Source organism: Tamandua tetradactyla, chromosome 4, assembly GCF_023851605.1.
Source record: "Tamandua tetradactyla isolate mTamTet1 chromosome 4, mTamTet1.pri, whole genome shotgun sequence".
Lineage (NCBI taxonomy): Eukaryota > Metazoa > Chordata > Mammalia > Pilosa > Myrmecophagidae > Tamandua > Tamandua tetradactyla.
In genome coordinates, this window is record NC_135330.1 from 63,660,310 (window position 1) to 63,721,257 (window position 60,948).

Below are 60,948 nucleotides of genomic sequence, written 5' to 3' on the forward strand. Positions count from 1 at the left end.
AGGTTCTGTGGAGTTCTTAGGAATAGTAACGTTTCCTCACGAGATAATCACATCAGTCCCCTGCCCGGGATCTCCCAGGATGCCAGGAAGGAGTCTTGGTTGGTAGCAGGTAAGATAAGGCTGGTTGAACGAGCCGAGTTTCAGAAACCGGAGGAAGGCAGTCCCTTGGCTGGGGGACCTTGAAGTGGAAAATTGCTTTCTCACCTCCCTGTGTCCCACCCCCGCACTGCCCCCACCTTCAGCTTCTTTACACAAGAGCTCTTTTCCAGTGACAGAGCCAACCAGAAACACTCAAGTTAGGGTCCAAAGAGGAAATTTGAGGAAGGGCTTGGAGATGGGCCAAGAGGAGGGTCAAGGAAGTGAGGAAAGATATTTTTAGGATCACTTATTCCAGAAAAGTCTGAAGGGGCACCTTATCGCTGTCCAAGAACTTGGAGAGGCTTATTTATCAGACTCTTGACCAAGCCTTTAGAGATTAAACGACAGCCGAAAGGACTGAGGCTGGGTGAGAGGAAATGACCTGTGCGATACTGACGTGGGGCAGGAAGAGGCCTGTGGGTCCTTCCATGCTGGTGTGTTTGCAGGACAGTCACTCGGTGGCTCCTCACGTATATTTTAGTGTCTGCTCTGTGCCTGGCGCTGGCTCAGTTTAGGGGAGAGAGCTGGGAGCAAGGGACACATGGCCCCTGTCTCCAAGGGCCAAAGATCAATTGGAGAGTTCCTTCTGCCTGGAGTGCCTTCCTTCTCGTGGCACAGTGCCATCCAGGGCGCTTGGGCGACACGCAGAGGCATGGGTCTTGCCCAAACAGCCAGCATGGCTTGGATGTCGGGGTCGATTTGGAGGTGAGGGTGTGCTCAGTCCTGGGTGGGCGTGAGAGACGCACCTGGAAGGCTGAAATGCCCTTCTGTGGAGTTACTCTCCCACCCGGAGGAGATACGGATTCCCTGTGAATGTCCCCTACCCCCAACCAACCGCCCACACCGCTTCCGCAGGGACACATCTAGAAAGTTGACTGGCTGCCCGTTTTCAAGCATGTTGTCACATTTCCACAGAAGTCTCCTTCCATGTGACTGAACAGCCCCCTGCCGAGCTGCGCAGCCCGGCTGAGGCCGCGCCAAGCTCTGACTGTCCTGTTGGGGAAAGTTCCTGCCTCAGAACCAGTGCCCCCAGCCAGACACACCAGGCTGACCCGTCCTTCCTGAGCCCGTGTGGCTGCCACCTGGCACTGCCTCTCATCACTGGACCTCTTGGCCTCTCAGATCCTCAGTTCAGCTCAGGTTTCTCCAGGAGCCTGGTGGGTTTCTTCGGGAACTTTTGGTTTCACTGTCCAGCTTTATTTTATTATTTTTTTTTTTACATGGGCAGGCACCGGGAATCGAACCCGGGTCCTCGGGCATGGCAGGCAAGCACTCTTACCTGCTGAGCCACCGTGGCCCGCCCCAGCTTTATTTCTTGAGGGCTTCCATAGGCCGGCACCATCAAGGGAATGGGGGGAACACAGGAGACAGCTTCTGTCCCTGCCTTGTAGGGTGGCTTGAACTTGTCTAAATGAAGCAATGAGAGAATGAGTCAAGCTCCAAACCACAAGGAAATGGGAGTAGAAACTCGGACACCCCATGGGTTTGTGTCCAACACCCGTTCCTGAGTCACTGGTAACCTCTGGTAAGTTCCGGAACCTCTCTGGGTTCTCCTCTGTAAAACGGGGAAGACGATCTCTGTGCTTCCCCCAGCAAGGCGAGGGTGAGAAAAGGGACAGGCCCGAACAGTGAATTCCGTTTATTGGTCGCTTGTTCATGCTGGGAGCGGTGCTGCGTATTTTATATTGTTGTCTCATTTACGCTTCTTAGCAACCCTATGATGCAGGCACTGTTATTACTGCTGGTTTGTAGAGGAGGAAATTGAGGCAAAGAGAAATTGACTAAGTTTCCCAGAACGTGGTCAGATTTTATCTCGGGCCTGTCTGCCCTGAGCCCAGGCTCACTGCTTATAGCAACTGGAGGACAGTGAGCAGAAAGGCGGGCAGGAAAGCCTGGTGCCTGGCTCTCAGGCCTTACAGCTGCTTCCAGAAGTCCGCAATTCTAGAGATGCTCCACCTCCACCTCAGACATGGAAGCAGGGCCCCCAAGTCCTCTCCCACCAGTGACGGCATGGTCATCCCAGCCTCTACTCTCTGGACCAAATAACTTCAGTTTCTCCAGCAAGGCGGCACCTCGCTCTGAGCCAGAGTCCATAGCATCTCCTGCCTGTAATAGCTCTGGCATAACCCTTTGATGGGTTCAGAGTATTCTCTCGCTCTGTCTTTCCAGAGTTATTCTCCCCATTTGTCAGGTGAGGGAACCCAAGCTCAAGTTAGTTTGGAGACTGACCCGTGGTCACATGGTGGTGAACTCTTAGCCTAGTGCTCTTTTCACTCAACCGAGGCACCCCCATAGAAGATGCTGGTCCTTTACCTACCCATGACCCTATCCTCATGACCCAATGCCACTGTAGTCAGAATTCTGAGGACTCAAGCTTAGGGCATAGCCTATACTTGGTGAATCCATCAATTCAGTCATTCATTTATTCTACCTTTTTTGCTTGCTGTGTTTTAGAGCTTGTACTAGATGTCGTGGACATAGTAATGGGCTACCCTTGGGCATTCAGAGGTTAGGTGTCCGAGGGGCAGGGAAGCAGAAAATGAGCGGACACTTAGAATACCTAAATATGGGAGGCAGGGATGGTTTTCTGGAGGAGGTGATGAGGTGAAGTTTAAGCTGAGACCAGAAGGATGAATGATACTAGCCTCAGAAAATTAGGTTGGGGAGTGGGAGGGAGGAATGTTTCAGGCAGAGGAAACAGCATTTGCAAAGACCTGAAGACAAAGCGGGGCAAGGCACCCCTGAGGCTGTGCCCCTTGGCTCCACCCCCAGGCGCCACCCTTCCATCGCCCAGCTACCTGTGACCCCCACCCACCAGCAGGGCGCCCAGTTCCCCAATTCCCTTCTGATGGACACACCTGGGTGTGGGCGCCATTGCATCCACTCTCTGCTTGCCCATTCTCTTGGCACAGAAATGCTTGGTCTGAATGTGGATTATTTCCCTCCAGGGGGTAACTGGAGAAGAAGCAGCAGGTGAGGCGGCAGGTACAGTAGCAAGGAACATCCTGGCGCCGGCTCTGTCCTGGAGACCTGCAGAAAGCCTTTGTCCTGATAGCCCGTAATGGGTTTCAGGAGAGAGCTTCAATATTTGCTGCAAACAGAGGCACAAAGGAAGTGGAGGGCTATTGTGAGCTCTCCAAAGAGGAGCTAATCCTCCAGCAAACGGGTCTGGCAAGAAGGGGTTCAAGTGCTGGACAGGCGGCTGGGGGTTTTGTCATTTAAGAGATAATAGCATGGAGGGAGACAATCTCTACACAGGTGGAGGGAGGTGGCTGACAGGCACTTCCCAAAGGGCATGAAGGGGGGCAACACCTGTTGGGAAAGCATACAACTGTCCCCCCATGCCGCCAGATCCATGCTGGAATCCTTAGTTATCTCCAGGTGTCTGGACTGCTTTGTCAGTTGTCCTTTGCCCAGGGGTCACTTGAATCTGGGGGTGGTGGGTCAGTCAGGTCTCTGTTAGGCCTCTCTTTTTTCCCTCTGGCTCCCTCCAGCTCTCTCTCCTGACCTCTTTTCAGTCCACTACACACGGACAAGACATTTGTTGATTCCAGGGTGCCAAGGAAAGGGAAACTGACAGTTGTTGCATATCATTAGCATAAAGAGATTGTATTTGCATGAATCTATTTTTAACTCCTCCCTCCTCTGAACCTTCCTCATCATCTTTAAATACAGTACATAAATGTCCTGTGTAGCCACTGGGACAAGAGAAATGTGGGGTAGAGGTAAAGGGGTTTTTCTTTGTCTGTTCTAGGGGCTCCCTTGTGGCTGGAATGGAGGGAAGCAGAGCCAAAGTAAAAAATCTGCAATCCTAGCTATGGGAGAGGTTGGAAAACTCAAAATTTCAATCTTTACATTAACACAGGGGGCCCTGCCAGGACCCCTCACTCTCCAGACAGCTCCAGGGTACGCAATAGTGGGTTAGAGATGAAGAGGAGAAAATGTGACTGTGCAATGCTTTACACTATATTTTGCATAATTATATGAAGTTTGCATGGATGGAATTAGTGTGGACATTTTCAAATTCAACCTTTTTCATTCTAAAAGTTCCTTTTTCTTGGCATTTTCTTTCCTTTGCTTTTGTCACCTTCCTAAGACAAAGCTCTGCCTCCTCCCAGGTCTTGGTGGGAGTACGGTCATGGGATGGGGAGGAGAAAGGGGGCCGGGAAGACATCTGAGATTTTTGCTGCATCCCAGGCAGCGCCATGCCCTCTTCTGTGTTCCGGGGCCCAGGGACACCCAAGGTTTCCAAGGTGTGTGGGATGCTTTCTCAAAACCTCCCCTTTCTTGGAACCCTGTGAGATCTTATTTCCACTCACAAATACGTAGCAGTGGAGCAGGGATGAGGTCTATCCATTTCCCACAAAGCACAAAGAATCTGACTCCCAGGTCACTTTCTGGCAGACACTGAACTGCATCTAGAAACCAAGAGCCTTGCTCCTGAGAGAAGGGTCTGGTCCTAAGCAGCAGCTTCTACACAGCTGAGCAGATTCCCCACCCCGAACGGCAGCCAACAGGCCTCCTCTGCCCCAGAGTCATCACAGGCCATCTCGTCCTCTGGGGAGGGGAGAATAAGGGGAGGAAATCCGATTCCTCTCATAGTGTAGGCCTGGGAATTTATTTAGTTATTTCCACTCATCACCAATTATTATTGTGTTTATTTTTGCATAGAAGATAAACGGACCTAACAGAGTGTGTAACAGACAGATGGGTATACCCCAAAACACCAGGATATACAGTCTTCTCTAGTGTTCATGGGACGTTCTCCAGGATAGATCATATGCTGGGGCACAAAACAGGTCTTCATAAATTTTAAAAGATTGAAATTATTCAAAGCACTTTCTCTGATCACAATGGAATGAAGCTGGAAATGAATAACTACCAAAGAGCCAGAACTTTCACAAATATATGGAGATTAAATAATGTACTCTTAAACAACCAGTGAGCCAAAGAAGAAATTGCTAGAGAAATTGGTAACTATTTGGAGATGAATGAAAGTGAGAATATGACATATCAGAACTTATGGGATGTAGCAAAAACAATCTTGAGAGGGAAATTTGTTGCCCTAAATGCCTACATTAAAAAAGAAGAAAGAACAGAAATCAAGGACTTAACTGCTCACCTGAAGGAACTAGAGAAAGAACAGCAACCTAACCCCAAAGCAAACAGAAGAAGAGAAATAACAAAGATTAAAGCTGAGCTAAGTGAACTGGAGAACAAAAGAACAGTAGAAAGAATCAATAAAATGAAACATTGGTGCTTTGAGAAAATCAATAAAATCAATGGACCCTTAGCTAGGGTGACAAAGAAAAAAAGAGGGAGGATGCAAATAAACAAAATCAGAAATGAGAGAAGTTACCACGGACTCTGAAGAAATAAAAAAAATCGTAAGAGGATACTATGAACAACTATATACCAACAAACTAGACCACTTAGATGAAATGGACAAATTCCTGTAGACACATGAACTACCTACATGGACTCAAGAGGAGCTAGAAGATCCCAACAAACCAATCACAAGTAAAGAGAGTCAATCAGTCATCAAAAATCCCATGGCCAGAGGGTTCCACAGGGGAATTTAAAAAGATATATTTCCATTGAAAAAACTTAACTTACAAACATTTTTAATATACAACATTTCATACATGGTTTACAATCAGTGGCTCACAATATCATCCCATAGTTGTGTATTCATCACCATGATCATTTTTTTTGAACATTTGCATCACTCCAGAAAAAGAAATAAAAAAGAAAAAACAAAAAACTCCTACATACCATACCCCTCAACCCTCCCTGTCATTGACCATTAGTATTTCCATCTACCCAATCTATTTTAACCTTTGTTCCCCCTATTATTTGTTTATTTTTTATCCATATTGTTTACTCATGTGTCCATACCCTAGATTAAAGGAACACTGGGGGTGCAAGGATAGTTCAGTGATAGAATTCTCACCTGCCATGTGGGAGACCTGGGTTCGATTCCCTGTCCATACACTTCCTGAAAAACAAAACAAAACAACAAAAACAAACAAAAAAATTCAACAAATGATGTTGCAATAACGGGACACTCACATGGAAAAAGAACAAAATGTGATCCCTGCTATATAGCATACAAAAAAAAAAAAAAGGAGCATCTGACACAGGTTTTCACCATCACACAGTCACATTGTAAAAGCTATATCATTATACAAACGTCTTCAAGAAACAAGGCTACTAGAACAGAGCTCTACAGTTTCAGCTACTTCCCTCCAGCCACTCCAATACACCATAAACTAAAAAGGGGATACCTATATATTGCATAAGTATAACCTCCAGGTTAACCCCTTGACTCTGTTTGGAATCGCTCAGCCACTGACACTTCTATTTTGTCTCATTTCTCTCTTGCTGCTTTTGGTTAAGAAGTTTTTCTCAATCCCATGATGCCAGGTCTTAGCTCATTTCAGGGATATTTATGTAGCAGAGAAGCTTAGCCTACCTATACTTATGCCTAAGTGTTATTTCCAGAGGACCTCTTTTGTTGCTCAGAAGTGGTCCCTCTATCTCTAAGCCCAAGTATGCAAGTGAAATCATTACCTCCTCCCTACATGGGACATGCCACGCAGGGGTGCCCCTGGCAACGTGGGATATGCCTTCCAGGTATGAGTCTGGTCCTGGCACTGTAGGATTAACAATGTCTTCCTGACTAAAAGGGGAGAAAGAATGGTAACAAATAAGGTATCCGTGGCTGAGTGGGTTCAAATAGAGTGGAGAGGCTACTCCAGAGGCTACTCTCATGCAAGCTTCAGCTAGATATTGCTACGTATCATGGTTTGCCAAACTCCAACTAAAACCATTTCTGCCAATCCTAAAGAACATCTAGAGCTTTATCTGAGATGCTACAAAGGTTCTATGGACTATGATTACTTTCCGGAAACCTACTATCCCAGGATGGGCTCCTAAAACAGGTAAGTCCTGAAACCCAGAGGGCCCAGCCTCTCCAGAACATCAGCTAGTTCCATCCCCCATCCCATATTACCGACAGCCCTTTCTAATATGAAAAAGTTGGAATGGGCGTAGCCCAAATACCCCTAAAAGTTGGGAGAAAGATCAAAGGAGAAGGTGGAGTTAGAGAAGATAGGATTTAACAAATGGTATGACTGCTGAATCATTGTATTGATACTTCTTTTAGACTCCAGTGTCTTGGAGCAGCTAGAAGGAAAAACCTAAAATTGTGGAATTGTAACCCTTACCAAACCCTGGAATCTATTCTACAACAAATTGTTGCAGTGTGCTTTGAAATTTATTACTTTTTAATATATATATGCTATTTTTCACAATAAAAAAGAATTAAAAAAAAGATGAATGAGGCTTAAATGCTAAATTGAAGGGAATTGCTTGCAAAAGTCACTTGCTAGCTAAATCACTTTCTCTACTCCTAGCCTATCCCCACCTTCCCTGCCCCCTTCTTTTATACTGTGTTCTATTGGCTAGACTTTTTTTTTAATTGTTGTAATTATTATTAGCATACTCCAACACTATTTGAATAGCTACTAATAATATGCTCCTAATGCGCATATCAGATGACATCACCCTTCTGTCTGGAAACCTTCCTCAGGTCCCCATTGTTCCTTTCCACAGTCTACAAGGGCCTGGGTGGTAGGGATCCCGCCTTCTTTTATTACCTCAACTCTTACTCTGAGCCTTTGTCATGATACCTGAGACCCTCTGGCAGCTTCCCTGCTTGGAGTACAGTCCTCATCTTCTTTATCCTCCTTGGCCCTTCTGACGGCAGCTCTTCCTGCAGGGCTTCTGAAGTACTACTCCTTTTTACCTTTAGGGCTCAGCTCCACCAACCCCTCAGACAGGCATCCTTCAATTCTCTACCCAGACGGGACCCTATCTTGTTTATTTATTAACTCAATCATTCTCTGTCTTCGGTAACACAGGGGTTTCACCTGCCTGATCCAACTCTGTGTCTCCAGCACCTGTGAGGCATCAGGAACACAGTGAGTGCTCAGTGAATATTTTTTGAATGAATGGAGATGAATACTACCACCCAATGATGGCTTGGGGTGGTGACATGACCAACTATTCTCAGGGTTTGGAAATCCATTTAATTTTCTCTATTCATGGGCTGTCATTGTATAAAAGACAAATGGAGCTGAAGACTTGAAGGTTAAGGGAAACTTTTATAGATTCAAGAGTGATGGATTCGGGGTGCAAATGTCCTGGGAGCTCCTACCAACTGATGGCCTCTCCTCCAAAAGGAGTGGCTGTCTTCACAGAGCACTTGCTGAGCCCCCAGAACTGTGCCAGCTACCATGAGTGGGAAGACAGGGTGAGTTCCGTCTGCAGGGATCTTTGGTCCAGTTTGGAGGGTGGGGGCAGAATCTTTCAGGCTAAGCCTGCCAGCTCACCTGCTTCTGTTGACTCTGGGTAGGTGTATGAATTGCATTAAAATTTTTTTGTTTGTTTATTTTTATTTATTTATTTTTAAAGCTTTTTTTTTTTCCTGTATGCTGTACGGCTGGGGTCACATTTCATTCTTTTTCAATGTGATTATCCCTTTATTGCAGCACCATTTGTTGAATTTTTTGTTTGGTGTTCAGCTGTCTGTTTGCTTGTTTGTTTGAGAAGTGCATGGGCCAGGAATCAAACCTGGGTTTCCCGCATGGCAGGCGAGAATTCTACCACTGAACTACCCTTGCACCCCTGAATTGCATTTTAAATTTCATTTGAAGTGACCACAATGTTAACCAGATGATTTGAGTCCCAGAGGTCATTCAGGGGAGGGCTGTGGGAGTAGGAAGAGAATTTATGTATTCTTTCACTTGCCCACTCATTTACTGAGTCCTTAGCTTAAGGGGACTCCCAGTCCTTTGCCTGAATTCACAAATAGATTTAAAACAAACATCCCTGCAATTGTTCCTGATCCAATATTAACCACTGTAACTGAGCATCTCCTATATGTTAGGCACGTTACATACATGATCACAACTCTTCAAGGTAATTATCTCCACCACACAAGGAAGATAATGGGAGGTTAAGTGACATGTCCAAGGTCACAGGGCTATTAAAAAGGGTCGTCAGCTATTAAAAAGAATATATTCAAACTCAGGCTTGTCTGACTCCAAAGCTCAGGTTGTGTTTTACTTTTGTTTGCAATGGGCAGGCTCCGGGAATTAAACCCGGGTCTCCGGCATAGCAAGCGAGAATTCTGCCACTGAGCCACCATTTCACCACTCTGTGTTTAACATTTTTTAAGTTTGAATATTTGATTCACACAAAAAAAGAATATATGTAACATACATCTAAGATATAAAGCATAATAATAAAATAGTAGCCAGTGAACCAACAACCCAAATTGAGGAACAGAATAGTTCCAACATTATTGAACCTCCCTTTGTCCTTTACCCCCAATATGCCCCACCCTCCCTCTCCTGGGTAACCACTACCTAAATTTTGGGTTCAGCATTCCCTTGTTTTTATATTTTTTGTTGTTCTATGTTGTTTTTTCTCATGCATTTGTGACAAACCTAAGCTAAATTGTTTAGTTTTGCTTAAAATTTTTTTATTGTGGCAATAAAATTGCATTTACAATGTTGCATTACCATCACCTCCATTCATTACCCAAACTTTTCCATCATTCTAAACAGAAATTCTGTACCCATTAATTAAGCAATAACATTTCCTTCTCCCTTCCCTAGCCCCTGGTTACCTTGAATTTACTTTCTGTCTCCATGAATTTGTTTATTCTAGATATTCATATAAACGGAATCATACATTTGTTCTTTTGTATCTGTCTTATTTCACTCACCACAATTTTTCAAGGCTTGTCCACACTGTATCGCATATCAAAACCTTGGTTTTTTATGATTAAATAATATTCCATTGACTAAATACCATATTTTGCTTATTCAGTCATCTGTCAATGGGCATTTGGGTTGTTTCTACCTTTTGGCTGTTGTGAATAATGCCACTATGAATGTTTACACAAAAATATCTGTCTTCTACATTTCTTTCCATTCTTTTTGGTATATACCTAGGAGCATATAATTGGAATTAGTTTTGCTTGGTTTTGAACTTTATACGTACATTACACAGTGTATCTTCTTTTGGGATTTGCCATTTTCCGTAGGCTTCAGAAATTCACTCAGTTGATGTATGTGGCTTTAGTTTGTTCCTTTTTACTGCTGTGAGATTTCATTGTTTGAATGTATTGCATTTTATTTATCCTATTCCCTATAGAAGGATTTTGGGTCATTCCCAGTTTCATTTTTGCTGTTATAAGCCTGCTGCAAAGAAAAAATTCTTGATCATGTCCTCTGGTGCCCACAAGTAAGTAGACGCCTGAGGGGTGCAATTGCAGGGTCATAAAATGCAATTGCATTTTACTCCATATTGCTACAAAAGTAGTTGTACACAGATTATCCTGGAGCCTATTAGCTGGGGGAGGGTCTCTTCAGAGGTCAGCACTGGGCTTTGGAAAGGGTGCTCCAGGCTGTTGAATGGTTTACTGGCTTAACCTCGGGAAATACCAAGGTAAACTAGATTAACCTTGGGAAATAGCCTAAGAATACTCACCTACATGGTGATTCACAGAGCAGTGCACATACTCAATAGTTTATCTCCAGGGCTGAGCCTCCAAGCCTGGAAATACTTGCTCAGCTATCAACAAACAACCCAGGAGAAAAATGGCCTTCTCTAGGTCACAGGAGAACCAAGAAAATGGAGATCTCAACCTCCCCAGGAGAGCTGGTGCCTTCGCCAGGACATATTGGCACTATTCTTTAGGTGCATAACTTTTCCCTGCTGCTGAGTCTCAATGTGTGAGCTTTGGGTTCAAGGCAGTGTGGTGTAAGTGACTTGAGGCAGATGGATGTGGCCGCAATCCTGACCCTGCCTGCTTGTTCTTCCTCCCTCTTTCTGCCTTCCTTCCACCAATATTTACTCTTATTGCTTTAAAAAATTTTGGAATATGTAACATGTTCAAATAGTTCAAAACTTAAAGTGACTTATATAAGGAAAAGTCTTGCTTCCACTCCTGTTCCTGCTTGCCCAGAACACCCCTCCCAAAGCAACCACTTTTATTAGTTTCTTATGCAGCCTTCTAGAGTTTTCTCTATACAAACAAAAATGAATTAAAATTCTTATTCAAGCCCCCTGTTATATAAAATATAGCATATTATAGATATGACTGTCATTGCCTTTTCCTATAACAATGCATCTCAGGTATACAGTCCATGCTATAAATGTAATACAGAGCATTTCATCTTTCTTTCTTTTTTTTTTTTTAAATTAGCTGCATAGTAGTCTATTGCAGTCTGCTAGTATTTATTGATCACCTACTGTGAGCCAATCTCTATGCTGAGTATTAAGGCTAAAATGAAGAATCAGAGCAGGCCCTGCTGGCGATGGTAGCACAATATTGTGAATGTAATGAATACCACAGAATTGCACACTTGAAAGCTGTTAAAATGGAAAATTTTGAGTTGTATATACGTCAACTCATCAAAAACAAAAACAGTCCTGCCCTCAAGGAGGCTACAGCATATAAAGGTAATGCATTGTGGGTGCGATTCACGGGAAATGCGTTCATTGGGAACCGCCGCGGGGTGGGCACTGCTGCGGGCACAGGGGAGATGCTGGCGGATAACACAGAAGAAACTCCCCGTAGAGGAGCCCACATTCCGGCACTGGGATAAGGGAGAATGGGGGGTGGGGGTGGGGGCCCAAACTGGCCTGGAGGGTCGGGGGAGCCCTGCCGGAGAACAGGGTGCTTCCGCCGACACCTGACAGCGAAGGAGGAACTAGCCCAGGAGGGGGTGGGAGACCGCCGCGTTCCCGAGAGGGGTCCGCACGCTGGCCAAGCAGGGCGGGGGAGCAGCGGGCGTGCTCGGGGCACCCAGAGAAGCTCACCCGTGTGCAGCACAGAGAGCGAGGGAGGCTGTGAGATGAGGCCTGACGCCGGGCAGTGGCGGAGGGTGGACGGCCTTGCAGGCCACAGGAAGGATTCTGTCCCCACCCCCAGGGACGTGGCACGGCACAGGGATGGGGGCTGTGTGCGCAGTGGCTAGAAAAGGGGCAAGAGGGCAGGCAGGCGGCCCCTGGGGAGGGCAGGGCAGGGTCACCTAGACTGGGGTGGAGCGGAGGGTAAGGGGCTGAGGGGATGGAGTCAAGAGATGGCAACCAGGAGAGAGCCACAGGACTCTGCAAAATGAGGCTGGTGCCCTCCCTGCGGGTTGCTCTGCGGATTCCCTGATACCAGTCAGGCACTTGACAGCTTTACTCTTGCCCCCGCCCCAGCATCCTTTCTTTGTCCCCTTCAATTTACCAGCTTAATTGGCCACCTCCACCACACAAACACACCACACACAGCACACCCCGGCACACACACTGAATTCCGGCACAGCCATTACCCTCTACTTGAGACAAGCCCCCTGCCCAGCAGGGACCCCGTCACCCCTGCCCCTCCAATGCACGGGGGAGAGGGAGCCTGCACCTGGGCAGAGATGCCTGTGTCGGCCGTGGGGCTCACTGCTGTGCCTGCGACACACCTGCTGGTTTGGGGTGTCACTGTGGTCCTCCTTGGGCTGCGCACGCGTTAGGAATGAGAACCGCCCTGTGCGCGCCCGCCCAGGACCCGACTGCTGGCCGAAGCACGCAGAGCCCGGGCGGCCACCAAATGAGGCAGGGAGGGCCCGGAGCTCTGCTGGGTGGGAGCAAATGGCAGAAACAGTCAGCCTTTCCAGAAAGCCCCTGTAGCAGTCTGGCAGTCTAGACTGTGTCAGGCCCAGCCCAGGTTTATTTGGTGATAAGATTTTGTTTTGTTTCCTTTCAAGCTCCAAGGGCGTGTGCCACCCAGTGCCCTGGCCTGGATTCTCTCTGTTATTCCTCAGGAGCTGGAGATGTCCCTCCGACCAGCCTGAGCTGAGGGCTCTTGTTCAGCTGGGCTCCTCTTCCCTGAAGGAACTGCAACGAAAGGGCCCCAAGAAGATTTGCCCAAAGTCCCCACCAGGCTCCAGTAGCCTCCACTGCTGCCTCCCCCACCTCTGTGCAGCCACGGCATGCACTGGGGGGAAGCCTCAGGCTCGGGGGTGGGGGTGGCCCCACGGAGAGACTCTGATTGCCGACTGTCCACCCAGCCCCCTCGGCCCTGGGGAATGGTTAGTGCATCCCGGGATCGATCCCCAACTCTGCACCCCCATTTGAAACATTCTCTCCCGGCTCCTGACCGAAGGTGCAAGATGTATGGTCTGAGCCTGGGGTTGAATCTCAACTGTCTCGGGCTCGTTTGCAAATGAGACTTGTTTTCCCTTCAGGTTGCACTGGGACCAAGGCCCAGGTGGGCTGGCCAGGGCTGAGCCTTCTGGGGAACCCTGAAAACCAGCTGCTTCCCCAGGACCTGCTTCGCTGGGGCGACCTGTGCTCAGCAGGGCCCCCACGTGGTTTGAAGCTCTTCTGCTGCCATATTGAGATTCCTAATCACTTTTGGATATTGGACCCTGCATTATCATTTTGTACGTGGCCCTGCAAATTGCGTAGCTGCTCCCACTTAACCTTTTGTTGTCTGCCCTTTAGTGTCTTTTGAATTTTGAAGTATGTGGACATTTTTTTTACCTAAAAACAAAGGACAAAGTGAAGGATAAAAACAAACATGGCACACCTCTTATTTATCGTGCAAGCTCAGAAACAGTCCCTGTGTCCACCCTGGCACACGCACACTGCCACACACACAGCCCCACATACGACGTGGCCACCCACAGTCTGACTCCCAGGAAGCCCATGGGACAGGCAAACTAGCGCCCCAGGGAAGCAGTGCCGTCAGTCTGTCAGAGCTCGAGAGGACACAGAGACAGCGGCCCCAGGCCCAGCCTGCTCCCGCGCCAGCTCTGGCCGGTGCCATCTCATACCCCAGATGTGAGCTTGGGGAGAAGGGGCCCCCCAGTCTCCCTTACTGATTTCCCCTGACTCCCCGACCTCTAGGCCTCAGGAGCTCAGGAAGGAAACTTCTGTGGTGGGCCTGGACCTGGCCTTGGGAGCCCCTAAGAGTTGGGCTGTCCACCGCCTTCAGGCCGGGCCCTGCCCGAGCTGGCTGTAGCCAGAAGGAAAAGTCTGGGCTCTTCAGGTGCCACGTTCTGGTCTTGTCACAAATGCCGATCAGGAAAGCCATGTTGATTTCTTGCCTGAAACATTCTGTTGCGTTTTTTGCCCACTTCTCGCTAGGCCTAAGAAGTTAGGAATCTCCAGAACACGTCCAGAGGTTGCCAACAAACTGAGCGTCAGTAGGATGAAAACACCCGCTCCTCAAGAGTGGGCGGTGTCCACGTGCCCCTTAGCCTGGAAGGGAAGGAGCACTGCTGCCCCCTGGTGGCCAAGATCAGCACAGCCTCAAGGAGCCTGTATCCACCCCTACTGGGGGTGGGTACCGTGGGAAAATCTCTAAATCCCGGGTGGGGCCTGGTTCAGGGGGTGCGGGAAAGAGTCCAGTCTCCTTTGCCTTGTCCCTAGGACAGCAGCTTTGAGTCCTCAGGTGAATGAATGTCCTTTCCCTGTTCTTGGAACACAGCACATTTGTCCTTGCCTCAGGCCCTTGGCTCTTACGGGTCCCACTTCCTGGAGTGCTCTCTCTTCCTCCAGATCTCAGCTGGCAGCTGCCTTCTCCAGATCTAGCCCTCAGGCCAAATGTCACTTCCTCGGGGAAGCCCTCCTGGACCACTCTGTCCTAAATAGCATCCCAATCACCACCACCACCACCACCACCAGCCCCGCCCCTGTCCCTCTCTATCCCATTACCTTCTTTCATTTTAGTCACAGAACTTACCTGGTATTTGAAGATACTTGTTTACATTCTATGTTTATTTACTCCCACCCCTCAGCAGAATGTAGGCTCCAGGAGAGTTGAGTTCTTGTCTGTTTTTTTTTTTTTTTTTTGTCATTGAACTTCAGTACATTGTACATTGCAGATACTCAAAAATACTTGTTGAAGGAATAAATAAGTGCATATCAACAAAAGCAGTGAGATTTAAGTGGAGCTTCTGGTCCTGGAAAGCACACTCTGACACAGGCCGGGCACATATCGCCCCCCTGGACAGATGAACAAACCAAGGCTTATGAGCACACCCAAGGGTGAATGAACCAGAGTCCCTGAGGCCATTTCCTGGGCTGCCCCAGGAGTTGACTCAGTCCTGAAGAGTTTCTGCCAGGGGTTGAGCGCAGGTCCTGCCCGTGGGGTCCAGGCCCTCAGTCCTTGGCTCTGGTTCTTGCAGGAAGCTGAGCTGTAGCCATGTCCAAGGCTGAGCTTGTGGCTTTGGTGTGTGTGTGTGTGTGTGTGTGTGTGTGTGTGTGTGTGTGTGTGTGTGTGTGTGTGTGTGTGTGTGGTGGGGTAGCACTGAGGAAGGCTGGTCCACAGGGAAATATGACAGAGATGGTGAACTGCCTGCAGAGAAGCGTGTGTTTAGAGAGGCAGGTGGCAGGGAAACCAGAGTCAGTAAGGGGAACTGTGACTCCTCGAGGGCCAGGAGTTGGCTGTAGCGTTGAGGGCTTCACCTAGCCCTGCCCTCATCTTCTCAGCCTCAGGCAGGGGCTGCCCTCTGTGTTCTGGGCGAGCACAGACATGGTGGGGTGGAAGCCTAAGCAGCCTGCTCAACTTGGGCAGGCAGTCGGGGGGGGCTGGCCTCCTGACCCCATCCTCCTGGACGACCGGCCTCAGCGCAGGTCTTGCCTTTGGTGGTTCAGCAGCATCCACCTCTTGACTGATCTTCTGGCAAGAGCTTGATGGAGTCTGTGAGGTAATTCTCTAAGATGTTTCGATACTGGGGAAGGAAAAGAGAAGTCAAGGTCCATGTCTGAGTTGCAAAGAGCACAGCCTGCCCTCTGCTCTCCTTAAAGGCCCATGGGTTTGTGTTCCTTCCCCACTGTACTGTTGGGGACTGAGGCCCCCATGTTTCCTCCCCACCCTCTCCCACCCCGTCCTCCACCTCCAGCTTCTTCCCAGGAGCCCAGAGAAGTTCAGTGGCTGGGTTAGGGGCCTAGGTTTCCTGACCTCTAACCGACTCTCCGCTCCCTCTTCTCTACCACAGTGTGGGCAGTGTCCCTCCCCTGGAGCACCATCGGTGAGGCCTTCCCCACTGTACAAGTCTGAATTGTAATGATGCATGTGTGCGTCTCCCTCATCACACCATGGGCCTCCAGAGCCTTGCACGGTGCCTGGCATGACATACTCCATACGTGCTTCTTGGACCATCAAGGGGTCTACGTCTCTTCATCTTTTTAATTGGGGGATGACAGCAACTCCTGCAGGTTTAATATTCTCTTTGGACTAGTGCTTGGCAGCATGGGGCCAGTTACATGAGAGGGTTGAACTAGATCATCACTTCTCAAACGCTTAATGAATTAGAATTTCCAGGGGTGAGATACTGGACTCTGCATTTCTCAGAAACTCCACAAATGATTTTGAGGTGTCTTTGAGCTTTGCCATGCCGTGGTCCCAGAATTGGGGTGCCATGGAGCTCATGTCGCAGCTAATTAACTAACATGATGAGCATTCCTGTCCCGCCCACATCTCCGCCTGAGCCCCGTTTGTCCCTCTAGAAGCCCCTGAGGTCCCTCATCCCGAGGGGCAGCCCTGGCAGGCCTTGCCACCGCTGTCACTCACTCTGGACAGAGCACGGCTGGCCAGCATCTCGAAGGCCTGCACCACGTTGATGTCATTCTTGGCACTGACTTCAAAGTAGGGAATATCCTTCTCTTTGCACCAGCCTTGGGCTACCTCCTGGGGCACCTGGACAAGGGGAAGAAATGACTTCTCCTATATCATCATCATCATCACATCACCATTATGATCACCCCCCTCATGCCACCACCACCACCATCGCCATCCCCATCCCAACCGTTGTTCCCCCCACCATCCTCCCACTGTCCCCACCATCACTACCCTCATGGCCCCACCATGCTCACAATCCCCACCACCATCCCCAATGTCCCACCTCCATCATCCTCTTATCATCACCTTCACTACCACTGTCCCACCAAGACCACGATGCCTCCCATTTACTGAGAACCTTCCTTGAGCCCATCACTTTACACACAGTATCTCCTAAATTGCCAACAGAAATCTATGTGCTGTATATTGTTAGCGCCATACTGAGGCCTGGAGAATTTAAAAGTTTGCCCTATGTGTACATGGCTGAGCAGGGATCTGAACACAGACAGGCCTGGCAAAATTAGAGCCAATTGCACTATGCCACCTTCTTAAAGCCAAAGCCAGGAGCTTCTTCCTGCCATTGGCTCCTTCCTTAGTTCCTTCAAATGGGGATGGGACCTGGCAGACACAGCTAGGGAGGGGGGCCTTCCTTAACTGGCTAAGGAAGCCCATACCCAGTTGACCTGTTGCTAGGGTGACAGGAACAGTTAATAAGCCCCTACTATATATCAGAATGTCTGACATACTGTGTTAGCTACTTTATCATGTTTTAACTCATTTAATCCTCGCAATAACACTGTTAGTATAAAAGTCTACTTTATAGACAAGGACACTGAAGTTCAGAGCCATCCAGTGGTCACACAGCTGAGAAAAGGCAGAGCTCAGTGGTCCCATGGTATGGTAGTTAGGTTCAGGTGTCAATTTAGCCAGGTGATGATGCCTTGTTGTTCTGTTTCTGTGGACTTAAATCATCAGTATGTGAAATTCATCCATGGCTGATCACATTTGTGGTTGAGTAGGGGGAATGCCTTCCGCAATGAGTGAGGTTTAATTTAATTAGCTGGAGGCTTAAAAGAGAGAGGTCAGAAGAGAGCTCAGCAGCTCAGCATACCTCACCTCAGCTCTCACAGCTCAGCCCAGACGTTTGGAGATGCAGAAAGGACTCACCTGGGGTAAAGTCGTTGGAACCCAGAAGTCAGAAGAGAAAGCCAGCAGATGTCGCTGTGTGCCTTCCCACTTGACAGAGAAACTCAGATGAAAGCTAGCTGCCTTTCCTCTGAAGAACTATAAATTTTTAACTAAATAAATCCCCTTATTAAAAGCTGATCCATTTCTGGTTTGCTGCATTCTGGCAGCTTTGGCAAACTAAAACCCTGAGCTGCCCCCTGCAGGGCACTGCATGAGAACTCTGCTCCTTTTTTGTGTCTCCCCCTAGACTGTGGTTTCTTTGAGCTCAGCATGAGGGCTGTTTTAGCAGTATTATTCTACTAATTTTTCTTTTGGTTGACAACATATTAGTAACAGTTTGGTTTTCCCTTTACAGTTTTGTTCATTCATCAGAGACCAAAAATTTGGCAAAATTACTCCAGTTTTCATCATTTTATTTATGATCGGATTCCATCTTATAAGCATTTAAAAGGATTGATTATATGAGTGTTAAAATTAGCAGTCAAAATAAGTCTGTTAAATGTTACTAAAAATCAACCAGATAAGTCCTGAAACCCAGAGGGGCAGCCTCTCCAGAACATCAACCAGTTCCATCCCCCTATCCCATATTATCAACAGCCTCTTCCAACTTGAACAAGTTAGAATGGGCATAGCCCAAATACCTCTACAGAGTGGGAGAAAGACAGATGGTGATGGTGGAGTTATACACAGAAGGTAGGGTTTAACAAACGAGTAGGATTGCTGAACCATTATATTGATATTTCTTTTAGTCTCCATTATCTTAGAGAAGCTAGAAGTAAAAACCTAAAATTGTGGAATTATAACCTATACCAAACTCTGTGTTCTACAACTAATTGTTGCACTATGCTTTGTTGTATATATGTTATTTTTCACAAAAAAGAAAAAAAGTTGATTCTGATGATAAAAAAGTAGCTTCAACTTAAAAAAATATCAAAAATAATAAAGAATATTTTCAGAAAACATAATCTCAAAGTTATAAAATAGCGGCATGCCAGAAATTACTTAGCAGAGCATACAGCAAAGAATTCATCCTAGCTAATAAAACTGTTGCACAGATGCTAGTAAGACTGCTATTTCTAAAATGTCAATATTCTGCAGAAGCAATATGATTTTTTTCAAGCCTAAGCCAGTTATTTCCTTAAATTCATTCTATCCATATATTTTTAAATATTCATTTTCTTTTTATGAAGTAGTAAACCCTCCTGTTATTTTCCTAGTCACTCCTTATAGAGACAAGGAGGATAACAATTGCTTTAATTTGTTAAGCTTGCCATGTGCTTTATAGGCATCATCTCCTTTAATCCTCAAATGACCTCATGAAGTTGGTATTCTGATCTCCATCTCACAGATGAAGAATCCAGAACTGGTCCAAGGACACTTAGCTAGCAATGGGGTAGGGACTCGCCTGGCACTTCACAGCTCCTTTTTTTTTTTTTTTTTTCACATGGGCAGGCACCGGGAATCGAACCCGGGTCCTCGGGCTTGGCAGGCAAGCATTCTTACCTGCTGAGCCACCGTGGCCCACCCCTTCACAGCTCCTTTTGAAACTTTCTTCTTCCTCTCTCTCTCTGTAATACAAAACTCATCCCACCCAGGCTTGGAGTGGACCCCTACACCCTTTTGAGTCATCAACAGCCGTTCATTTGTTGAAACCTTGGGATCTGGTAATCTACCTCACCACATGGCCTCTACCTCTCCTGGCAGCCTCAGAATTCCTTCCCCTCCAACCATCTTCACGTTCTTTCCACTTCAGCCATCTCCTCCCAGGGCCAATCTCAGGAGCTTGTCATCACTGACCTGTGCCTTGTAAAATCTTAACCTCAGTTCCCTAATCTATGACCGCACCTCCTCTCCCATCAGTCCTTCATGTCCTCACTCCTTCTTCCCTGCTATTTGATTACTGACACCCTAGCCCCTGACCCCTCAACCCTCTCCTTGTTTCTCATCTTTCCTTCATAGTTTCTCTGAACCCTCATACCCCTATCCTGCTGCTGCTCTTGTCTGAAAAAACCTTAGTCCCAGATCCCTTGTTCCTGGCTTCTATCCCACTCAAAACTGCTAAAGAAAAATATTCCACAGGGGCCAGCTCAAATCCATGTCTTCCCCATCAGTTGAGTCCTTTGTGTCACTCATCAATTCTTGCCCTTCTCCTTGAGTAGCTTCTACACTCGTTTCTCTCAAGAGTAACTGGTAAAGCTTCAGATGCTTTTTAAGTCTCTTACTTGGTTCCCTCTTTCCTTCCTCTCAATAGAAGATGGTGCCTCTTAATTTTATGGAGAAAATTCCAGGTTCTCTATCTTCAACTCCCTTAACATCTCACCCTACAACCTACAAACATTTGAACCAAGATGTTAAAATGGAAGTTTGGGCTGAAGCACTACAATTTGATAGATGTCAGATAAGCAGATTGGGAGATATCCTGTCCCTGGATCTTTCACGTTTTCAAAGGTTCATGGCTAAGAACCTATCAGGTGACTTTAAAACCCACAGCAAGGATATAAAGGGGCTGAAAAGGAGGATTAGAGAGGATTTCTTTGGAGGGAGAGAATGGTGTTGTGGGTCTCACCACCACTCATAAAGGGGGAAGGAGGTGGGGCTTCATTTGTAGCCAAGAGAGAGGGGCTGGGGAGGACACTTGGAAAGTTTAGCATCTGTTACCTGGAGTTGGCGGACTCAGTGGTCGGCTGTCTGACATATACTGAGGAATGCTGGGTGAAAAGCAACATGGCAGAGGAGAGGGCGGGGAGAGAGAGAGAATAAACACAGACTGCACTGGGAACTAGTTACCCTTGCTTTTGACAATGACGTCAGAATGCACAAGGATGCCTTGAGAACACAATGAGCATTAACAAAAAGAGAGTCAACTGTAGTAAATCCCATCAGGAGGACTGCCTGGAGGTGGGGGTGGGGTGGGGTGACCTAATGGCTGAAAAATTAGGGGCCGAGGAGGGATAGCACACTGGAGGAAAGTGTGAGACCCGTGTCATAAGAGGCACAGTCAAATGTTTCCAGTGAAGGTTTCTTAAGGACTCAAAGGAGTGACCCAGGGTAAAACCTGGAAACACCTGTTAACCTAGACAGCATGAAACTACCTTATGATTGCATCAGTTAAATAGGAATTTTCCAGCTGTCCTCACCTTTTCTCCCTCATTTATTTCATCCTGACAGGGTAAGAAACTGGAGTTACCTACATACAGCGAGGAGATGTGGATGCATAAAATTGGCAGTTAAGTTCAAAGGATCGTACCCCCTTTCCTAGACCATTTTCACCTACAGCAGGCCCCAGTGGGAAAAAGGGAGACAACTTACCTTTGAGTGATCTTGGGAATTTGATTATTATATGAGATTAGATATTTATAATTATGGAATCGAGACTGAGTTTACAACCCGAAGTGACCTTAGGACTGATGATTTCTAGATATCTATTTCCACACACAAACTTGTCCTTGGTAGCTTCATTCTCATGCATTTTAAATTCTGCTGGCTATCTCGGATCGGTTGCTCTACAACCTCTTCAAACTCAGTATATCCAAAACCAAACTCATCTCTTCCTCTACAAACAATAGACTCTCTTTTCTTACGTTTTAGCTCATTTGGAAACACAATCATCCACCCATCCATCAATCCAACATACTTCGTGCTAAGTGATGCATTGGTTCTCCTATCACATTTCTCTATTTGAGCCATTGTGAAAACTTTGCTCAAACATGATGACTCAGTTCCCCATTGCTTTTTTTCTTTTTTTCTTTTTTTGCATAGGCTGGCACTGGGAACCCCTTTGCTTTTTTTACTTCTCTATATTTGAATCACTTCGAAAATTTTCTTCAAACCACTGTTTTTGGTGTCATGTGGGCTTTGTTTGGCACAAGAACATCTTTTACAAGGTAAGTCTACTTCTTTTCTCCCTAGAGAAATGATTAAATCAGCTCTCCCAATACCACTATCATGGCACACACCTACCCAAGTAAGAGCGCTGTAAGCATGGAGCAGGCCAGTTACAAAGTGGTTCACCAGGTGCTCAGAGTATGCTAAGCTAATTATAGAAAAGATGATTACTTCCCCTCAAAACATGTGGGTTCTAGCATTTGTAACTGCAGACTGTCTGCCGGAGTCTCAGGTAGAAATACTGTTCTTCACATTAATTCAAACTCCACCGGTTTCTGCACCGGCTGACCTTTGATGCCTTAACTTCTCCACCCCCTGCCTCCAGACAAAACTGCCTTCAGTTCTCAGATTCCATCATGCTGTTTATGCCCTTTGCTCATGCCAGTTCTTCAGCCTGGAACCCAATTCCTCTAGTAAATCCTTCCTTCACGTGGTTTCCAAATATCCAAAGTAAAACTCTACAACTGCATTTATACTATTGTATTATAATTGTCTTTTCAAAGTGTCTCTATTACTAGACTATGAGATACTTGAGATAAGAACCATACCCAACTGAGCTCTGTATGTGCAGGACCTAACATTGTACTTGGCACATAGTAGGTGCTCACGTGAATGAATGAATGAATGAAGGATACCTGCCGGTCTGCCAAATCTATCTTGTTCCCCAGCACCACCATCGGGTAGGACTGCTCCATGGGGACAGTCTTGGCCAGAATGTCACCCCGCCAGACATCCAGGGCTTCAAAGGACTCCAGGTCGGTGACGTCGAAGGCCAGGAGGCAGCCATCAGAGCCTTTGTAGAACGTGGACACCATGGAACGGAAGCGCTCCTGACCACCTGTGTCCCAGATCTGGAGGACAAGAGCAGTGACCACACGAGGGCATGTTGAATGGCTGGAGGGAGGCCAAAGTGGATCACTTCTCATTAACGCTTCTTTCTGTTGGCAGGGAGCACTGAGCCCTGGCACAGATTCTTGTGGTCCTTTGCACACATCGGCACACTGACCCTCCTGTCTGTGTCCTCTACCACACCTCTGCAGTAATGTCCTGGGAATACTGTTACATCTGAGCTCCCACTTTCCCCCACTTCATCACGACAGGGATTGTTATTCCCACCCAAAAGACTTGGAAATGTGAATCTTCAGAGGGACAAGACCGCCTGCCACAATTGCCAGGGAAGTGGAGAACGGGGTGTGGGGGGGGAGAGGTGTCTCTCTATTGCTGGATTTGTAATCTTTGTCTGGACCAGAGATCAGCCATTTTTTTTTTCCGGAAAGTGCCAGAAAGTAAATATTTCAGGCTTCACAGCTTATATAATCTCTGCTGCAGCTACTCAGTTCTGCTGTTGTGGTGTGAAAGCAGTCATGGACAATGAGTAAACAGGTAGGTGTTGCGGGATTCCAGTAAAGCCTTATTTACAGAAAACAGGAGGTGGGTCAGCTTTGGCCCACTGGTTGTGCATTGCCCTCCCTGCTCTAGGCTGGTCTGGCTCCTGGTGCACACTGCCGTGAAAGTGGCTGTCCAGGAAGGGTGGCGTGACTTGGGTTTGTGTATGTTGGGGAGGGGAAGGAAGGGCTGCTCACCTGCAGCTTCACAGTTGTGTCATCCAGGATGATAACCTTGGAGAGGATGCTGGCCCCCAGCGTGGTCTGGTAGTCCTCATAGAATGTCTTATGCACATACTGGTGAAGGAGGGAAGTCTTTCCCACCCTGAGGAAAGACAAACCAGACACAGTGAACATGCACACACATCCACATCATTCTCAAAATATTTCCATGCCCCTCTCTCCACTGTCTCTCCTTGAGATTGGTCATCTCTAACATCTGTAGTCTACTGGCCACGCTCTGAGTAGCAAGGAGCTAGGCAATGGTTTCTAGGAGTAGGGATGAGCCAAGGCGAGCTGAGAGGGTTGAGAGCAGAGTACCTCACAGCCACAGTCAGGTCTTTGCTGAGGATGTGCGTGGCAAGAGGTGGGAGGGCAGATAGATGTTAGTGACTTGTTTAATTCACACAGCCAGTCACTGAAGACCTGGGACCAGAAACCATGTCTCCTGACTCCCAGTTTCTTCCCTCCATCTAAGCTCCCTTTCTTGGAGGGATGCCCCACCTGGCACCACCTTAAATCAGGAAGAGACCCATGGGAAGCGGGAACACATCCAAAGGATCTTAGTTTCCTTGGATAGGAGGCTGATTCCCAACCCCCAAACCCTTAGCTGAGCTTGGCTTACCCCAAGGCTCCGATGATGATGAGTTTCAGGTCTACCTTCTTCCTGGGATTCATGGAAAGGCTTCAGAGCCTGCAGGGAAACAAGTCATCCACATGCTGGCTAGAGCTTCCTGTGGCCACTGGCACCAAGGATGGCCCCTGCTTTCCCCTTCTTGGATGTGCAGCTCATGGATGTGAGGTTAGTCTCTGAAAGAGGCAGATGACTCAGGAACCCTCACACACCCTTCCCTCCATTTCCCCTAGTGACCTCCCCAAGGCTGGAAGGGTGGCCACCCCTCAGGACAGGCATCTCTCTCACCCTTCAACTCTACCAACCCAACTCTTTGAAGCAGCCTGGAGCGCCAAGACAGCTGGACTGGGGTTGAACAGGGGCCTCGCAGGCAGTTCAGCCTGGAGCCAGAGACGGAGGGCAGTGTGGGAGAGGGAGATGGGGCCGGTGGGGGTAGGGGCAGGACAAGGGGTTCATTGTCAGGACAGCCTGAGAGGCTTTGGATGGAAGAGAACCCCTCCCCCAGCCCGAGGTGTTGCTGCAATTGCAGAATCAAAAGGCTCTTCTCTGATGCAGCTGGTGGGAGTGTAATTGGTACAAGGTTTCTGGAAAGCTACTTGGCAGCAAGTATTGAGAGCCTTAAAAATGTTCCTGCCCTCCACTTCTAGGAATTTGTCCTAAGGAAATAATCTGAAATGTGGGCAAAGATTTGTGTTCAAGAAAGTTCTTCATGGCATTGGTTATAAACATCCAGCAATAAAGAAATGATTAAACAAATCATGACATGCAATGAACTATTAAGCAATCATTAAAATAACACTTTTGAGAATATTATAATAATATGGAAAATATTCATGTCATAGGGTCTACACAAAAAACAGAAAGTGCTAAACTGTATACACAGCAAAGCCCCCAATATTGAAATGGATTTCTACTTGCATGAAAAAGAGCCTAGAAAGAAATATATCAAAAATCTAAGTGAAAGGGTAAAAAGGCATGGGCTATATGAGTTTTTTCTTTTTACTTCTTTTTCTGGAGTGATGCAAATGTCCTAGAAATCATCATGGTGATGAATACAGCACTATGTGATGATATTGTCAGCCACTGATTGTGCACCATGTATGGACTGGATGGGTGTGAAGATTTCTCAATTAAAAAAAAAAATATATATATATATATATATAAAGAACCTTGGACCCTCTGGACTCGGGGAGATGGATTTTGGGCACTAGGCCATCTGCTCTTCTACTATATGCCTAGTGATAAACTCCTCCTCTCTTTGAAAAAAAAATTTTTTTTAACTGGTAAACCTTGGGTGGTAGGAAATTTCATGATGTTTTTTTAATGCGGTTTAGTATGCTCCATTTAAAAAATACTAAATATGCTTCATTCTTTTTTTTAATCAATTAAAAAAATTTTTTTTAAACATAACAACATACAAACACGAACATTCTTACCATATGATCATTCCATTCTTGGTATATAATCAATAACTCATAATATCATCACATAGTTGTATATTCATCACCACGATCATTTCTTAGAACATTTACATCAATTCAGAAAAAGAAATAAAAAGAAAAAAGAAAAAGACTCACATATACCATACTCCTTACCCGTCCCTGTCATTGACTACTAGTATTTCCATCTACCCAATATATTTTAGCCTTTGTTTCCCCTATTTTTTTCTATACCCCTTTCCACTCCTTTTCATTGATCACTAGCATTTCAGTCTACTAAATTATTTTAGCATTTGTTCCCCCTATTATTTATTTATTTTAAATCCATATGTTTTATTCATCTGTCCATACCGTAGATAAAAGGAGCATCAGACACAAGATTTTTACAATCACACAGTCACACTGTAAAAGCTATCTCATTATACAATCATCTTCAAGAAACATGGGTACTGGAACACAGCTCCACATTTTCAGAATATGCCTCATTCTTATGAGAAAAAAATATATGTATACATACATATACATATATATGTATATATACATATACATATATACATATACATACACACCCATATATAGATACATAAACAACACACAGATATAGAGATATATACATAGGTACATATGTATTTTTTTTTTTAACAAGATCATGAAAACTGCCACGGTCGACTGTGCTTAATTGGCTTTTATGTGCACACATATATGTACACTACTGTGACTTTTGGGTCTTTTATCCTTGGATGCACAAGACATGCTGAAGAAAACCTTGATCTGCTTTTGACTAAGGTCTCAAAGAGTGGGCAGCTTATGTTTCCCCTGATACTGGAAAAGAGCTCTAAACTGGATGTCCTGGAGCCTTGTTCCTAGTTTTCACCATGCCACTGTGTGACCCTATGCCAGTTACTTCCTGTTTCTGAGTTTTGGCTTTCCAACTGGTAATGGAGCCAGTTGGGTCCTAAAGACTCAGAGCCTCATCTCCTGGAGCACACCGAGACACCAGAACCTTGCCTTGAGGCACCTAGTTACCACAACGTTAAGGCAGGAGACCTCCTCTCCCCTGGAGGCCTTGGATTATTATTGTCCCCTCTATGAGCCATGTCTTGGGACCAAAGGTGATGTGAGGCTCTGTTCAGGCCCCACCCAGGAGCCAGAGATGGTGGTGCTGGACCTTCTGCTATAACTCAGGAAGCTGGGTTGGCATGGTGGTTGACAGAGCCTTTTAATGGTCCATGCATTCCTCCAACAAATGCTTGCATTCCTACTACAGGCAAGACTGCACAATGCCACTGGGAGGGGCACAAAAATGACAAATGGGAATAGGCCCCAGAGAGTCATCAAGGAGAAAAGTACAAGGGCAGAGTGATACACCAAAGAGAAAGCATGATGTACCCCAACAGAAGCACAGAGAAAGCACTAGGAGATTTCAGAGCAGGGAGAGCCTAGCATTTGAACTGGGCCCTGAAGAAATGTGGCATGTGGTTGGAGAGTGGTATTTCACAGAAGGGAACAGAATGATTTCTGGTGAGTGGTGAAGATGGATGGATTAGTTCAGAGAAGGGAGAGGTGAAAGGTGTGGAGAGAAGAAAGCCTGGAGAGGAAGCAAGATTAAGATGGGTTGTGAATATCAGATCCAGATGCTTACATTTATCCATTCATTCAGCAAAGCTTTCTTATGGTCCAGACATGCAGAGGAAGAGATTCAAGGCATAAATCTGGGCTGAGCATTTTGCAATTGTGTCACTGCCCGCAAGGGAGACCAACCGAGGGAGAAGTGGTGCAGAGGTTCCTGAAAGGTGCTGGTCTCTAAGCATCAGTTTCCCCTTAGGAAGGGGATGGGGAGCAGTGGTGACTTCTTTCTAAAGGCTTTGGGTCTCCATGATAACAACCTAAAAAGCCAATGAAATGCCTTAGAAAGAGTATCAGAAAAAAAAGGGAGGCAGGGAGAAATGGGAAAGGAACTAGAATTGGTTGAGCACTTGTCATGAGCTGTGCATCCTGCAAAGTACTCTACAGAGCTTAGGTCATTCTCACAGAAACTCTCGGAGAAGAGTACATGGAGGTTCTGAGAAGCTAAATTACCCGGAATAATCGAAGGCCACAAAGATAGTGAATGGATGAACTTGGATTTTAATAAAAATCTAGAGATTGCGCTTCTTGTCACATTGTGTCCTATTCTCCTGCATTTGAAACCAAGGAATCTGCATGCCTAGGAATCTAGGATGCTAGGTTCAACCGCAACAAAGTTCTAGTAGAATTGGAGGAGACAGAGAATAACAGCCAAAGTGGCAAAGAGGTAACAGCGGGAGCAGTAGGAGCAGAGGGAACTGGGGCTGGCAAAAAGGAGCTACCAAAAATAATTTTAAAAATAAATAAATAAAAAAGGAGCTACTGCATCACCACAGGGATCAAGGCTCCTCAGGCTGAGGCAGAGGAAGGTGTTCACTCCCTAAAATACAATCATACAGTGATGCCAGAGTCACCCTCACAATGTTAACTAACATTTATTTGCCTGGCATTGTGTTGAGGGCTTTGTGAATACGCAAATAGTATGCATATTGCTGTGAGGGTTAAATGAGCTAAGACATTATTATAACACATTTACTAGCATAAATTCAGGGTTCAAAAACTGTTCACTATTTTATTACTATTATTTGCCCACAACAACTGTCTATAGGACTGACACTATTGTTATCTCGGTATTACCACTGAAGAAATGGAAGCTTAGAGAAGTTAAGCAGTCCCTCCCTGAAGAACGCCCAGACTTGGAGGTGGGATTTGAATCTAGGCCTAACTTCAGAGATCACACCTTCGCCACTGGGTTCTACCGCCTGGCTGGACACCTAGAGTGAGGCTCACCCAACTCACTACTTTGTGCCCCTGTCAGAGGCTCAGAGCTGGAAGGGTGTGGGTTTGACATGGAGTAGCCAAGATGGTGTTGATGTAGCGATAGATGGGCAGGGGGTGGGAAAAGCAGAAAACGGATGTGACAGATAAATAGCAAAGGATCAAAAGCCATAATTTAAAAAGGATCCTTATAGATAATAAAAGACAATATCATAATATAAAAATGGGCAAAGAATATGAATAAGTAACCAACAGAAGTCTTACAAATTACTAGTAAGCTTTGAAAAAGATACTAAACCTTACTAATTATCAAGGAAATGCACATTTAAAACACATCTTTTTTTCACCTATCAGAGTGGCATAAATTAAAAAGATTGATGATGCCCCTTCTCCGCTGGCACTCCCGCCGCCATCTAGCCCTCCTCTTCCTCTTTCTCCGCCGGTGGCGCTCCCGCCGCCATCTTGCCCTTCTCTTTCCCCTTCTGCTCCAGCGGCACTCCATCCACCATCTTATCCTTCCCTTTCTCCTCCTACTCCAGCGGCTCTCCAACCACCACCGTGCCCTCTTCCGCCTTCACCGGCTCCTCCGCCACCGTCCTCGACAGCCTTGCCATCCTCACCTTTCCTCCTCCAGAACAGCTACTAGGGGAGTAGAAACGATACAGAGCAGCTCCCGGAGCCACGACGGAGATCAAAGGGACGGCGTACCCCATCCTGGAACGGCTGACTGGCTAGGAGAACCCGCTCCGGTGAGATCGCCGGGGGGCGCGGGCTTCCCCGGGCGGGGCGGCAAGCGGCCGGAGTCCCTCCCCTCCTCCTTCCCGGGCCAGCTGGCAGAATTGGGCAGGCGGTCCCCTCAAGCTGCGGCGGCTGGCGCCCCCACCACACGCGGCCCCCCCGGACCAACTGAGAGAATTGGATCGGAAATCCCCAGGCCACGGAGAATGGTGACCGGGGGGATCCCTTCCAAACACGTGACTCCCCGGTCCGGCTGGGAACGGTGCACTCTCCTGGGCTGCGGCGGCTGGCGCCCTCCCGCCACGCTTGGTGCTCCAGGCCGACTAGGAAATTCGGTCGGGCACTCTCCCGGGCTGCGGAAGCCGGCGACCCTCCCCGCATTCGGACCCCCAGGCCGGCTGGCGAACCTCCCCCATGGTGAGAGTTTTCCAAAGTTAAAGGACCCACAGCACCTTTTACTGGTGGGACCCACAGACAAACGTGTGCCACGAGCGCCACCTACTGGGCAGGATAAGAAAAACAGAACCCAGAGATTTTACAGAAAAATCTTTCAACCTGTTGGGTCCAACACCCAGGGAAATCTGACTAAATGCCCAGACGCCAGCAGAAGATAATGGATCACGCTCAGAAAATTGAAAATATGGCCCAGTCAAAGGAACAAACCAATAGTTCAAATGAGATACAGGAGCTGAGACAACTAATGCCGAATATACAAACAGAAATGGAAAACCTCTTCAAAAACGAAATCGATAAATTGAGGGAGGACATGAAGAAGACATGGGCTGAACAAAAAGAAGAAATAGAAAAACTGAAAAAACAAATCACAGAACTTATGGAAGTGAAGAATAAAGTAGAAAAGATGGAAAAAACAATGGATACCTACAATGATAGATTTAAAGAGACAGAAGATAGAATTAGTGATTTGGAGGATGGAACATCTGAATTCCAAAAAGAAACAGAAACTATTGGGAAAAGAATGGAAAAATTTGAACAGGGTATCAGGGAACCCAAGGACAATATGAAGCGCACAAATATACGTGTTGTGGGTGTCCCAGAAGGAGAAGAGAAGGGAAAAGGAGGAGAAAAACTAATGGAAGAAATTATCACTGAAAATTTCCCAACTCTTATGAAATACCTAAAATTACAGATCCAAGAAGTGCAGCGCACCCCAAAGAGATTAGACCCAAATAGGCGTTCTCCAAGACACTTACTAGTTAGAATGTCAGAGGTCAAAGAGAAAGAGAGGATCTTGAAAGCAGCAAGAGAAAAACAATCTGTCACATACAAGGGAAACCCAATAAGACTATGTGTAGATTTCTCAGCAGAAACCATGGAAGCTAGAAGACAGTGGGATGATATATTTAAATTACTAAAAGAGAAAAACTGCCAACCAAGACTCCATATCCAGCAAAATTGTCCTTCAAAAATGAGGGAGAAATTAAAACATTCTCAGACAAAAAGTCACTGAGAGAATTTGTGACCAAGAGACCAGCTCTGCAAGAAATACTAAAGGGAGCACTAGAGTCAGATACGAAAAGACAGAAGAGAGAGGTATGGAGAAGAGTGTAGAAAGAAGGAAAGTCAGATATGATATATATAATACAAAAGGCAAAATGGTAGAGGAAGGTATTACCCAAACAGTAATAACACTAAATGTTAATGGACTGAATTTCCCAATCAAAAGACATAGATTGGCAGAATGGATTAAAAAACAGGATCCTTCTATATGCTGTCTACAGGAAACACATCTTAGACCCAAAGATAAACAAATAGGTTGAAAGTGAAAGGTTGGGAAAAGATATTTCATGCAAATAACAACCAGAAAAGAGCAGGAGTGGCTATACTAATATCCAACAAATTAGACTTCAAATGTTAAACAGTTAAAAGAGACAAAGAAGGACACTATATACTAATAAAAGGAACAATTAAACAAGAAGACATAACAATCATAAATATTTACGCACCGAACCAGAATGCCCCAAAATACGTGAGGAATACACTGCAAACACTGAAAAGGGAAATAGACACATATACCATAATAGTTGGAGACTTCAATTCACCACTTTCATCAATGGACAGAACATCTAGACAGAGGATCAATAAAGAAATAGAGAATCTGAATATTACTATAAATGAGCTAGACTTAACAGACATTTATAGGACATTACATCCCACAACAGCAGGATACACCTTTTTCTCAAGTGCTCATGGATCATTCTCAAAGATAGACCATATGCTGGGTCACAAAGCAAGTCTTAACAAATTTAAAAAGATTGAAATCATACACAACACTTTCTCGGATCATAAAGGAATGAAGTTGGAAATCAATAATAGGCGGAATGCCAGAAAATTCACAAATACGTGGAGGCTCAACAACACACTCTTAAACAACAAATGGGTCAAAGAAGAAATTGTAAGAGAAATTAGTAAATACCTCGAGGCGAATGAAAATGAAAACACAACATATCAAAACTTATGGGACGCAGCAAAGGCAGTGCTAAGAGGGAAATTTATTGCCCTAAATGCCTATATCAGAAAAGAAGAAAAGGCAAAAATGCAGGAATTAACTGTACACTTGGAAGAACTGGAGAAAGAACAGCAAACTAATCCCAAAGCAAGCAAAAGGAAAGAAATAACAAAGATTAGAGCAGAAATAAATGAAATTGAAAACATGAAAACAATAGAGAAAATCAATAAGACCAGAAGTTGGTTCTATGAGAAAATCAGTAAGATTGATGGGCCCTTAGCAAGATTGACAAAAAGAAGAAGAGAGAGGATGCAAATAAATAAGATCAGAAATGGAAGAGGAGACATAACTACTGACCTCACAGAAATAAAGGAGGTAATAACAGGATACTATGAACAACTTTACGCTAATAAATACAACAATTTAGATGAAATGGACGGGTTCCTGGAAAGACATGAACAACCAAATTTGACTCAAGAAGAAATAGATGACCTCAACAAACCAATCACAAGTAAAGAAATTGAATTAGTCATTCAAAAGCTTCCTAAAAAATAAGTCCAGGACCAGACGGCTTCACATGTGAATTCTATCAAACATTCCAGAAAGAATTAGTACCAACTCTCCTCAAACTCTTCAAAAAAATCGAAGTGGAGGGAAAACTACCTAATTCATTCTATGAAGCCAACATCACCCTCATACCAAAACCAGGCAAAGATATTACAAAAAAAGAAAACTACAGACCAATCTCTCTAATGAATACAGATGCAAAAATCCTCAATAAAATTCTAGCAAATCGTATCCAACAACACATTAAAAGAATTATACATCATGACCAAGTAGGATTCATCCCAGGTATGCAAGGATGGTTCAACATAAGAAAATCAATTAATGTAATACACCATATCAACAAATCAAAGCAGAAAAATCACATGATCATCTCAATTGATGCAGAGAAGGCATTCGACAAGATTCAACATCCTTTCCTGTTGAAAACACTTCAAAAGATAGGAATACAAGGGAACTTCCTTAAAATGATAGAGGGAATATATGAAAAACCCACAGCTAATATCATCCTCAATGGGGAAAAATTGAAAACTTTCCCCCTAAGATCAGGAACAAGACAAGGATGTCCACTATCACCACTATTATTCAACATTGTGTTGGAGGTTCTAGCCAGAGCAACTAGACAAGAAAAAGAAATACAAGGCATCAAAATTGGAAAGGAAGAAGTAAAACTATCACTGTTTGCAGACGATATGATACTATATGTCGAAAACCCGGAAAAATCCACAACAAAACTACTAGAGCTAATAAATGAGTACAGCAAAGTAGCAGGTTACAAGATCAACATTCAAAAATCTGTAGCATTTCTATACACTAGTAATGAACAAGCTGAGGGGGAAATCAAGAAACGAATCCCATTTACAATTGCAACTAAAAGAATAAAATACCTAGGAATAAATTTAACTAAAGAGACAAAAAAACCTATATAAAGAAAACTGTTAAAAGAAATCACAGAAGACCTAAATAGATGGAAGGGCATACCGTGTTCATGGATTGGAAGACTAAATATAGTTAAGATGTCATTCCTACCTAAATTGATCTACAGATTCAATGCAATACCAATCAAAATCCCAACAACTTACTTTTCAGAAACCGAAAAACCAATAAGCAAATTTATCTGGAAGGGCAGGGTGCCCCGAATTGCTAAAAACATCTTGAGGAAAAAAAACGAAGCTGGAGGTCTCGCGCTGCCTGACTTTAAGGCATATTATGAAGCCACAGTGGTCAAAACAGCATGGTATTGGCATAAAGATAGATATATCGACCAATGGAATCGAATAGAGTGCTCAGATATAGACCCTCTCATCTATGGACATTTGATCTTTGAAAAGGCAGTCAAGCCAACCCACCTGGGACAGAACAGTCTCTTCAATAAATGGTGCCTAGAGAACTGGATATCCATATGCAAAAGAATGAAAGAAGACCCATATCTCACACCCTATACAAAAGTTAACTCAAAATGGATCAAAGATCTAAACATTAGGTCTAAGACCATAAAACAGTTAGAGGAAAATGTAGGGAGATATCTTATGAAACTTACAATTGGAGGTGGTTTTATGGACCTTAAACCTAAAGCAAGAGCACTGAAGAAGGAAATAAATAAATGGGAGCTCCTCAAAATTAAACACTTTTGTGCATCAAAAAACTTCATCAAGAAAGTAGAAAGACAGACTACACAATGGAAGACAATATTTGGAAATGACATATCAGATAAAGGTCTAGTATCCAGAATTTATAAAGAGATTGTTCAACTCAACAACAAAAAGACAGCCAACCCAATTACAAAATGGGAAAAAGACTTGAACAGACACCTACCAGAAGAGGAAATAAAAATGGCCAAAAGGCACATGAAGAGATGCTCAATGTCCCTGGCCATTAGAGAAATGCAAATCAAAACCACAATGAGATATCATCTCACACCCACCAGAATGGCCATTATCAACAAAACAGAAAATGACAAGTGCTGGAGAGGATGCGGAGAAAGAGGCACACTTATCCACTGTTGGTGGGAATGTCAAATGGTGCAACCAGTGTGGAAGGCAGTTTGGCGGTTCCTCAAAAAGCCGAATATAGAATTGTCATACGACCCGGCAATACCATTGCTGGGTATCTACTCAAAGGACTTAAGGGCAAAGACACAAACGGACATTTGCACACCAATGTTTATAGCAGCGTTATTTACAATTACAAAGAGATGGAAACAGCCAAAATGTCCATCAACAGAAGAGTGGCTGAACAAACTGTGGTATATACATATGATGGAATATTATGCAGCTTTAAGACAGGATAAACTTATGAAGCATGTAATAACATGGATGGACCTAGAGAACATTATGCTGAGTGAGTCTAGCCAAAAACTAAAGGACAAATACTGTATGGTCCCACTGATGTGAACCGACATTCGAGAATAAACTTGGAATATGTCATTGGTAACAGAGTCCAGCAGGAGTTAGAAACAGGGTAAGATGGTGGGTAATTGGAGCTGAAGGGATACAGACTGTGCAACAGGACTAGATACAAAAACTCAAAAATGGACAGCACAATAATACCTAATTGTAAAGTAATCATGTTAAAACACTGAATGAAGCTGCATCTGAGCTATAGGTTATTTATTTATTTATTTATTTATTTTTTACTATTATTATTACTTTTATTTTTTTCTCTATATTAACATTCTATATCTTTTTCTGTTGTGTTGCTAGTTTTTCTAAACCGATGCAAATGTACTAAGAAACGATGATCATGCATCTATGTGATGATGTTAAGAATTACTGATTGTATATGTAGAATGGTATGATTTCTAAATGTTGGGTTAATTTCTTTTTTTCCGTTAATTAATAAAAAAAAAACTGAAAAAAAAAAGATTGATGATGATATTTAGTGTTGGCAAATGTTTAGGGAAAACAAAGACTCTACCAACTCTTGTTGATGGATCATGAATTGGCACAGTCTTAAAACTTAACAGGCTAGATATGATAGCCAAAGACTTCTGCTTCCATACAAGCAGGAGCAATTCCCCCTCCGCAGCAGGAAGCAGTTGCAGAAGACTGAACTCCCGTCTTCAGCACCCCATAGATGTAGAGAAGGATTTGATTCTCAGAACCTGCCCATGCCAAAAAAAGGAAAAAAAAAAAAAGAGATTAAGGGATGGAATTCTCTGAGGGGGTAATGAGGCAGTTAGATAGGGAAGGAAGGAGGGGGATGTGACCCTGAAGCCCACAAGAAGAGGTTCCTTCTGGCACACTCACCTAGCCCCTGCATGCCTAACTCTCACTCAGGTTAGTGCGGAAAAGAACCAATGAAAAGTACAGCTCATCAATCCATGATTAGCATATCCAGAGGGGAAGAGCCCCTTCAAGTCCTTATAATGCAGGAATCCCAGCCTCAGAGCACTTATCCTCCTTTGGAGAGTGCTTGTGCTCACCCCCTTTGAGTGTGTACTTTTGCTTGGCAGTAAACTTTTTGGCTGTACCAGAAAAACTTCACATGCACACACCTACATTCTAATTCTAGGAATCTACCCTACAGAAATACTTATACATATGCTTAAAGACAAAGATTGATTGCTGAAACAATGTTGTAATTTAAATGTCCATAATTCAGAGACTTTCTGCATAATTCCTTCCCTGGAATACCAGGCCATTTGAAAAAGAGTGAAACACAGAAGTGGAAAGATACATATAATGATTTAAGTAAAAAAAGAGAAAGTCTTGGATAGTTTGTATAGTCTGATCACAATTATAAACATAAAATATATGCTTTTCCTAGAAAACCATGGACAGATTCACACTAAATGGTTGCTAGAGGAGATGGGAAGAAATAGATAGAAGCCAGGAGCTATCTCTTCATTTTATATATGTCAAGTGTTAAAATTTGTTACACAAACCTAAGTTTGTTTGAGTTTTTAAAATAATTAAAAACTCAAACAAAGATTTAACATTTCTTTAAAAAGAGTATGTGGGTAGATGGCAGCCCAGAGTGTAGGATGAATCGATTTTATATCTGGGGTAGGAGAGGGAGGCCACCTGGTACCATGGAGTAATCATGAGATTCCCATCTCCATATATTAGTGACCTGGGTGATTTACATAACTTTGGTGAGTCTCTGATTGCTCATGGCCATGGATCTTTCTATGCAGTGGCATGGCACATCCTCATAGGACATCAGGATCCCTGTGTTGGGAAAGACCCAGTGGTATGCCAATAAATGGCCCTGGGGGGTGCATGGGGTGCTGACTAATAGTGCTGGTTGCTTTCTATGGTACAAACACTTCCACCATGGATGGTCTCTAGCTACCATGGCGGACCCTGCTCCAACACCTACTGGAAGGACTTTGGTCATCTAGCCCAGCCTCCCACCACCACTTGAGCCATCTTCACCACATTCACAGAAAGATGGAACCAGAATCTGTTTCTATGCATGCTCTTCTCCTACTGGATGTAGATTTCTCTTGGGAGCCACACACAAAATGCCTGATATCTCTGCCACATGCCAGCTTCTCATGTGTCTGAAAGCTTCTTTTTGGGTTCTATTTAAGTCTTCTCTATTTCAGATCCTTGAAACTTATCTCAGCCTTGACTTTGAGCCTCCCCCCCATTGAAGTCCCCCTCTCCTGGATTTACTCTCAAAGTCTGCTGACCACTGCAGATTCCCCTACACCATTCCCACAAGTGTAAGAATTGCTGAGGCTGCTGTTTATAGACGGCCTCGTCCTTGGGTCCCGGAACTGATGGCAAGAGCAAGGTGAAGGTCTGTGCTCGGGGGCAAGAAAAGGCAGCCTAGGGGTGGACACTGGCTGGGCTCACCCAGGAGGCCCAGGAGGACTACTGAAGTTACTTCCCGTGCCCTCCCGGCTCCGTCCCTGGCTGGGCTTTGGTGATGACTGTTCTCTTTTTAAGCCTCCTTCCACCCACTCAGCTGACTCAGAGGCCTCAGACCAGGGTATCCTCCTAGCAGCCTGGCTGAGTCATCTTCCAGAGGAGGGCACGTTAAGTAACAGTGAAAAGCAGGCATGGAATATGGGGCCCTGCTTTCAGCAGGCTGCCCGCAGGGCAGAACCCGCCGGTGACTCAGTCCCCATTGGGTGGGACTCATTCTTCTCCCCCTCCTGCCCAGCAGTGCTTCTAAGCTTGGACACCTGGATCTGCCCAGTTCCCAAGCTACAGAATAGCTCAGTTCCTCTGGAGTAAGAAACTCCGAGCAGATGCCCCCCTCCTCCAAAAAAGGAGGGAAAAAAAAAAAGCTTTAGGGCCTGCAACCAGTCCTACAAGAACTCTTGAGCCTGCTCTGCTCTCTCCCTCCCCCTTCTTTTCTCTCCCTACTCCACTGGTCCCAACCAAGACTTAAGCGCAGTCTTGTGCCTTGCTTGTGTTGTGTGAGGTGTCATTTCTACTGACAGGAAGGATGGAGGGAGACAAGTGCTCAGGGGCAGATGAGAATTCTGAAGAGGCAAGTCCTCCTCCTCTCCATCCTACTATCTTACCCCACTTCCTTCTCCATTTTCAGCACATCCCCTTACCTCCTTCTCCCATGCCTGGGAGAATCACAACTGCATCCTCCCTCAAAAATAATGGGATTTATGATCTAGGGAATACAGTTTGTCTTTTTAAAAAAAGGCTGCTTAGGGAGCACAAGACTTAACTGCCTCCAGGAATGCTTACGGCTGCCTTGGCCACTGCTTTACCCAGTTAAGTTGGAGCAGGTGTAGTTCTGCTTCCTAGAGGAAGTGCATCCAACAGCCTGTGGTCTCCAGGAGGTTCTGTGCGGGTGCTCTTTACATGCTTTGGGGGTGTTAGCCCTGTCTCCCCAACTACATTATGTGTGTCTGGGGGTCAGAGAAGTGCCTCACACCTCTCTATACCCCTGAATGGCCTGACCCCATGCTGGGGAATATAGTGGCTTCAATAAATAAATATACATCATGCATCCATCCATCCAACCCATTCTGTGCCTATGATGCACCAGCACTATGCAGGTCTGAGGATGGAGGCAAGTTACTTTCTCCAGCAGACTTGATTGGGGGAAGGGGGAGGGAGGATTGATTGGTAAGCACGAATAAATCATTTGGGGGGGGGGGGGCAGTGCATGGCCCAGGAATAGAACCCGGGTCTCCTTCATGGAAGGCAAGCATTCTAGCCACTAAACTATCTGTTCACCCAAATAAATCACTTTTATTAATACAAGATGCCTAGCAATTCTAGAGCAGTTTGTAAAATGGCATCATAGCCCATCGGATTTTTGAGTCAAGAACGGCTAGTTGTTAGTGGCAGGTCAACTAGAACACAGGTCTGTGTGGCTCATTTTATTGCACGCCTACCGCTGCAGCACCACCCAGGAGAGATATTTATTATTTGGAACAGGAGAGCCTCTTTGCTACTTCTGGGCGTCACCCTTCCCCGTGAAAGCCTCTGGCCAACATGGTTCCATCCCAGAAGGTGCCCTGTGGGCGTGGCAAGGAGGCTCCGGTGGCAGCAGAACTCAGCCCTCCTGAAGGGCTGGCGGTTTGGGGCTGGCCCCGCCGGCTGTTCGGAGCAGCGCTGCCCGCCAGCGGCGTACTGACGGCCCCGCGCTCCCAGGAAGCTCTTTCCGCACCAGCTCCCCGCCCCGCCCCTGGAGGCCTCGGGCCGCCTTTCCCCTGGGTGGGAGTCTCTGGGTTAGATCTAAACCCTGCAGCTGTGAGATTCTAAGCCCTCCCTGCATCCCCTGCGCCCACACCTCCCAAAGACCAAACAGCCCGGAGACCGCTGGGGCAGGCAGAAGGCTCCAGAAACCCTTTCAGGCTACTTACAGCTGGGGCTGCTCAGCGCTGGGCTCGGTAGGCAGGTGGGAGTGTTCTTTCTGGTGCCAAGGGTTTCCTTCTCCAAACAACCGTCTCAGCTGGGCCTGGGGAAAAGGCTTTAGGAGCAAAAAACTCTTTTTTGTGTGTGACCAGGCCACTTCCCTCTAAGTTTTCCTCCTTTCTCTCTCGTGCACAGATTCGGAAAGTTGCAAAAGAGGCTGGGCTGGCATGACCTCAGCTGTGTGGGTGGAGGGTAGGGTGGAGCTGGGAAGCTAGACTTCACAGCTCGCTGGATTCTAGGCCCATGAGAATCTAGTTTATGGAGACTGTCCTGAGGGTGGGAGAAGGGGACGTCACAGCTCTGCCTGGGGTGCACAGGGCCTGCAGGGTAACATGTGGGGTTTGCCTGCACAGTAATGAGCCTCTACTGTTCTAGAAACTTCTGCCAAGTGGTCTTTTGGTTTGTTGGAATGTTACATACACAGGTAAGAGATTTAGCTGCCCATCCCAGCCTGGTAGGGAGAGCTTCCGTCCTCTTGCCTTGCTCTGACCCCCACACTGTACACACATGGACACATTCTCTCTCTCTCTCTCTCTCTCTCTCTCTCTCACACACACACACACGCACACTCCATACATGTGAGGTGGGAGACAAGTTCTGACATTTCCCCAGCACTCTCAGATGAGGATGGTTGGCCCAACCTGAATTACTGAGACTATAGCAATTTAAAATGCTGTTACCACGGAGCTATCTTTGGTATTCCTTTGAGTTGCCTGGAATCCTACCTTGGATAATTATGGTTGGATGATAAAAGGGAAACAAAGTGAGTTTAGACATGCCCAAGTTAACTGGGTCATTGGATCCCAACGGATCCCTTTAAAGCTTGTAATCCATTTACTGCACCCCCTCTGCTCGCAGTTGCTTCTGAAAGAAGGGATTGTTCCTCCTTGGCATCCCATTCCTTTGTTTAATAATCTTCAGTGCCAGGAAGTTCTTCCTTGTGTCCCGTATGAGTCTTGGATTCTGCTTCCTTACTGGGTCTGTATCTAACCCGGTGCACTAGACCGGCTGCTCCCCGGGGGCAGAGCTGGTGTCCTTCAACCCCGCAGGCAGCGTCCTGCAGAGTCAAGGACAGGCCCTTCATAAGGGGTTTTTGCCTGGAAAAAGTTCCAGGTGAAGCTCATCTCTTTGTTTTGATTAGGAAAAAATGCTTGGAGGGAGGGTATAATATTGGACAGGATTTACTGAAGCTGGAAAAATTCCAAAGTGTGTTTATCCCAAATGCTCTATTTTGGTTACTTGGGTAAAGGGGTAGTAAGTCCACTCTCAGGGCAACCACCGATTTATACCTGCTGATTTATTCTTAAATTGTTGTCCTTTAGAATATTTCCCCCTTATTCTTCTCCTTTTCTAGAGCCAGGTTTTAAAGGAGCATTAAAACCTGTGTGAGAGACAGAGAGATGAAGACGGCCTGTGGAGGTGCAGAGACATATTAGACCTTTTTCAGAGAACATGTGAAAATTGCTGAGGGGCCTGCTGCTGCTGAGGCTGCTTTTGGGTAAGGGGAAGTGAACTGTTCTTGGCAAGTCCTGGCAGCCTCTGAACATGGGACTGAAACTCGTACTTTGGGGGGATGTTTTCAGAACTATTCCTAACACCTTTGGCAGCCCAGCCACCAGCCACCCTTAGGTTCTAGTCCCACTTCCTCCATACACATGGATCAAGAGTCAGCAACTTCCCTTCTCTTCCTGCGACACATGCTCCAGTGGAGAATGACAGCCAGCCTCTACCCACGGAGGAGGCTCTGACTCTGCATTCACTGAGTTTCCTTCCTCTCCTCCCACTTTCATTCATTCAATAATCTGAATATGTCAGACCCTTTGGGGGACACACAAATAGATATTTGCAGTTTATGAGTGAAAGTGAGATATCACACGAATAAAGTTATAAGTAACGCAGCTACAGGATTGTGGGGAGTTAGAGGAGGAAGAGATTAATTTTAGTTAGGGGGCATCAAGGAGGGCTTTAGGGAAGGGAGGGCTTAAGTTGGAGCTTTCAGCATGCACAGTATCTGAACATGTGCAGATGTGTGGCAAGTGGAGGAGTAAGTCAGGTTCAATGTAAGGATGGGCCCTCGGTGGTGGGGAGACGAGATGCTGAGCCTCTGCTTAGTGGAAGAGGAGCACCCCAAATAGACACTACGTCGCTGCTACCCTCCTTTGCTGCGCATTCCACAGAACCGAAGTTTCCATTGAGTTTTTCATGGCTCTGCGTCTAACACCCCTTCTTAATCATTGAAAAGGGTCCGTTTTGGGGAACACACTCCTCTGATGAATGGGATAGAAGGAATCCTGGGAGCGGTCCTGTGCCAGGGAGAAATGGGAATGGTAAGTGGTTCCGTTTGGTCTGAGGTGGAATAGGCAAGAGCAGAGGACAAGAGGTTGAGCTCAAGCAAGTCCTCGGGAGCCCTGAAAGTTGGGGGAGCCTGGATTTCATTTGGTTCGCGGTGGGGAGCCGTTGGGAAGCTTGGAGCAGGGAATGACACGTTTAGAGCTGAGTTTCAGAAATATTAATCAATCAGGCACCAATGTCATGGGAAGGACGAGTATCAGGTAGGATGTTCTTGAAATCCTCCTGATGGAGGATGATGATGAACTGAACCAGGGCGCTGGAATGAATAGGTTGCAGAAGCATTTTCTGATAGAACTGACAAGGCTGTTGGGAAGATTAAATTGCTGCCTTGTTCAAGCATTTAGCAGATGTTACTGAGAACGTACTGTGTGCCAGGCACTGAGCTGGGTGCTGTGTATTCAGGAGCATCCCCGCTCTCACTTCTGGCCCTTGCAGGCTCCTAGTAAACATAAATTGAACCTAAAAGTGGGGAAAGGTGGAATGGAAAGGAACATGAGACAGATGCTGCAATGAAACTCAACTTTGCAGACTGTGTCAACTTGCCTGAGAGGATGGCAAAATCTTGAACTGAGATGGCAAACACTGTGAGATTGGAAGGAATATGGGGGCTTCGGTTTTGTCTAAATGGAGGCTGAGGTACCAGCAGGACATTTCCGTGGCATCCACTGAGCTCCATGAGGGCAGAACTCGGTCTGTCTTGTTCACAGTTCTGCCCCCGGACCACAGTCACATGGGCAGCACATTCTCGGTGCACAGCCTATCCCTTCCCCTCCTTCCTCCATCCCCCACCCCCCACCCCGAGCCCCAGCCACTTGTCTTATTTCCAGCAGTGCTGGTGATGGCTCATGCTTTTTCCGTGTTCTCAAATCTGTAAGCTCCCACATCATAGGAGCCTGCAGGCAGGGAGCCTTCTGAATAAAAAGGTATTCTGCCTGCCCCTTGGCTGGTTGGGTCCACAAAGTCCTGACTTCCCCAGCGTCTTCCTGGAGGGGTGGGTCACACAAATCAACAGTGCAGGAAAAGGCACTGACCAACACAGACAAGAGAAAAAAAGACACTGGCAGATAGAGGTTCAATCTGCCCAGCACTCCTCTCCCTGACATTGGAACATTCTGCAAAGCAGTTGGTCCGTCTGGCCTCACTGGAGATGTCCCGGGGACTGAGCAAACAGCTACGTTAGTTGCAAATCTGTGACTAGATTGGAAATACATCTCCCTGTTTTTATTTACTTTCTTTCTCTCCCTCACTTTCTTTCCCCCTCTCTTTGCTTCCTTTAAATTGAAATTCCTAATAAAATGTTCAATATAAGCATTTTAAAAAACTTCCCCTTGGAAAACCTGGCGATAGGAACCTCCGCGATAGGATTCCATAAATGTTTGTTGGACAAATGAATGAATTGTAGGCTCAAATCTCAGGTAATCATGAGACTCTTCAATTGGACTCTTAGTGAATGAGACATAAACTCTTATTTTATTAAGCCACTGTGATTTGGGAGTTTATCTGTTACAGAAGTTTTTGTTACTTTAAGGAACAGCCTGATGAGTGTCAAGAGGACAAGAGGCACATACCAAAGCTGAAGGGTGGGAGCCTATGATGGCTATGGGGCCTGGACTTGTAATTCTAAATCCTGGTGTCTCGTGCGCATTCCAGATTTCTGAGACGTTTTGAGATACTGAGTGAGTTCATATGTCTCCTCTACCTTTCCTGTCCTCATGAACACGTGCTTTTCTTTGATAAGCTCCCCAGCCCAAGTCATGAGCCGAGCACTCGCTCGCTGGATCTCTATTTAGAGAAGGGGTCAGATTACACACTCCTGAGCGTGCTGTGCTGTCCCCCACGTGCAGGGCAGCCTTGTCATCTCGATGTCCTTCCCAAGGGAAGATGTTCATGCCAGTTAGAGTTCTGTGGTTGGGGACCATAGGAAGAGGAGGCAGAGATGGACAACGAGGTCTCAGGAAGGGCAGAGCTGGGGCATCTGGATGGAGGGGCCTAGAAAGCCATCTCCCCCTTGGGGCTCCCCTCAACATTCGGATTCTCAGGGCAGAGAGTATGATGGGTGTGGCTTGAAGCCCATGGGCTCCCCTGTAATGGTGCTGGGATGACGGGATCCCATGACTGTCAGCCCACCAGGATCACGCAGAAGGAAGGACAGGGACACTTCCTCAAAAGAAGTGATGCCATAGAGACAAAAATAGCACATTCCCTGAAATGCTTTCGCTGGGAAACTATACACATAGAAGGGCAGATAGGAGGCATTTCTTTGAACTCTCAGGGGGATCAACAACAATGAACCTTTCAGCAGCAAAGGGATTTTTCATTAAAAAAGTAAACAGTGTTGCGGGGGTGGGGTGGGGTGGAGGTGGGGGCACTGACTAGAACTTACCTGTGCTCCTTGCACCTAATATACCCTGAGCTGACAAGTGCCTGGGCTAGGGGATAAATTATGGGCAGTGGATTTGGAGCCAGGAGACATGAATACTACTTCCTCCCCTATCTTTGAGAATTTGGTTCACTGTTTTATGCTTCCATGTCCCCATTTGTAAAACAGGGTAATAAAACTTGTCAAATGCTTCTTGGGAATAGTTGCAGAAGGAGAAAAATGAGGTTAGGAAACAAACAGGAAAGGAAGAAAATTTTTTTTGCAATTAATGCTGTGCTAGGAAGCCAAGTGGGGAAAATTAAATCTTGGGCTTATATCTGTTCTCCAGTAGCACCCCCGAGGAAGAAAGGAGCTAAGACGAGTATAAAACACGCCTAACGTGAAGATTGCAAAAGCGGAGTGAAGACTGTGTTAACCTGGATATGGGAGAGAGATTTTAAAAATCAGACAATTACATTAAGGTTTTTCCCTGAGTCTTTTCCAACTCAAGCACTTGAGTTAGTTTGAGAATACAATGGGAATTATCAGTTGAGTTTTTAAAAGTCAGCTTAAAACAGAGTTTTGTGTCCAGAAAGAAACATTCTGTAGTGGGGATTTAAATTAGTATTCAATTTATTAAAGCTATAAATTAAGAACCTCAGTTTGTGTAAACCTTTAAATTCAGCTTGCAAATCTTGTTTCTTTTATTATTTAGAAATGTAGCAATTGTCCAAAAATAAGAAGAACCATTTTAGTGTTTGTGATTAATATTTAACTAATAAATTAAAATATTAAATTCCTCCTTTCTTGAAAAAAACAAACAAAAAAACTTGTTCTTTCTCATTCACAGACTTGTGATAAGGAGGAGAAAAATAAAGGCAAAAAATCGAAAGCATCCAAAAGGACTATAAGAAGCCAAGAATAAAATGTAGGAGGAGGGTGGGCCACAGTGGCTCAGCAGGCAGAATCCTCTGCCCATGCAAAAAAAAAGATACCAAAAATGTAGGAGCAATTAGTCAGCAAAGCATCACTTAACTACAATTCCCAGGCCCTGCAACGCTTGGTCAAAGCTCTTGGCCAATCCCTGGGAGTTTTGTGACACAGTTTCAGACCTGGGACAAGGAGCCAGGTTTTGGGGGTGACACTGCTGATGGGAAGGTCATCAAGAGTCAAAGTCAGCTGTGGAAAACCTAAAGCAACTAATAGGAGTGGTGTGAGCAGGAATTTTACCTACACCGACTGAAAGCATCACTTCTGCCCGGAGGCACCATGAGTGCTGAGAGCAGAGTGCTGGTGAGGGCAGCCAGGGAGGGAGGGCGCTTTCACTCCCTGCAGGTGTAGCTTAACCTTGCTCTCGTGCTCCAGGATTCCAACACCCAGGTTATTGCAGGCGAGGACATCAGACCCATGGACTTGACAATCAGGGGGAGCCTCTGGATGGAAATGACCCTCACGGGGAAGGGCTACAGGGATGCTATTTAACAATTGGCTCCCATGTGGCCACTGAGGTGCTTTCTTTTAGAGGAAAGATCATAAAACCTCTTTATCCTGGGCACTTCAGCCTTTTATGAGATTTGCCTCTGCTGACTGAAGGTCTGGCCCCTCCGTGACTGCAGACGTGTAGACTAGTGAAGTGTTCACACCTGTGCATTGTGTCATTGAGTCCTCACATAACCCCATGATGGTTGCTGCTATTGTCTCCATTTTACAGATGAGGAAACTGAGGCACACAGGTCCCACAGCTAGTGAGAGGTGGTGCTGGGAATGAAGTCCAGGCCTGTCTAACTCTAGGTGCTTAACCACTCTACTGTAATGCTTTGATAGCTTATTTTGGCCAGTCTGTTCTGAATTAACTCTGAAAACAATAATAATAAATAACTTTAAAAAGTTTAAAAAATACACATGTGTATGTGTGTAGCTGTTATTTACTCCGACCATGTCTCTCAGAGGCGAAGGGAAGCTAACGTTATGAGCCAAGTGCTCCCACCCAGTAAGCTCACTGACCCTTCCCAAAGCTCTGAGAGGGCATCTTAGAGACACAAGTCACTGAATGGATGCGTGGTGGAGCACAGACTTGAATCCAGGTTGTCTTACATGATGCCTCGTGTGTTTTCATGTCCCCTGCCACTGAAGCGGTCTTACAGTGCCGTGGCTTAGCACTTGGCCCAGTACAGATATGTATTTTGTCGAGTTGAATTAAACCCCCAATGAACCTAAATGTTCATTAAGAGAGAATCAGTGAAATAAATAGACTCTGTGCAGATATTAGAAGGAATGAGCTATTGTACTGATGTGTGATCTATTATGAAATGAAAAAACAGCTTAGAGAAGAGTATGTGTAGCATGATTCCTTTTTTTTGTAGAATGAAAAAGGTGTCCTCGCCTGTAGCCATTTCCGTCTGTTTATGCCCCCAAAAAAGCCTGTATGACTTCAAATTGATACTGGTGCTTAACTCTGAGGGGTAGGACCAGGAAGGACTTGCACGTATTTTATAATAAGAAAAAAATTAAGCGTACTTCTATTTTGAAAAAATTAAAAGAGAAAAGAAGGAATGAAGAGCAAAGTAAGATGTCTCTGTTGGCAGCAGAGAGGCCCCGCAGAAGCCAGTGCCTCGGGCTAGGTTCCTTCCCGTCAGCCTCTTGGGAAGGGCGCTGGCTCCCAAAGCGTTTAGAGTCTCTCTTATGAAGTAATTTTCATTTAACCACAAACACATGGGCACAGTGAAAGGCCTCAGGACTCTGGGAAAATGGCTGATGGGGCTGGAAATATATAAGCTGGGTGGGCACAATTTGTACTGGCATTAATTCAGAAGTTCACAGGAGCTAACTTGAAGGGGCATTCACTGCCTAAAGATAGGGTGATATGGGCATTAAACCTGGCAGTAGATTCAAATGCATCAAATGTGTTTAAATTTGCTGCAGTACTAACTCATTTTTCTGAAAACGGGTGAAGGGAAAAAAATGAGTAATTTATCTTGTCTTTCTCATATGAGCTGTAGCTCATGGTGAGCAAACAGTTGGTGACCGAAAGATATTCTTTAGAGGATTTCAGCCAGTAAATGTGGAAGGGATGATAGACTAAGGGAAATTATTGTTTTGCAACTCCTAATGATACCATGGCTCTAAACAGTGGCTGTCAATGGCCACTAAAACCATCTAGTGATTATGCCAAAGGCAGCTTCGTGAAGATGGGTGAGGGTGACAACTCTGGAACCGATTCATCCATTGTAACATTACAAATATAGAAGCACCTATGTTATCTGTTCCCAATGGGATGCAGTAGGAGATCCCAGCACCATCTGGGGAGTATTTTTTGCCACAAAATCTGTCTACCATTTTATAGGAAATATGGAGGTCAGAGAACCAGGCGAAATGACATGCCTAGATTTCAACCAGGAACATTCAGAACGTGGTAAACTCTACAGATTAAGAGACTTAAGAGACGTTTCAAATAATTGCAGTCTGTGGACCTTGTTTGAATCTTGATTTGAACAAGTCAGCTTTGAAAACAATCAAGCATTTATGAGACATTAGGAGGTTTTGGCTACTGACTGCATATTTAAGGATATCAGAAGTATTGATGGATAAAATGATGTGATGTTTGGCGTTTGCTTCAAAATAATCAAGGGCATGTAGGACTGGGCAGAGGAATGGATGGTGGTGCAGCTAAAACGGGCCTGCTGGGTTCTTAAAGCTGGGTGGGGTGCATAGGGACCCATTGTACTACAATCTCTGCTTATGTTTTGGAGACTTCTATAATGGAAGTTGACAAAAATCGATAAACAATATGGGCATGTAACTTAATTCTTCTATCATGATGGCGGTGGAGGTGGTGCATGTGTGAGTGTGTGTGAGTGTGAGTATGTGAATGTGTGTGGGTGGTGAGTGTGCGTGCGTTCTCATGCTCTTCGGTCCTACTTCAAGTTGCAGTTTTGAAACAAGTGCAGTCAGTCAAAAATGACTTTTTGACAAGCATAAGGAATGCCCCCACCTAACAGGCCTGGCGAGATTTCCCGTCAGGCAGGCAGGCAGGCAGGCACAGACACAAGGCCCCTTCTTAGGGGATCGCTGGGGCCAGTCCCACACGGTTATTCCCACGGTCAAAGACTGAGTAAAATTGTCTAATGAAGACATCTCCCAGGATCCAGAGGGGCCCAGCTGGAGGCTGTATGTCAAGGCCTTGAAAGCCACTGCTGCAGAACTGAGTTCCATCTACGAAGTCCTGGGGTAGAAAGAACTATGTAAGTGATATGCAGAGGAAGAAGGAAGTAGCACTATCTAGAGGCTGTCCTTTGTAGTAGAGGGTAGTGACACCAAATGACCCCGGATGGCTGTTTTACAATTTTGACTGATTGGTTCTTCTCCCAGCTTCATAAACCCCCACCCCAGTTTACTCACAAAACTGTTTATTATCATCAGTTCCTACATGTGGGCCTGGGCTTCTAAGTTCTCCAGTTTTTGGAACTATTCATGTTATTCACCCTCTTCCCCCATTTTACAATTGGGAAAATCAAAGCCTGGTTGCATGACTAAAAACACAAGGATTGTGGCACTAGAAGTAAAGATCGTGGTTTAAATACTGGGTTCCTTGGTTTCAAGGTATGCTTTTTTTTAAGAGAGAGAAACTGCTCCAAAAGTGGCTAGTCACTGCTACTTTCCTGTTGATGTACTAGGAAGAATCAATGTGATTGGCCGCTTTTAGATAGAAGGCTAGAGGGCATTGGCTATTCTGTGAGGAGAGTGTAATCCCTTCCCCCTTCTCTGTGGCCTGGCAAAGGCTTAGGATCTCCCAGGTGGTCATTGCAGCATCCATTTGAAATCTGAGGTGACTGATGAGGGGTGGGAAGCAAAAGGTTCTGATTGAGATCTGCGGGCAGGATAGGACAGTGGCACCAAATTGGTGACAGGGAAAGGCAAGGGAGTGAGTCGGGACCTCACCCAATATGAAGGTGATGGAGTGGGGATGGGGGCATAGACGGATGAATCTGGCTCTGTCTAAATGTCTAGCTATTTCTGGGTATGGTGTTTGCAGTGGCGGCTCCAGAATTCCTGTGTTGGATGGGCTTAGGGGACTTACCATGAATCTGTGGTTTAAAGCAAGACATTTGTTTTTACTTGGATTGTCTGTTTATGTTTGGGGTGACTTTGGGAAGGGGTTAATGGAGATCAAGGAGTGGTGGGTAGGGCGAAAGCTCTCAGTCTGCCTTCCATGGTGATGTCCTTATTCTGGAGCAGTCACCCTGAGGTTGTGGGTAATTCTTGGGAAAAGTGTGTTCAAGTGTGTTGTTCAAGGACTACAATATTGAAAATCTAGGCCAACTGTGGTGTGAAGTGACCACTGGTTTCCAGAATACCAGGAGCTGCCTTTCCACCTTGCCCTCCAAACTGGTGAATTGACTGCAACAAAGGGCATTTTCTTGTTTGGAGAGGAATGTTAATTTGAATGTGGAAGAGATGTAACCTTACTCTATACCTCCAGGCAGCTTGTATCTTGAACTATTTTCTTATCTCTCTAAGTCTCAATATCCTAATTGATAAAATGGGATGGATGATTAAACTTTGCCAGTTAAAAAGCCCTACATGGTAATGTCAGGACACCTTATTAAGTGGCCTGCCCAAGTTTCATTACCACTTCATGTTAGAAATGGAAATTAAGAGAGAACCAGTCCAGTGGTCTAAGAATGAAGCAGCTGCATCCCTCCCAGAGGAAATAACTTGTCAGAGCAGGCCAAGGTAGGAGGGGGCTTGGGGTAAGTACAGCATGAAAAGGGGAAGTGGCAGGCATGTGGGAAAGACCCAGGGACTTGCAGAATAAGGAAACTGTTCCTACCAGCAGGGTGTAAGCAGGTGGACCGAGGGTGTAAGGGACTCCGTTGATGATGAAGGTGACATCTGGCATGACATTGAGGTTAGCACATTCCATAGCATACTAAAATACAGCAAACAGGATCCGTTCAGAGGCTTCCTATCTCCCAGGGGAGGGTCTGCCTCTCTTACTCCCACTGCTTCCCCAGTCCAGGCAGGCACTCACTTCTCCATCCATGGGTGCTGCCCCAATGACCTTCTGCAGCTGTTTGATCTTGTCAGAGGGGCCAGTGATGAGGGAGGTCCCCGTGTCCACAATAGCTTGGCAGCCCTCGGGGCAGAACATCACCGTGCCTCCTACCTGGATTCTGGGAGCAAATGGGGCATTGTCAGCCCACCCACAGCCTCCTGTGGAGCCCCAGGAGCCCTTCACTCTCTCCCGGGCTCCTGAAGCATATCAATGATTTCCTCTTGGTCTCTCCCACCAGATGAGTGCTTTTCAAAGTTTTTTGACTGACGACCATAGTAAGAAGTACATTTACTTCTTGGTCCCACACACACATGCATGAATCAAAAATTTCATGAACCAGTGCTTAACATTAATATATGAAGTGAATGCTGATATTTTCTATTTTATTCCATTTCATTAAAAAATGCTGATCATGAACCTCTGAAATTATGTCCTGAACCATAAGTGAGTAAATCCCTACAGTTTGCAAGCTCTCTAGGCAGTGAGCATAGGGGCTTTTTATTTTTATTTTTTATTACTTTGTATTCCTAGGCCCTGACACATGCTTGGCATCTGGTAGGACCTTATTCTTGCTGTATTAAAGCTTGAGTCACATGTCTTTGAGTTCCTGCCTTGTCTAGCACAGTGCTAGGTATGAGACAGACATCTAGTCCCACTTCCCCAGTTGCTCTAGGTCCTGCGTTTTTCTGTGTGTCAAAGTCGAGATTTTCCTCCACCCCCTCCATGAAGCCTTGTGGAGTTTTTCACATAGAAGCTGTCTTGCCCGTTCTGCTGGCACTTTGGTAGCACCTCTCTTGGAGCACTGAGTACCCGCCACCTTTCGTGGGAGTGATTTGTGTGCATGGCTCATCTGTACTAGCTTTGTGGGGGCAAAGTCTGTGGCCAATGCCACTTTGCACTCCACATGTTACTCAGCCCTTGCCTGCGTTCTTAATTAATTTTGAATGAATGAATGACCAAAGAGTAACAGGTCACTTGGTGTGCACTTTATCTGTGGAAGAAGGCACATGGGGAAGGAAGGATGCCTGCCTCCCTGGTTGCTGACACATCTTTTTGCAACTTTGCTTGGTACCTCCATACCTGCAGAGTGTTACTGAATGCTCTCCCAGTGACCAGCAGTTTCATTCAGGCCAATTCAGTTAACCCAGTTTGAGTTGTGCCTATTAGGAGGTCTTCCTCCATACCATAACCACCTGTGGAGGGTACTCACTGGTCCAGAGCAATCTGCCAGTAGCCTTGTTTGGTGACTGGGACCCAATTCAGGCTCCCAGAGAAATGGGAGTGGTCATAGCCTCCGAAAATCAGCTCACTCCCTGAGCCACCTTCTGGGTCACTATAAGGAGAAAAGGGAAGGTGATCAAGGAAGGGCCAGGAGAGTGAAAACTCCAGGAGAGTGCTGCAGCTGGGACCCTTAGTTTCTTGGTTTGGTCACTCACACCATGTACTTAGATAGGCAGAAATAGCAGCTTGGACGTTGAGACGAGAGCTTCCAAACTAGAGCAGGATGGCAAACCTGGTTGTGCTGGTTTGAAAGGAAGTATGCCCCCCTAAGAAAAGCCATGTTTTAATATAAATCGCATCTCTTAAAGGTAGAATAATCTCTATTCAATACTGTATGTTTGAAACTGTAATGAGATCATCTCCCTGGTTGATGTGATTTAGTTCAGAATGGTTGTTAAACTGGATTAGGGGATGACATGTCTCCACTCATTTGAGTGGGTCTTGATTAGTTTCTGAAGTCCTATAAAAGAGGAAACATTTTGGAGATTCAGAGAGACTCAGAGAGAGAGCAGAGAATGCTGCAGCACCATGAAGCAGAGAGTCCACCAGCCAGCGACCTTTGGAGATGAAGAAGGAAAACGCCTCCCGGGGAGCTTCATGAAATAGGAAGCCAGGAGAGAAAGCTAGCAGATGACGCCGTATTTGCCATGTGCCCTTCCAGGTGAGAGAGAAGCCCTGACTGTGTTCACCATGTGCCGTCTCACTTGAGAGAGAAACCCTGAACTTCATTGGCCTTCTTGAACCAAGGTATCTTCCCCTGGATGCCTTTGATTGGACATTACTATAGCCTTGTTGTAAGTGGGACATTTTCTCGGCCTTAGAACTGTAAACTAGCAACTCATTAAATCACCCCTTTTAAAAGCCATTCTGTTTTTGGTATATTGCATTCCAGCAGCTAGCAAACTAGAACACTGGTCCTTTGGGGCATAAGGGTAAAAACAGCTCTGCTCACTGATTTATGACTGTCTTCCAGTATTCTGTATAAGAGGGCTAGTGAGATGGAAAATGGGGACAACAGGACAGAAGGCAGGCAGAACCCAGGCCAGGACCAGCCTGAGATAGTGGACACACACTGTGACTTGAAGTACCCTCAAAGGAGACCTTGTCCCGAAATGGCTTCCCCATTGTGGCTGCGCTGGTGCCTGCAGTTTCCATATTATTTCCACTCTTTGCGTTAAGGTAAAGAAGCTAATTTGATGTAACATGGCTTACTAGAGCTTGCACAGTTAATAATTTTGCTGGTATTGATTTCTCAGATTATGTCCTGGCACCTTGCAAGATCCTGGGGGAAATAGGACATAAAACAGATTCATTTTCAAGAGGAAAGGGATTAGGAAAAAAAGAGAACTTGGGCAGTGCAAGGCAGAGTAGTAAAGGGAAGGGAACTGGATATCTCTGGGGATTCTTGGAAAGTGGTTTTGGAAAGGAAAGTGAAAGGAACTAACATTTGTTAACAGCCTTTGTGTAAGACACTGTGCTAGGAATTTTACCTGCTTAATCTTACCTAATTCTCACAACAACCTATTGAACATTTGAAGAAAATGAGGCTCAGGAAGATGAAGCAACTTAAGTAGTAGGATTTAAATCCAGATCTGTCTGATGCAAAGTCCTTGCTATTTTTCATCACAACTCACTGCTTCCCAGACTGGAAGGGAGTAGGAAGCTCTGAAAAGGGGAAAGGGAAATGTCCGGAAAATCTTATTTCTTCCCAGGACTGGTCCCCTAGATAGTCATGCAGATAGGAAGCATAGTTTGATAGCAGAGATCCAAGACTCTCCATGTGGGAGAAGGGAAGAAGGGAAATGAGTTTACTCTGAAAGAGGGTAAGTTTAGCCTGGGCTAGACGGGGAAGGAGTCCCTGAGAAAGGTAAGGGGCAGGTGGACGGGATGGTTCGCTTAGGGTTCCAGGAAAGAGTGCAAGAGGTAGGTGAATCTCGGGGTCTAATCCAGCCACACCAAGCAATTATTTTGTTGGCTTAACTTGTTTCCCCCCTTGCTTTCCGCCATTGGAATTAAGCGTCTTGAGAGCAGGAACCGTGTTTTTCTTGTTTCATTGTATTCCCAGTGCCTAGCACGGTGCCCGCCCAGCTTGATATTTATGGACTGAATAAACAAATGCCCAGTCCTTGAGTTTCCTGACATTAACTCAGTGTTTTACAGCTTGCAAAGCGCTTTTTACAACAACTCTGTTTCCTAAATATTCAGAGAGATTAAGTTTTTGCCCAAGCTCACCCAGCTAATAAAAGTTGAGCAAGAACGCTAAACTCTCTCATTTGACCGCTATGTCCAGTGCTCCGTCAGTGCACCCTGCTGTCCCCCGGTAGTAATAACTGACCTTTCCCCGGCAGGCTGGCTGGGGCTTACCTGCTCATGTAGACAGAAAACATTGGGAGAGCCACCAAGCTCTGGGCCATCATGTTGTCAAACACTGGCGGCATGCCTCCGACAGCCAAGGAGGGGTATCCCAGGCCCAGAATTCCATCGAACTCCGCGTCCACGAAAGTCTGCCCTGGCTCCTTGACACTCTCACCAAACTGCTGGCCAACCACTGTCAGTCCTTCCACCTAATGGAGAAAGCCCACCAGACAACTGCGTGGGGAGATCGCTGGATTCCTGGATTTTCCCTCTTGCCTGAAGTTCATCTGTCCCCTTCTCAATTTCCCTAGATTAAATGGGCACAAAGATTTTTGCCATATTCCCATCCTTTTTAAAAAAGCGTATAGTTCAATGAATTTCACCAGCTGTACACAGCCATGCAACCAGCTCCCAAATCAAGAAACAGACATTAAAAATATCTGGAAGCCCTCTCAATGAACTCATCCCATCCTTGCACCCCTCTTCAAGAGTAACTCATCTCCTAACTTCTAACAACATACATTAGTTTTGTTTATTTGTGGATTTTATTTTAAATGAAATCATACAGGATGAACTCTTATATTTGGCTTTTCCACTCAACATTGTGCTTATCGTATGCTGTTGTAATTTACTCATTCTTATGGTATTCTAGAGTCTGACTGTATCACCATTTATTGACCTATTCTACTATTGAGGATATTTCATTTGTTCTCTGAATTTAACTATTACTAATAATGCTGCTTGCCCATGTCTTTTGGTAGACATATTTACACATTTCTGTTGGATATACACCTAGGAGTGAAACTGATAGATCTTAGGGTATGCAAGTATTTGCCTGAGCAGATACTGCAAAACAGTTTTTCAAACTGATTGTACAAATTGACACACTCATACCAATATTTTGAGAGTTCTAGTTGTTCCAAAACTTGATATTACCTATTTTTCCATGTTAGTCATTTTAGTGGATATGTAGTATGTTACATTGTTTTAATTTATATTTCCTTATGGCTATTGAAATCGGACACTTCGATATTTTCTTTTGTGAAGTGGGTTGTCTGAATTTTCTTATCTATTTGTAGGAGTTCTTTATATATTCTAAAATCAAGTCCTTTGTTAGATATATATACTACAAATGTCCTTTCTCAGACTGTAGCTGGTGTTTTTACTTTCTTAATGGTGACTTTTGATGAATAAATCTGAATTTTAATGTAATAAAATTTATCAATTTTTCTCCTTTATCATTCGTGGCTTTTGAGACCTGATTTGGAATTTTATGTCTACCCTTAGGTCATGAGGATACTTTCCATTGTTTTCATCTAAAAGCTATATATTTTTACCTTTCATATTTAGATCTATAATTTATCTGAAGTTTGATAATGTGTGACATAGAGGTCAAGATTCATATTTTTCTAGTATGGATATCCATTTAACCCAGCACCATTTAAAAAATAGTGTTTCCTCCACTGCACTGCAGTGTCATTTTCAACAAAAATCAGATGACTGGGCAGTTTCAAATTTCCTATTTTGTTCCATTTGTCTGCAAATCCTAGTGCATATACCACGCTTTCTGAATTACTACAGCTTAATAATAAATCTGGATATTTGGCAATGTTCTTCATCATCAGATTGTCGTGGTTATTCTTGGTACATGATATTCGTATACATTTTGGAATCAGCTTGTCAATTAAAAAAAATTTGCTCTTGTTTTGATTGGATAACATTGAATCTTTAGATCTGTTTGGAGAACTTTGACTTTTTATAACAGTGAGTCTTACAATTTATGAGCATTGGTTATCTTTCAATTTAATTAATTTTAGTTAATGTTTTGCAGTTTTTAGAGTAGCAAGTAGTTTTTTGTTGTTAAATTTACTTCTAGGTATTTGGTGTTTTAACACTATTGTAAATAGTGTCATCAACATTCTTTTCCCTTTGTTTTTCCTGCTATATAGAAATGCAAATGATTTTTGTTTGTTGACCTAGTAGCCAGAAACTTTGCTAAACTCACTCGTTAATCTCAATAGTCTGTAGATATTTTTGGATTTTCTACACATAGAGAGTAAAGACAGTGTTATTTCTTCTTTTCCAATTCTAATGTCTCTAATCTAATTTTCATGCCTTATTGTGCTGGCTAGGACTTGATTACAGTGTTGAAAGAAGTGGTAAGACTGAGCTTTCTTTCCTTATTCTTGATCTCAGGAGGGAATCTCTCAACAATTCACCATTAAATATGAGGTTCACTTTGGGCTTTTGTGGAGACATTCTTTATCAGATAAAGAAATTAGTTTCTAGTCCTATATTACTAAGAACTTTCTTTTAAGTCATAAATAAAAGTTGGATTTTATTATCAATAGAGATGACCATATGATTTTCTCTTTTTCATAATATTTTCTCTTTGGTGGTGAATTCCTAGAAAATAAAATGACTCTTGGTTGGGATGTATTATTCTTTTATATATTGCAAGATTTGACTTGCAGATATTTTGCTTAGGATTTTTGTGTCTATGTTCACACAAGAGAGAATGGTCTGCAATTGTCCTTTCTTATAATGTCCTTGTCTAGTTTTGGTATTAAAGTTATGCTGGCCCCTTAAAATGACTTGTGAAGTGTACCTTTTTGAATAATTATCTGGAGGAATTTGTATAAAATTGGTATTGTTAGTTCTTTAAATGTTTAGAAGAATTCACCAGTGAGGCTCTTTAGGCCTGAAATCTTCTATGTGGAAAATTTCCACAAAGAAACAGAGTCAGTATTTAAAATGAATATTGGAGTACATATTTTCTATTTTTTTTTCTGTGTCAGATTTGGTTTGCTGTACTTCTCAAGGCCTTTGTCAATTTCTTTTAAATTGTCAAATTTATCAGCATAAACTGTTCTTAATATCCTCTTATTTCAGTGACTGAAAGTTCTGCAGTAATAATCAGAAACAATCTCATTTCTGAGATTAAGTTGTATTTTCCCTTTTTTTTTCCTAGATCAGTCTTGTTAGTGATTTATCCATTTTATCAATCCTTGCAAAGATTTAATTCTTAGCTTTGTTGATTTTCTTTATTGTGTGACTTTTCTGTTTCATTTATTTCTTGTTCTTTTTATTATTTCCTTCCTTCTATTTTCTTTGAGTTTGGTTTGTTGTTTTTGTTTGTGGTTTGCCTATTTTCTTTTTGTTTCTTTGAGGCTTGAAATAGAAGCTCATACCATTGATTTTTAATGTTTCAAATATATGCATTGCAGGCGATGATTTTCCCTTTAAAGACTGCATTAACTGCATCTCACAAATTCAAGTATGTCAGAGCTCCATTATCTATATCAGCCAAGGCTTGATAAGAAAACAGAATCATTAGGAGCTATATATAAAAAGGAATGTATTGTAGGTATCTGACCAGAAGTAAGTGTGGATGCCAGTTAAACGGATTTCATGAGGATGTTGTTTGTGTTTGGGTGTTGCAGGTTCAAGTCAGAGTTCTGGCAGATAGAAAGGGAAGACAGATGTAAGGAGAAGAAGGAAGGGTAAAATGGAAGCTGTGAGGTTAAGGGGAGACGGGAACCCCCATTGCTCTCACCGTTTCCAAGCCTCTAGCCTCAATGAAGATGTCCTATGGCAGAGCCACACTGTTTGTCACAGAACCAAACATGTACCTGGCTCAAGAGCCAGAAAAGCTGAAGGAAAAATAAGCTGAAGTTGAAGGAGCTGCCTGGCTCCTTCAGCTGCACCTAGAAGAGGCCCCACAGCGACTGGGTAAGCCAGCAGATAAGCACCAAGCTAGAGGCTCAAATTACCCTTTCCGTGCCAATTTCAGTCCCTTTCCTGATTCCCAGAGGCAATTACAATTATCCGTTTGTGAAGTATCCTTCTATATAGTAATTTGTACTTTTACATATATACATATGTTCCAATAAAAAATATACTTTTTTTTTTAACCTGTTTGAGATATTTTTACATAGATGGTATTTTTCTTCTGGCATTTTTCTTCATTTTGCTCTCAATAATATGCCCTACCTCTTTGAAGGGATGTTGAAAAAGACCAGGTCCTGCTGGCCTCTGGAATACCCCAGAACTGGAACCCTGCCCCTCGGTTGGGGGCTGGGGGGGGCGGCAATCTCATTTCTCCAAAGGCCCATGCATACACCACTCACCATACCCCTGGATAAGTGTCCCAGGCAGGAGCAGGGCCCTCCTCATTTTCCATCCTCAGGTTCATCTGGTTCCTGCAGTTCTGGGACCCACAGCCCTGGGGTGCAGGCGTTTAAGGGTCCTGCTCAAGAACCTTGTGCTAAATTCAGTCCTGACCTTGGGCCTTCACGTTCGCAACCGGGGTTCTGCCTTGTGTTTGTGGTGCATACCTTGGTCCCTTACTTCAGTAACCGAGCTCCCACTATGACCTCTGGCTTGGACTTCTTGAACCTTCCAGATAGAGGCCTTGTCTTGGATCCGCCTGGATTTCTGCACTGTGCACCAATTCCCTGCAGGGACCTGCCCGAGCTGTGTTTCTAGGGCTCCGGATACTCACCAGACTGACTGCTGCTGCCATCTCAGACTGGACCCCCTCCCCCTGCTGGCACACGGCCCTCTTTCCCTTTAGAAGCCAGCCTCACTCCCTGTTCTGTTTCTATCTTTCCCTGAGGCAGACGAAAAACTGCTCCCCTCAGACCTCTGAACTGTGGTCTGACCCCCAGTTGTCCGGCCCAGAGAGGAAAGGTAAGGGACATGCACTCACGGAGACTTGGTCAGTTCCGATGACTCCGGACAGACTCCCGGTCCCATACTGAATGGAGAAGGATCGCCCCAGCTCGCTGTATGTGCTGGACTGGGAAGGGCGGAACCTCGGGTGCGACTCTGGAAAGCAAGGGTGCTGCTCTTGGTGGGGCTTCTGCTCACTCCTTTCACCCTGGCCCCAGGGCCTCTCAGCCCAGAGATGCAGGGCTTCTTCTCTCCACTCCCACCCATAGTGGGGCCTCCAGCACCTGCTATCTCTCCTGTGGACAGGTGGGGACCAAACAGCGGCCCACGGGCCAACGGGATTGCGCATGGTGACTCCATCAGGCACACCAAGATAAGCGCCACTTATCAGGCACCAGGAAGCAGCCTCTGCCAGCCAGGTATAGGTCAGAGCCTGGCCCTCCAAAGAAACTCAGAGGTAAACAGTTGCCTTTGCAGGAAATCACTCCCAACTCCTTGCCCTGTGTATTCACAGCCCTGGGGTGACCCAACACATCCTGTCTCTGGAACTCGGTCCTGCATAGAGCAAGACATCTTTCCTTCGCTCTTCATTTTCTAATCCTCACCAAGACCCCTGAGTTTCCTCTGGCCACACGGGACTTGCCATGCCACTGAGGCGCTGTGTGTCCTTGCTCCACTCGCCTCCCCTCTGGTGCGTTTGGTCGTGGGCCACAGAGCCTCCTAAGGCAGGGGCGCAGTCTGCCCAGAAGCAGCCCATTGAAGGGCACTTTCCCCCACATTCTTTCAGGTGTTCTAAGGGAAGTGAGTCATCCTGTATTCCAAGATTTCTATTTTCAGTGACTGTATTTCACCCGATTACTTCTGATAAGTATGTATGTTGTTGGCTTGGACAGCAATCAAATCCTAGCTCTCCCCTTGGCCCCGTCTTGTTTTCTCTGTGGGCAGTTACAGGGCAGACTCGAAGATGGAGGGGGGAAGCTGGGGTGGCCCTGCCCTCCCAGGCCCTGCCCCTTGCCGTTCCCCAGGGGAGGGGGCGTGGGGCTCTGCTTACGGCAGGCGGGGCTGGTGCAGTACACGGAGGGCACCCAGAGGTTGGAGGAGCCGGTGTCAAAGATGACAGTGAAGTTCTGAGGGGGGGAGCCGATGGAGATAGTGCCAAAGTATTCCATCTACATGGAGGCAGAGAAGAGAGCAGGGGTGGGGTGGGTAGGAGGGAGGGGCCAGAGTTAAGAGCCTGGGAAGTAGGGAGGCTGGGAAATCAAAGAGAAAGGGAATAGAGAAGTGCCACACGGGAGGTATCAAACCATGCCCCTGGCTACTTCTGCTTTTACTTACGTTATCCTGATAGTATACCGCTGTGAGCACTGTAAGATTGCAACCCTCCCCTTTTACAGATCAGGGAACTGGGGCTGGGTGGGGGTTAAGTAATTCGCCTAAGGATGCCCAGCTCGTAAGTTGCCCACTTGAAAGCAGAAGCAGCACCCTTCAATTTGGGATGTTTTTCCTTTTCAGCCCTCAGCACATGTGGGGCAAGTCCCACTCAGTCTAGCCCCAGCAGCATCCACAGGGACCCAGGGGTCCGTCCAGCTGGATCGTCCAAGCAAGGGAATCCAGACTCGCCTTTAACATTTGCTGCTGGCGGGACCCTGGGCATACCCTGAGGCCGAGGCTGCCGCCCCTCTCCCCGCCCCTCCCCAGAGTTCCTCACGTCCAGGTAGTTGACGAGGGGCTCGTTGGCGCTCTGGTCCATGGTGCAGGACTCGGTGAACTGGATCATGTCCAGATGCTGGGATTTCCAGAACTTGGAGAGCTGCCCCTGCGCCCGCAGCTTCTTCCGGAGAGACTGATGCCTCCTGAGGGGCACCCTGAGGGCACAGCCCGGGAGTGGGGGGAGGAGCTGCATTTCTGCCTCCCTCTTTCCCTCTCCCCTCCCCGTGCCTGTCCCCTTTCCCCCCATAGGTTAACTAGAGAATTGCACAGGGGGGGATCTGGATGGCGGCATGCCAGGGTTTGGCCGGAATCAGCTCCCTCTGCGGATTCTCTGCCACGCAGCCCGCCCCAGCCTCTTCGAGCCTGTAGTCCTTAGAACCTCTCCCAGGGCAGCCCTGCACTTGGCAACTCAGAGCCGGGGAGGTGGCCTCACCTGCGAAGTGGTCCTTGGGCCTGTCCCAGGTCCAGGAGCACCAGCAGGAGAAGAATGTACGTTTTCATCGTGGGCCTGACCAGCAGCTTCTCCTCACTCTGCCACGACCTTCTTTGCTCACTCCTCTTCCACAGAGTTGTGGTGCTGTATCTCCCTTACTTCTAGACCTGCCCAGGTCAGTGTGAGAACCTGATGATAAGGCACCTGGAGTCAACAGCCATGCCCAGAGTAAACTCCGCCTGTGTAACAGGGTGGCTCCCCTCCACCCCTCAGCTCCCTTCCTTCCTGCAAGGGGACCGAGGAGCTGGGGTGAAAAGTCAGCAGTCTGTGTACCCTCTAAGCCTTGTTTGTTTCCAAGGGTCTTTGGTCCCCTACTCTGACCCCAAGGACCTCTGTATTTTTAATTAATTGAGAGAGCAACGTGTCCCTGACCCCGGGGAATCACCCTATAGAAAACTCAGGACGGACAGAAGCTGAAGTGTGGCAGGATATCATCTTAAAATATTAGTTTGCTTTCTCTGTATTTTTCATTCTCGCCTTATTCCCTCTGAGATCCCAAGGACAGTTTTTCTCTCCCCCAGGACACTTTGAAGCAGAAACCAGCAATCCACAAAGCCCCTGTAATAGAAAGATTTTGTGATGGATTTGTGGGGTCCGCCTTTTCTGACCCCCAAGGCCTTGATGACAGAGGCAGCCCTGGGGCGG

At 45.6% G+C, this 60,948-nt stretch overlaps 2 protein-coding genes and 2 long non-coding RNA genes across 8 annotated transcripts; 2 read left to right on the forward strand and 2 right to left on the reverse strand.

Annotated features, from left to right (window-relative positions):
* The first annotated feature begins 1,077 nt into the window (after nt 1-1,077).
* On the forward strand, nt 1,078-9,634 carry LOC143680957 (uncharacterized). 2 transcript variants are annotated; one of them, XR_013174268.1, is made up of 3 exons: nt 1,078-1,295; nt 1,530-1,663; nt 4,810-9,634. It is a non-coding gene; the product is annotated as an uncharacterized LOC143680957 (long non-coding RNA). The 2 variants fall into 2 exon arrangements; XR_013174269.1 differs by having other exon boundaries at nt 8,064-9,634.
* On the reverse strand, nt 4,587-39,176 carry RAB7B (RAB7B, member RAS oncogene family). 4 transcript variants are annotated; one of them, XR_013174267.1, is made up of 7 exons: nt 38,973-39,176; nt 24,125-24,193; nt 23,479-23,605; nt 22,531-22,746; nt 16,775-16,900; nt 14,942-15,932; nt 4,587-6,136 (listed from the first exon to the last, which is right to left on the reverse strand). XR_013174267.1 is itself a non-coding variant. In XM_077157587.1 (6 exons), exons 2-6 carry the CDS (start codon nt 24,175-24,177, stop codon nt 15,852-15,854), a joined length of 603 nt encoding a protein of 200 aa, XP_077013702.1. In that variant the 5' UTR covers nt 24,178-24,193; nt 38,973-39,176; the 3' UTR covers nt 8,287-15,851. The 4 variants fall into 4 exon arrangements, 2 of the variants coding, with proteins under 2 accessions (XP_077013702.1, XP_077013704.1); XR_013174266.1 differs by lacking the exon at nt 4,587-6,136 and adding an exon at nt 8,287-13,089; XM_077157587.1 differs by lacking the exon at nt 4,587-6,136 and having other exon boundaries at nt 8,287-15,932.
* Nucleotides 21,102-24,842, forward strand: LOC143680958 (uncharacterized). The gene is made up of 3 exons (XR_013174270.1): nt 21,102-21,894; nt 22,564-23,278; nt 24,367-24,842. It is a non-coding gene; the product is annotated as an uncharacterized LOC143680958 (long non-coding RNA).
* A 5,453-nt stretch (nt 39,177-44,629) lies between the features above and the next one.
* CTSE (cathepsin E) lies at nt 44,630-60,420 on the reverse strand. Its single transcript, XM_077157590.1, has 9 exons — nt 60,244-60,420; nt 59,809-59,965; nt 59,152-59,269; nt 58,138-58,256; nt 53,436-53,635; nt 51,001-51,123; nt 49,767-49,908; nt 49,566-49,664; nt 44,630-47,957 (listed from the first exon to the last, which is right to left on the reverse strand). Exons 1-9 carry the CDS (start codon nt 60,309-60,311, stop codon nt 47,793-47,795), a joined length of 1,191 nt encoding a protein of 396 aa, XP_077013705.1. The 5' UTR covers nt 60,312-60,420; the 3' UTR covers nt 44,630-47,792.
* Nucleotides 60,421-60,948: the final 528 nt, after the last annotated feature.

Coding starts and splice junctions, on each gene's coding strand:
- RAB7B (XM_077157587.1), bottom strand. CDS start 24,177: ATGAATCCCAGGAAGAAGGTAGACCTGAAACTCATCATCATCGGAGCC. Junction 23,606..24,124: donor ATCATCATCGGAGCCTTGGG/GTAAGCCAAGCT, acceptor GTCTTTCCTCAG/GGTGGGAAAGACTTCCCTCC. Junction 16,901..22,530: donor TAGATTTGGCAGACCGGCAG/GTATCCTTCATT, acceptor CCCCTTGTCCAG/GTGCCCCAGGAGGTAGCCCA.
- CTSE (XM_077157590.1), bottom strand. CDS start 60,311: ATGAAAACGTACATTCTTCTCCTGCTGGTGCTCCTGGACCTGGGACAG. Junction 59,270..59,808: donor CCCTCGTCAACTACCTGGAC/GTGAGGAACTCT, acceptor GCCTCCATGTAG/ATGGAATACTTTGGCACTAT. Junction 49,909..51,000: donor TGGCAGATTGCTCTGGACCA/GTGAGTACCCTC, acceptor ATTTGCTCCCAG/AATCCAGGTAGGAGGCACGG.